A 71437-nucleotide genomic window follows, 5' to 3' on the forward strand; every position below is an offset into this window, starting at 1 on the left:
TGGGTGGCTCAGTCAGTTGAGCATCTGACTTCCTCTCAGGTCAAGATGTCACGATTCATGAGTTCGAGCCCTATGACAGGCTCAGAGCTTGGAGTCTGCTTCACATTCTGTGTCTCCCTCTCTCTCTGCCCTTCCCCGCTTTTCTCTCTCTCAAAAATGAATAAACGTTAAAAAAAATTTTTTTTAAGTGTGGGTTTGGATGTGATAGAAATAGATCTCCAATAAACTGTAGGCAGGAATGTAAAATAGCCTCCTTGGAAAACATACTGCCAGTCTTTAGAAGATTAACATATGCCTTATATACAGCGCAGCTATTCCACTCCTGGGTATTTACCGAAGAGAAATGAAAGCATAACCGTATACAAAAATACGTACAATAATGCTCATAGCGGCTTTGTTTTGTAACAGTCACCAACTAGAAATAATCCAAATATCCATCTTCAGGTGAATGGATACCCAAATTGTGGTATACCCACACAATGGAATACTACTCAGCAACAAAAAGAAAAATTACCTATGATACATCCAGTAACATGGATAAGTCTCAATACAATTATGCTGAGTGAAAACAGCCAGGTAAAAATAAGTACGTACTCTTTGATTCGATTTGAGAAATCATTTGAGAAATGATTTTTTGAGAAATGATTTTTGAGAAATTTGAGAAAATGCAAACTAATGTATAGTGTCAGAAAGCTGATGGGGGAGGAGATGAAGGAGGGATTACAGAGAGGCATAAAGAAACTTTTGGAAGATATGCATGTATTATCTTGATTGTAGTGATTGTTTCAAGGATGTCAAAACTTACCAGATTCCATGCTTTAAGTATATGTGGTTTGTCCATTACACCTCAATAAAGCTGTTGGAAAAAAAAATCTGGGGAAACAATTTGTGTCAATTTGGAACTATGTTCATGATAAGCAACAATGGAAGTTCCAGAATATTATGTATAGTCTGACCTCAGATCTAAAAAAAAAACAAACAAAAAACAACTAATGATTAAGAAAAAGTAATAAAATCCTCATCTCTGTGTCCTTTTTTGGTGTATGTATTGAAGCTCAGGTAGTTTACACAATGAAGGATTGCAGTGGTTAGCCCCAGGGAATGAGATGTGGCATAGGACGGGGGAGGTAATATACACATATTTAACACCCAGCGGTTACCACTTTTGATATTTTAAGTTTCAGGTATTTGTATATTAATAAAGGTGTGCTCTTTTGTGGGAGGTTTTTTTCTAGAAACTGGAACTATTTGGTTGGGCGTCAGTTTTACGGCGTAGGTGGTCACAGAGGTGTAGCTAAAGAGCAGCAGGCAGACGACCTCCCACTCATCGCCTAGGGAGGCGCCCCGGGGATCGCGGAGCAGGTGCGCACTCGCGCGCGTACCCCTCTCGAGAAAGGCGGGGCTGGGCGCTTGCGAGGAGGGGCTGACGCGGGGCCTGGGCGGGGCTAGGGTGGAGGACACCAGCTGCTTCAGGGGTCTCGGTCCGCTACCCGGCGCCGCCAGCTCTGGGTGGAGGAGGGACACCGGAACGCCGTCGGGGTGGGCGGGTCCTGTCGAGCAGCAAGGCCCCGGGGACGCCGCCGAGTCGCGCGCGCTGCAAGCCCCGAGGTTACGTGCGTGAAGGTAGCATTTTCTTGTGGGGGTCGCAGTGGTCTTCGAGGAGTGCGCCTCCGGCTTAGAAGGAGTCGCGGGCCGGAGGCCGGGTCCTGCCTCCCGCGGCTGGAGACCCGGAGGCGCCGGCGGTCCCCGCGCTTTATTCCGGGCATGAGGAGGCGTGACCTGGCATCCCCGCGGGGGTCGCCCGAGGCTGGGGGTTGGCGGGAGCCCCGAGGAGCGGCCGCACCCCGGATCCTGGCCCCCAGCCGCCTCGCAAACCCGGCATTTGATTTGCCCCGAGGTGGGGTCGTCTGGCGGGTTTTACAGCCTCGGGTGGTTCGCTTCTCACGTGTGTGTCTTTCCACAGGGCCCTGCGCAGGACCCGCGTGCGCGAACTCAGTAATTTTCTTCCTCTGTGGAGGGTAAGCTTTGACAGGGCCGTCCGCAGCCTCCCGCGGCCGTCGGGCGCGCACTCGGGGATATTGTTTTTAGGGTAGTTGCGGAAAATGCGCAGTGGTCACGGGTCCGCGTGGTCGCTTTTGCGCGACTGCCGGGGGAGGGGGGTGGGGGTGGGTTCCGGGAGGGTAGCGGCGGAGTTTATGTTTGCCATAAAGAGATGTCCGAGACAGAGGTAGACTTAGACCTTTCCCGCGACTTGGGACATTCTGCACTCAAAGGGGACTCGTTTTGTCTTGGCCCGTGTGCTCGGAAACTTTTCCCAAAATGTGAAGTTGAATAGATTAGGAGGATTTTCTCAGAAAAAAAAAAAATGTTGCAAAATGCTTTCTTGAATCCTTTGTTTTAACTGTTAGGTCCTGGACCCTCCCCAGTTCCGAAGGCTTCTCCTGGTCTGGGACCTGGCCTGCCTTTTCTCTTTCAGAGTCTGGCTGGAGAGGTTGGGGATGGGGAAGGAGAGTAAAAAGCTTACACAGCCCTCCCTCCTCCATCCAGGGATTCTAACAGATTGCCCAGTTCAGGTTCTATATAACCCTCTCCTTGCATCTCAAAAGGTGTTTTCAATCTACACATACTTTGAAAATTTCAGTTTTCCTATGAGTCATTAAAAGGAAACATACCTTTTTTAAAATTCAAAGTTTTTTTTCAATAAGCATATCTTAAGGGCACAGAGAGACTTTTGAGAGAGTATAAAAAATTGCTAAATCAATGGTGAGAACACCAAAATGCTGGAATCACTGCTTTAGGAAAGATTTTATTTGACGTAATACTTCTTTTTCTCTTATTGAACCCTTGATGATACTGTAATTGATTTTCATATTTTTTTGAAATTGCAGTTTTTAGATTTAGAAGGAAGCTGAGGTCATGTGGATTTTAAAGACTGTAAATATTTTTTACAATATTTCTAAAAAAATTATGTTTTGTTTTCTACCTGGATGATAAACTCTAGGGAAGAAATGTTGGCCTTTAGCATAATTGACTCTTCCATTAGAAAGCCATGTGTTTTTTGGGGTGCCTGGGTGGCTCAGTCCGTTAAGCATCTGACTTCATCTCAGATCATCATGGTGGGTTTGAGCCCCACCATCAGGTTCTTTGTGCTGACAGCTCAGACAGAGTCTGGAGCCTGCTTCCCATTCTGTGTCTCCCTCTCCCTGTGCTCCTCCTCCCCCCCCTCCCCAAAAACAAATAAACATTAAAACAATAAAAAAATGAACAAAAAAAGAAAGCTATGTGTTTTAAAGCTGATCTTCAGCCCATCTGTCCAGGCCCACCTTCCTTGATTAGGATTTCAGACCCCTTAGCAGATGCCTTTTAATCTGTCGTAGCAGCAATGAGATTTCTAGTTTGCTGTTTTAGAAAGCAGCTTAAATAAAGGACCTTTGATAATAATTTCTGTTCATTTTCATGTTGCTGCTTCCAACAACTTTGTCTAGGTTTTAGGTAGTTTTGAATCTTCTATTATCTGTAATATTCACACAATATTTCTAGCATTGTGATGACTGAAAACTTGAAACTTTCTAAAATACTTCCTGTGTATTCATTTAACCAATTCTGGAAGAAGTGATGATGCAAAAGATAGTTGTTTCCATTGCTGCCACCAGATTGGCTTCAAGATGTTCGTTTAATGTCTTTGAGAATGTTCTTCTCAAGAATACTGTCGGAGATTTCTTAAATACTCTTAGAGGATCCAATTCACATGTTCACCTGTTCCGCCAAATTAGTAAAGATAACAAAAAAGGAAATTGGGTTAGAGTGATTAGGCCACTAAGTGGATTTTGAGTCATTGTTACATTCTTTGCTGAATGCTAATAAATCTTTTCAAACTCTAGACTTGCACTGAAGATCAGTGTCAAGCTATCCTTTTTTGGAAGTTTGGTTTATCACTTGATGGGGTCCCATAGTCTGATTTTATGTTCTTCTGTGGCTCACAATTCCAGATAGTCACTCTGAAACAGCAAACAAGTGTCCTCAGTACCCAGGGAAGTAGTTCATCTGATTCTGAAGACTCCACTGAATTGATCGGTGATAGGTACTTACTTACCATCTTCTTAGGGGTTTTAGATAATAATTCACTGTTGTGGTACCCTTGCTAGATTACCGCTGTATTCTCCAGCATACACAGCGGCCTGCAAACACAGAATTAGTCAACTTGATACCTCAGTAGAAAATTTTCTGCAGTAAATAAAATTGTGTGACATCTGATGAGGGGACTACAGGTCATTTACCTTTCCCTTATTTGTGATATTCCTTTGAAAATGTGCCAGTAGCTCCTTTCTGCCTACTTCCGGAGTGGAATACAAAGTGGGAGAACCAGCCTTGCCATTAGCTTGTAAATAGTAGTTCGGATAGGAGTAGAACAACGGGTAGTGGTGGGGAAATGAAATTGTGGATGTTAAACTCAAATACGTTTTCCCTATCTGTGCTCCAAAGCTCTGTGTTAGGAGTTGGATTCAGAGAGAAATTGAGAGCTGGCAGGTAGTAGATAGCAGCTATTAGAAATTTTTAGTGGATTAATAGATTGCCCCCCACCACCTCCTCTGTATAGTTGAATTTGGCTTATGAAAGTAGTAAGAACGCATTTATTTATTTATTTTTTACTTTACGACATTTATTCATGATGCCAAGGCAGTGAATTTTATCCCGATGTAGACCTGTTACTGTTTTCTTCTATGTGCATAGAATGCCTCTAACTCTGGTAGGTCACTGTGCCTAAAATTGGTCAGACCTCAAAGATGTTAGGAATGAATCGATTATGAATGAATCAGTTATATCTATCAACATCAGTGAAAAACTTAAAAGACCACAAAAGCATGTGTTAATAGGAGACTAGTCAAATGATATTTGATAAAAATTTGTGTCTTCTTATTTAATTATCATTACTCTAGTGGCATTATGTGCTCCTAAAAACTGGAACTGAAAGATTTAACACAGCCCATAAGCAACTACATAAAATCTTGGACTACTTAAACTTTATGTAATATCTCTCCATACATGCTCATTAAAATATGAATTTTCAGAACTCTCTGATTGATCGCAGCCTTCTGAGTAGAACCCCCAGTCTAATTTTGAGTGGTGACGTTCCCGCTAACCAGCCGAGTTGTTTTTATGGACTGGTTTCCTCCCAAGTAGAAAATAATTGTTTGGGAATCAATAATTGCTAAACAAAATCCTTCAACGTAATGCGATCGTATCTAAATATCCTAAGCATAAGAATTATTGGATTTTTCCTTATATATTCTGATGAATATATTTTTGTGGTATTTTGCCAAGCTAGGAAGTGAAATCACATGGATGTTGGTGAGTACCCCATGGCAGCTGTTACTTCATATGGTTCGTTCAGAGTGAACTATAACTTGGAAGCCTCCTTTAGGTAAGAAAGTTGGAGTTTGAAAGAGAAATCAATGATCATGTATGTTTAGGTTAGAATTTTTATGTCATGGTTTTCAAGCTAATAAAGATTAATTTGTCTTGCCTTCTAACATATATTTTAATGGTGCTCCCTGGAACTAGATTGTATAAAATTTATGATTTGTGGGGGCACTGGGTGGCTCATTCACTTAAACGTCCAACTCTTGATCTCAGCTTAGGTCTTGATCTCAGGGTCATGAGTTCAGGCCCTGTGTTGGGCCCCATGCTGGGTATGAAGCCTACTTAAAAAAAAAAACAAAACCCCCCCCCCAACTTTGTGGATGGGTTTTATACTCTGAAAATAAATGTACACAAGGAAAAGGGAAATGAAATGTTATTTTTAACAGAATTACCGGTATTCATCTAATATCTGTTATTTCTGGTGATTTTATCAGTGAATTTGCAATTTAATATTTTACTGAATAAACAAAACAATCCATGTTATGTAGAATCAGATTTAATGTGTAGCACAATCCCTTTGTTTACAACTGCAAGGCAGTTTTCTAACCTGGTACTTAGATGAAATTTTCATTTGACTTTCTGTTTCACTGCTTTTCCAGTGAGGGATTATATTAGCGACAACTTTTTTGGTGATAACTTGTAAGATTTTAACAATACATTCTGTAAGCTTACCGAATAAAACACGTACAGGCAAAATGTTTATAAATGTGCTCTCAATTTAGGATCCACTGTACATTCTTTTACCTTACTTGGGCCATTGGATTTCATTTTAGGGCATTAAAATTAAAGAGTAGGTCAGCCCTTTCAAAATAAGTGTATTTTGGAAAAAGAAAACAAAAATAAGCGTATTTTGAATAAGCTTTGAATTATTGATGTCAGCAGTTTCATATATCTTATGTTATGTCACTGGACCGTTTCTCAGTCATGTGCATAACTGGTTGATTCATACTAAAATGTGTGTGGTAGCTCTTGAGATATAGCTTTGCAACTATTTTTGCTTTTCATTTTAGTTTTCCAAACCCTAAAGATGACATTTCATTTTTGTAGCAACTTAATAGGTCTGTCCCGCTTTTGGGATCCAACTTTCTCCTATAATTAAGAAATGTTTCACATCATACAGAGATATATATATTTCTAATGTTCAGGGATGAAAAGAGGGTTAAATAGTCTACCAAAGTTAAATAAAGTTCAGAACCACTCTTAGCATTATTTTGCCTCTGAAATAATTGTGTGCTTAAACACTTTGGATTCTTATGTAGAATGTACACACAAGATAACCCTATATACTTGGGTGTATCTGGACCTGAAATTTGCTGGAACTTAGTTGTGTCTCAAGCTGGCTAATACCTGGAGATTCATTATGTCTTTTTGTTGGAGAAGACTACTCATTCCTTTGCTATTGAGCATCAGGTGCATTGCTTACAAGGCTCTGTCCCTGGTGTGTCCAGCTTCAGTAGAGCTTCTTTGTCCTGGGTGTCACCTGAAAATTGTGCTTCAGTTTAAGAAATGAAATTAGTTCAGAAGAAGGCACTGGGCAATTTAATATAACAACAATGACTGCAACAATGATTAAGCCTTTACTATGTTCCAGTACTTAGGGTACTCTAATCTTCACAACAGCCTTATGAGATGAGGTACTGCTATTCTCCCTGCTCTTCAGATGAGGAAACTGAGGCTTAAATTTGCTCAGACAAGATTGCATGTTTGTAAATGGCCCGGCTGGGACTTTTCCAGGCCTATGCTTTTGATTATGTTTTACTGTCTTTCAGAACCCCCAGGAGTTGTTAGCACAATCGCACTGTGATGCTTTCTTCTCTCTAGAAGTTAGTAAGAGTACAGTAATTGACCAGGAAGGAGCCTGGGACACACACTGCTTCCATAAACGTTTCCTTTCAGAAGCCTCCCCAACCACTCCCTCCCATTCACAAACTCAATCACATACCATTGCTTTATTCTTCCAGTGCGACTTGTCCCAGTTTCAGGGATGGCATTTCTCATGCTATTTCACGATTTGACCATAGCTCTTTGAGAGCAAGTTCCCTCTTACCTCTATATCCCTAGCGTGTCGCAGTACCTATCAATGCATGAAAGTAGATTGCTATTAAAATTTGTTAAACTGTTTTTCATTTTCTAATGTTAATCCGTACAATTAGAAGACACATGTCTAGGAAATGAGGAAAGTGTTATCACTTAACATTTTTAATGTTTACAGAATGAAGAGGAACAGTTTATCTGTTGTGAATAAAATTGTCCAGTCTTCACCAGCAGTGAAACAACCAAAAGTTGGGTTCTACTCTTCTCTCAGCCACACCCACATGCACACTGTTCTTCTAGACTGGGGGAGTTTGCCTCACCACGTAGTATTACGCATTTTTCAGTATCTTCCTTTAATAGATCGGGCCCGGGCATCTTCAGTATGTAGGAAATGGAATGAAGTTTTTCATATTCCTGACCTTTGGAGAAAGTTTGAATTTGAACTGAACCAATCAGCAACTTCATATTTTAAGTCTACACATCCTGATCTCATTCAGCAGATCATTAAAAAGCATGCTACCCATCTCCAGTATGTCAGCTTTAGGGTAAGAAAAGTGTTAAATAGAAACGACTTGCATTTTGTTAATGTCATTTTTTTGTAGATCTAGATCCCAGTATTGAAGCGGTCAATGAATTTTGCAGGATTTTTATTCTGAACAATTTCCTGTTTTTCTGTAGTTATTTGCATACTTGCATTTTGTTAATGTCATTTTTTTGTAGATCTAGATTCCAATATTGAAGCAGTCAATGAATTTTGCAGGATTTTTATTCTGAACAATTTCCTGTTTTTCTGTAGTTATTTGCATAGATTGAGGTAAAGAACTTGAGCTATAACTTAAACTTCATTTTGCTTCCTCTGGATTGTACTACTAAAATTCAGGTCATCGTAGAGGATTTGAAAGCATGGAGCACCTAAAAAGTTACTGTGTCACTAGCTCTATTTCTCACTTTTTGTCTGAGACCTTTTGTATAAAGAAAAAATACTAATTTGTTTTATAGCTTGATGGGATAAATACAGTTTTGTAATTGAATTCTGTTAAATAGTTATATTACCAATAATTTTCTGATAACTTACCTTCAGGAGATTAAGATTTAAAATTGTCTTTGTAGGTTGACAGTAGTACTGAATCAGCAGAAGCTGCCTGTGATATACTTTCTCAGCTGGTAAACTGCTCTCTCCAGACCTTGGGCTTGATTTCGACAGCCAAACCAAGTTTTATGAATGTGTCAAAGGTAAAGATGCCAGGCTTTTTTGTGAGATAAACAAAAGTTCTCAAATATTTCAATCTAGGCAAAAAGGATTCTTTTACTAAAAGTAGATGGTGTCTTCCTTATATTCAGAGAGTTACTTGAGGCAGTTTTCTCTTGACTAGCACGTATTTTTGCTGAAATAGCTTATGCATAGTTTCATTCTTTACATATATTTTGTAATTTTAATAATTGTTTCTACAGTAGCTATCGTTAATGTAAAATTCAGATGTTGTACTTAGGATTTTCAAGTGCCTTACTTAGTTTCTTTGAATATAGAGTGTGTATGGCCAATAGTGCATGTCTTTCTTGTAATTCTATAGCTTCTGCATTGGAGGTAGAACAGCATAATTCTAAATGAACTATACCAATTAGGATGATATTGGTTTCTATAAAATAGAAACTCTAAAACGATAGTAGCTTACACAACATGGCTGAAGTTTATTTCTCTTACATTAAAGAAATCTATGCATGAGCATAGCTGGGTGAAGCTGTTGGGATCTCGAGCCCGTTCCATGCATTCCATTTTCTTTGAGGCATTTTCTTCATTTTCACAGTCCAAGATGGCTTTCTGAGCTCCAGCTATCACATCCTGTTCTAGGCAGCCAGGTGGAAGAAGTGGGGGAAGAAGGGTATGCCCCCTGCTTTTCAAGGACGCTAGCCATGAGCACCACATAATGCTTCTGTTGGTATCTCAGTGGCCAGCACTTAGCTCTGGGGCCACGTCAGGTTTCTGTTTGATGAGGAATATTTCTTAGCTCGCTGGTAATGTGCCCAGCTAAAAATTGAGACTGGATTACCAAAAAAGAAGGGATGAATGGTTGTTAGGAAGCAGTCAGCAGTCTCTGCTGCATAAACTAGTAACTGTCTTCATTCAGGCTTCAGCTTGGATGCCATCTCTTCAGACAAGCATTCCTTGACCAATTTTGTTAAAACAGTGCCCCCTCCCCCAGTTACACTCTACTGTATGTCAATATTTTCTTTATAACATTCATCAGTGCCTGAAATTACCTTATTTATTTAGCATGTTCATTCTCTTCTCCTAGAACAAAACATAAGTTCTTTGAGGGCAAGGTTTCTATTTTGTTTATTTACCACTGTAAACCTAGAGTTAAGTAGTGCCTGGTATATAATAAACACTAAATTATGGGTGCCAGTAAAACCGGCTAATGGAAACCTTCCTGTTGAAGAGGACCGAGGAATAGTAGCATCTTCTCTCTCATAAACTGGGTCATGGCTCTCAAGCATTTCCACCAGCTTGTTTATCTTTTTAAGAGATAGGGAAAATGGGTCATTTGGGGATTAGAGTAATATAAGCTATCCGATGGAAACTTGCTACTTCTAAACAGTTATTTCCTTGTATATGAATGATGGAATCAGATTAGCCTGAAATTGTTAGATTCTAAGCTGTCTCAAGTGCAGCACATCAGCTTCTTTTCTGGGTAAGCTGATGCAGTCACGAGGGTGAGGCAACAGTGATTAGCAGACTTCCTTTCAAGCTCTGCCTTTACAGTTAAATGAGTTGAGTGGCTTCCGGTAAAGTTGTGTATCTCTCTTGAGTGTCAATTTTTTTCACTTGTAAACTGAGGAAATATAAAATACAAGGACAGTATTTTGTTAGGCATAGGTGTAGAGGGTGCTGAAGGAATATATGGATACGATAATGAAGTGTGTACTCCAATGCTTAAAAACATCCTTCAGGACCATAAGGGTCCATTGAGAGTTGATGAAAGGGAAAGTAAACCTTAAATTTCTTAAAGAAAACGTGATGTATTTCTCTAATAATTTTTGGCACAATAAAATTTGGTAAAGAGATCTAGCTATCCACCATTTAAAAATTTATATACATCCATTTACAATTAGTATAAACCAGTGTGCTTGATTATAAATGAACTGAGACATAACCAATTTGGTCATTATTTTTTAAAAAATTTTTGTAATGTTTATTTATTTTTGAGAGAGACAGAGCACAAGCGAGGGAGGGACAGAGAGAGAGAAACAAAGAATCTGAAGCAGGCTCAAGGCTCTGAGTTCTCAGCAGAGAGCCTGACATGCCTGACATGGTGCTCAAACTCACCAGCTATGAGATCATGATCTGAGCCAAAGTCCAAAGCCCGTTGCTTAACCAACTGAACCACCCAGTGGCCCCTCCAATTTGGTCGTTCTAATAGGAGTAATAGAACCTTTGGCAGAATCTGGATGGACTTTGAAAAAGGGAAAATGATCATGCATGGATTTGGTTTTCAGACTGTCAAAAATTTTGAAATTGTATGCACTTTTTGGAGTCTTTATTTAATTTTCTACAAAAGGCATATCACTAAAGAATAAGATTATTTATTTATTTATTTATTTACTCATTCACCAACAAATATTTATTGATCTCCTACTATGTGCCAGATATTATTTTAGGTACTAGAAATACAGGAGTGAATAAAACAGATGAAAATTTTGTTTATTCTATGGCAGGGGTTGAAAAGATTCAGACAGTCAGTAGTTTAGGCTCCACAGGCTGTAGTTCTGCAGCTACTCATCTCCAGCATGGTAGTGTGAAAGCAGACACAGACAGCATGTAAGTGAAGGAGCACAGCTGTGTGCCAGCCACACTTTAATTGTGAGCACTGGAAGTTTCATATAATTTCCACATGTCACAAAATATTATTCTTTACAAAACTTTTTTCAGCCGCTTAAAAATATAAAAACCATTCTGAACTCAAGAGACATACAGTAGCATACTAGGTTGGATTTGGCCAGCAGATCATAAGTTGCTAGCCCCTCTTCTAGGAAATAAATATAATTATATCCTTTTAATATTGGCAATCACATTCTTAAGATGGAACATAATTGGAAGATGTGTGTATGAAATTTTGGAAACATTCTTCCTTTCTTGCCATTCCATTTTTCAATTGTAAAAGTATGAAAGTATACTTTGTCTTCTACTGACTAATGGTGTCATGAAAAACACTAATATGTTGATTGCTTTCACTGTGTTTTTGTTAGTAAGTGTTGATATAAGTAGTTTTAATGGCCTATTTGCTTGAAGCTCTAGATGTTTAAATAATGTTTCCACAATTCTTTCCTTATTGCTGCGCAAGTCTCATTTTGTGTCAGCACTTACAGTTGTTTTTGTCAACTCAAAATCATTATCATCGATCAAAATTGAAGATACACCAGTGGATGATCCTTCACTGAAGATTCTCGTGGCCAATAATAGTGACACTCTAAGACTCCTAAAAATGAGTAGCTGTCCTCATGTTTCATCTGATGGTACACTATATCTTTTTAAGCTTTTTTGATGTTTTTTTTATTATACTAATAGTAATGTAATTTCATACTGAAAACTACATGCTTATGAAACAATTTAAAAAGTAATATTTTTTCAAAAGAAGTCTTAATCTGTAAACTAGGCATAGTTTAAATTGCATCTAAAAGTATTTTAGTCATAGGTGTATTTTATTATACATATATTTTTTATTACTACATATAATTGTATGCCTGTATCTTGGCATCCATCTCAGAAATCATTTCATGTCTATTTTGGCAAATAATGAATAACTAATGTCAAATTTAGATTTATGAAATGTTGTGTTAGTATCAGTAATTCTTGGTTCTTAAAAGTTTTTCCCTGTTTCCTGCAGGAATCCTTTGTATAGCTGACCATTGTCAAGGCCTTAGAGAATTGGCATTGAATTATTACATTCTAAGTGATGACCTTCTCCTAGCCCTTTCAAGTGAAACTCATGTTCGCCTTGAACATCTTCGAATTGATGTTGTGAGTGAAAATCCTGGACAGGTTGAATTTCACACTATTAAAAAACAAAGTTGGGATGCACTTATTAAACACTCCCCTGGAGTTAATGTTGTTATGTATTTCTTTTTATATGAAGAAGAATTTGAGGCATTCTTCACAGAAGAAACCCCTGTTACTAACCTTTATTTTGGTCGTTCGGTAAGCAAAGCAGCTCTAGGCCGGATAGGTCTTAACTGTCCACGACTAATTGAGTTAGTGGTATGTGCTAATGGTCTTCAGACTCTTGACGATGAACTTATTTGCATTGCTGAATGCTGTAAAAACTTAACAGCCTTGGGCCTCAGTGAATGTGAAGTGAGTTGCAGTGCATTCGTTGATTTTGTAAGACGGTGTGGGAAAAGGCTGACCCACCTCTCCATAATGGAAGACGTTTTGATCCCTGATGGTAATTATAACCTAGATGAAATTCACACTGAAGTCTCCAAATACTTGGGAAGAATATGGTTCCCTGATGTCCTGCCTATCTGGTAATTAGCTACCAAAGATTCTTAATTTTTTTTTTTATTGGTAAGATAAGCTTCTTTCTGTCTATGCAAATGTAAATTTTAAGATGCATTGTTGAAATATTTTAGGTAAGGTATATTAACATTTGCAAACTGTCTTAATGGATTGCAGCAAAAAACATTTGAAAAAAAAGTAGGAGAAATTTTAAGAGCGAGAAATATCCATAAACAGGGCTTAGATCCTGTATTGTGGATTAGGTAGCTGATATGCTAAACGCTATCACTGGTTTGTAGATGAGTTCCTCAGCCTTCCTCGAAGGGATATTTTAGCTTGCTAAATAAAAAATTTATAATATTGAGCTTCGGATCCCTAAATTATGATGTTTATAACTTTATATTGCTTTAATTCTCTTTTATCTTGGTATTAGTGTGTTTTACAAGATATGTAGTATTAAAAACTAAGAGTAAAATAAAAGTATAGTTACAGAGGCTGACTCAATTGTACTTAATTTTTAGCACTATATAAGATCATATTATAATTCAGTAAACCATTTCTAATTTCTAATACACTTTGAATTCTACTTTATTAACATTAGCTTGAGAGAAAATGTGCATTAGATTAAAATTAATACTGATCAATTTAATAAAAATATTCTAATTGTTCATTGATTATGCTTCTGAAAATTTTAAAAAGTAAATTTTGCAGAGTGTCTCTGGGAGGGAATCAGCATTTACTGACCTAATCCTCTGTATCTAGAATTGTCCCAGAGGTCCTTTGCAGAAGTGATCTTCTAATTTCATTAGTGACACAACTAAAACTCTTTAGTAGTTATGTATTGACTCGAGGGTGAAGATATATGCTTAAAATGACCTACAAGACCCTACATAGTGTGGCATCTCCCTAATTGTACCAAACTTCCCCTTGGCCCTTCTCCATTGTCTTTCACTTCCTTAAGACTGCCATGCACTCTCTAGTCAGAGGGCGTGAGGATGTGTTCTTCTTTCTGCTTAGATTACTGTCTTTGCTCCCTCAGATATTTCCTTTAGATGTCATTCCTTCAGGGAAGCTTCTGACTTTCCACACTCTGTGACTTCTCTTTGTGGCAGTCAGCGTTATTGAAATTTGCCATTTGCTTCTATGATTATTATCTGTTAATTCTACTGCACTGTAAGCTTTATCAGTGCAAGATCACTGTTGGGTTTTGCTCACTATTGCATCCTAGCATGTAGCATAATACTTAGCAAATAGTAGACTCTCAGTAAATTTTACTTAGGTACTTGCATTTCCAGACTTGTTCCCTTATGCCTTCCCTTAATATCTTGTTTCTCTCCCAGAAAGCAACTTAAAAAGTTGCTTCATCTAAACTTAAAGTAAAAAGAAAAAAGAAATGTTTATTACTTTACAGTTCTGAACATTTTTTAATTAGGAAAAAATTTTAAATATTCTCACCTGTTAAAGAAATTAGAATAGAATACATTGTGGTTTGTACGTGGTAGTTTTTTTTAAAAAGAGCATATTTTAGATCTGCCTTTTTTAGAGCTTGTATTTGTGCAAGCATTCTCAGCCCTGCCCCCGTGTTCTTTCTCAGGGCAAGCTGTGTAAGAGCGGGCATCTTACCTCATTTACTTTTGTGTTTGAGACTCTCAGACTGGTGTGTGGTACATTAGTATACCCTCAGTAAGTGGGAGTGGAGCTCATATACTGGTTAAAAAATAAAACCAGTTTCTTAAAGACAGTTGTTACTATTGCAGAGCATGTCCTTTATACCTTAAGATTCCAGGAGACTACAGAAGCGGCATATAAGAAGGCACTCAAAGTCTGGTTAGGATAACGGGATAAACATAAAGGAAATAGGATAACCAAGATGGAGGGTCGGGCTGGTTGAAGATCAGAGTAATGGTGGAAATAGTGAAGAGGTAAACTTTCGGTCTCTCCAAGTATTACTCTAACATGACATGGTGGAGGAGTCAGGGAGGAGTATATATACCTGAATGGTAAGGTGGTGGGATGCCAGTGGTGGTTTCACCAGAGAGCAAAGAGAGGGACTAAAGAAGGGAGATCAAGATGGAGTTTCTCCCTGTTACCTACTAACGCAGAGCGATAATGAGTACCGGTGGCCTCTTTTACAGTTGCTGCTCTAATTGGTGGTTTTTAGGGACCCAATAGTCAGACGTAGTGAACTAGGCAATAAAATAACCCTTACAAAGACAACTCAGTAAAATTGATCAGCTCAATTACATGACCCTGGTTGGTCTTTTATTGGCTTTATAAATTGAATAGCAAACATTTTTAGGATAGCCAAAACAAGAAAATACAGAATATTTTTGATGCTTTATCTAATGAAGATGTCTCCATTTACTTTGGAAGCCTATGAAAAGTACTGTTTACTTAAGATTAGAGGATTCTAGATTAAAATGGCCACTTATCTTGTCCTTCCATTAAATTACCTTCCTGCAGAAAACTCAGAACATTTTGTAAGTAAAAAGTAATTTTGTTTCCGTTACTAATTTAGTCATCAAACCTGACACAATTTTTGAAGCATATTTTGCTATCATTTCACAAAGGAAAAATAAGTTATTTAGTACTATCACTTTCCTATCATTTGAACCTTAACAATACTTTGAAGATGTTGACACCCAGATCTAAAAGGAAAAGGAAATTAAAAAACAAAACCCTCTGATGCACCAGAGGGCGCTGTATTCTGGTTCTTGATAAGAGTAATCCTTGGGTCTTAAGTTTGCATTTCCATTCAACAGATACTTTGCTTATCCAGTTCTAGGCAGAAGGCAGCATTCTTGGGGAAGCTCTCAGTTCCTGGCAATGAGTTTGGTCTTTTAAACAATTGCTTAGGAAGGTTGATTATTTATTGTTCAAACATTTTAGGGCTCCTTTAAAAACTGTCTTTGAAGTCTCCATGCTGTTGTCTATTTTGTGTTCTCAGTGGGAACACAGTCTTTGTCCTTTGAAAGCAAATTTAATTTCCGGAAACAACCTAAAGTTATTTGGCCATAAGGGATCAATAAGGTAGATGATCAAACCAGAGAGTGTTGGTTATAGGTTTTGTTTTAACTAAGAATCAAACTCTTGTTACCCTTGTATGAAGTGTCATGTTACGGTAGAGAATAATATCTACCTGGATGTGAGGATAAACCAGTTGTGTAGTAGAGACTCTGAACTGAGAGTCTTCATTAACTCGTTCTTCTTGACCAGCCACCTTCACGTCTTGTTACCAGTATAACATATCATAATAAGTACTCATGAAATCACCCCCCAGCTCTAAAATGACAACAATGACATAACAAGAACTTAAATTTTTCTGTGTGGTTTCCCTTATTCACTTCTGAGATAATTAGTCTTCATTATTTGCTTGATTTCCTTTTTGTATATTCTTACCACACTTGTATGTGTTCCTAAAAATTATGTTTTGGTTTTAATTATTTTGACTTTCTAAAAAGAGTATCATATTATATGTAACCTTAAGTACTTGTTTTTACTCAAAATTATATTGTTGTGATTCATCCATTTTGTCATGTCTATCCGAGGCTCATTTATTATGACTGCTAGACACTATTCCATTCTGTGCTAAATCACACAGTTCATTTGTTCATATCAGCTGTCCATGGGGATGTGAGTTGTTCAGGTTTTGCCATGACAAATAGTTATATTATGAACATTTGTATGTATATGTCCTAGCATACAAATGCAGCTACTTCTCCATTAGTAAAGTTCAGTTAATTACATTTTCCATTAGTACATCTGTAGTAAGAATGGAATCTTCTCACTGGAATTCCAAAAGGATTTAAGCAAAAATTCGTGAAAAGTTTCCACAATGATAAATCAACCTACTCATTTCTCACTAACTAAAATCCAGGGAGCCAGTTATTTCTGGTCCTTTGAATAGTTGTATGGTCTTTTTTCCCCTTCCTACCTGTTGTCAACATAACTAAGGAAGAATGATCTAGATTTAAAGTGATGTGTAGAGGGGCACCAGGGTGGCTCAGTGGGTTAAGCATCTGACTCTTGATCTCAGCTCAGGTTGTGATCTCAGGGTTGTGAGTTCAAGCCCCATGTTAGACACTGTGCTGGGCTGAAGCCTACTTAAAAAAAAAATAATGTGTAGAAATAAGTGGCTACGATATGCATATGGTAGATGAGGCTGACTGACTTGGTTCCAGGAGATACTTGAGGTTAAGATAGACCTCTTTCTCATTCCAGTGCTTCCTATAATGTGCTCTTACTGAAATTGAGACTACTGATGTATTTTCTTGGAATGCCATCATTTATGATTTAGAAAATCTTGTTGATATAGTGTGGGGAAGTGTGGTTGTGCAGACCAGCAAACTCTGTCTTAATCCATGCAAGCTCCTCACCCTGTGACCAGTTTGACATACCTGAGGATATTGCTTTGCTGAAACTTTTCAATACCTTAACTAAAGTTTAACTCTCATTTGTTCACTCAATATTTGTGCATGTGTGTCTAGCATTGTGCAACATTCTCTTCTTGTACCAAGAAAATAACTTCAGGCTTTTTCTTATTTTCAAGCAGAAAGGTAGCTAGTTTTAGAAGTACCAGAAATGCAGCCTGGATAGCTGGAAGTCATGTTTGTTAATCCTATGTATTGAAGACTAAGGAAATTTAAACAAGCAAGCAAAACCCCTCAGATCCCATATGTAACAGAAAAATCAGAGAACCCTCAGAAATTAGTTGACAATCAAAAATCAGAGTGGCAATGAGTTGAAATAAAACACTATTTTCTATTTTGCGCTCATCATATTTTTATTTGGACACAAATTTCTTGAAAAGTAGGATATGCATCCACGTTTTTAAGAAGATGGTTTTCTATTTAGAAGATCTGGTCATCTGTCTTCTACTTAGAGATATGCAGTAGGATCACTCAAGTCACAGTTTTCAATATGTATGTGGGATTGTATGCCAGGATGAACTTTCTGCAAGGGCAATACAGTTCCCAGTTTTTCTCCCTTCTTGATGGAACCTTTGTATTTAATTGGCTTAATATGGAACATTTTTATACAAAAACCTAAAAGAAAAGAAATTAAATTAGTTTTTATCTGGGTTTTAGTAGCCTTGAATCAGAAATTCAAAAAATAACAGAAATGGAAGAAAAGACAAAAAAAATGAGTTGATTGAACTCAATGAGGAAATTGAGGAAGATGACAAAATCATACCAGAAATGACTAAAATTACAAGATGCCGAAGGGAAAACAGATTCATATGAAAATTTAATAAAGACATTGAGGAATAACAGAAAAACGCTAGCTGAGAAAATTGAGACTATTAACATATTTTCTTGTTCTCACCCAGAACAATTTCAACTCTAAGACATATTCTTATAAAATGATGAGACTTTAAAGACAAATAAAAATGGACATAATTGGCACAAGATTGAAACTCTTACTAAATACCCAAAGAAAATAATTTTAAAGACCAAGACCCACCAAATAGATAGGTGGAGTTATTGTAATACTATCATCATAATGTAATATGACAATGTTGAGACCACATATATGAGTTATATCTATAAATGTTAACTCATCTGTTAAAAAAATGTTCCTACTAGCTTAAAAAGAAAAACCCAATTATATCCTATATACAGTAAAACACAACAGTTGAAAAAGGCAAAAAATAAAGGGCTGGATCAAGATTTGTCAAGCAAATGGAAACAATAAGGAAAGCAAGGGTTATGAATCTGTTATCAGAGATTCGGATTCGGGACAAAAAGCATTGAAACGAAACAAAGGAGGACAATTTGTAATGCTAAATCCAATGAAGATACAGCATTTACAACCACCTGCACACTAAACACAAACCATCTATATAAGGCAGAGACTACTGGAGAAACAGGGAGAAATAGAAACACACTAGAAGATTTTAATACACATATCAGTGAAAACAGTCAAGTAGACAGAATTGTGCTGTCTGACATGGTAGCCACTAGCCACAAGTGGCCAGTCTGCACTTGAAATGTAGCTCATCTGAATTAAATGCACTTTGAGTATAAGATGCATGCTGGATTTTGAAGACAGTACAACAAAAGTAAAATACTAGTAATTTTTATGTTGCATTTTAAAATAATATTATAGACACTGAATTAAATAAAATATATTATTAAAATTAATTTTACCTATTTTTTAACTTTCATAATGTAACTAGAGAATTTTAAATTATCTATGTGACTTGTATTTCTGTTGGACATTGCTGATTTAGAAGATCTAAACAAAATCAATATAATGTGTCTTATATGCATGTTAAACAATATGTGCACAATTTCAACCCTGCAAGCCAATGTGACAACTAATATAACAGTACTGGAAGAACTAAATAAATGGAGAATATAACATGTTAATTAATTAGAAGACTCATTACTTTTAAGATATCAGTTCTCGATTTCATCTGTGTAGTCAATGCAAACCCAAAGTCCCAGCAGAATTTTTGGTGGAAATTGATAAACTGATTCTTTTTTTAATGTACTTTTTAAAGTTTATTTATTTTGAGGGAGAGAGAGAGAGAGAGAGAGAGAGTGTGTGTGTGTGTGTGTGTGTGTAAGTGGAGGAGGTTCATAGAGAGTGGGAGAGAGAGAATCCCAAGCAGGCTCCACGCTGTCAGCCTGATGAAGAGCTCAAACTCATCAACCATGTGATCATGAGGCACTCTAGATCATTGAGCTGAGATGAAGAGTCAGAAGCTTAACTGGCTGAGCCAACTAGATGCCCCTGATAAACTGATTTTGTAATATATTTGGAAATGCACATGAGGAAGATTTTTCAAGGCAATCTGAAAGAATAAATTTGAAAGATTTATGTTATATCAAGATGTGTTTTTGGTTTTTAATATTTATTTTTAGAGAGAGGGAGTGCAAGTGGGGTAGGGGCAGAGAGAGAGAGAAAGAAAATCCCAAGAAGGCTCCGCACTGTCAGTGCAGAGCCCCATGTGGGGTTCAATCTCATGAACCATGAGACCATGACCTGAGCCAAAATCAAGAGTTGGACGCTTAACCAACTGAGCCACCCAGGCGCTCCCAAGATGTATTTTAAAGCTACAGTAATTAAGACAGTTGGATATTTGTGTAAGGTCGACACATTGACCAATGAAATACAATAGAAAAATTAGAAACAAACCCATGTTTATTCAGACCATGACTTACCACAAAAGACTATACTGCATTAGAGTAGGGGGAAAAACAGTCTTTTCAGCTTAATGGTACTGAGTCAGAAACTAATGTGAGAAAAAAAGATCTTGATCCCTATCTCATTCCTTACACAGAACCCAATTCCAAGTGGACTATAAATCTAAATATGAAAGATGAAGCAATAAAACTTACAGAAGAAAAAAATACTTTTATGACTTTATGATGAGCAAATGTGTCTTAAACAGGTAAAAACATGTTATCAATAAAGGAAAATACTACCAAATTGGACTAAAAGAAAAATAAGAATTTTTGTTTATTAAAAGACAGCAAAAATAAAGTGTAAAGGTAACCCATGAAGTGGGAGAAGATATTTACAATACATAGATCTGACAGACGACTCATCTACAATATACAAAAAGCTCCTACGTGCCAATAAGAAAAATGCAGAAAACACAGGGAGAAATAGTTGAATAGGCACCTCACAAAAGATAATATCCATGCTATCAATAAATACAAAAAGGTGCTCCGTTGCATTAGCCATCAGGAAAATGTAAGTTAAAGCCAATAATGACATGTCAGGTAAAGGGTTAATATCCAAAATCTATAAAGAACTTCTCAAATTCAAAACCCCAAAACAATCCAGTGAAGAAACGGGTGGAGGACATGAATAGACACTTTTCCAAAGAAATTAGATGGCTAACAGACTTGTGAAAAATATGGTCAACAACACTCATCATCAAGGAAATAAAAAACAAAACCACAATGAAGTACTTCCTCATACCTGTCAGAATAGCTAAAATTAACAACTCAGGAAACAACATGTTGAAGAGGATGTGGAGAAAGGGGAACCCTTTTGCACTGTTGATGGGAATGCAAACTGGAGTAGCCACTCTGGAAAACAGAATGGAGGTTCCTCAAAAAATTAAAAGTAGGACTACCCTATGACCCAGCAGTTGCACTACGAGGTATTTATTTATCCAAAGGATACAAAAATGCAGATTCAAAGAAGGCACATGCACCCCAATGTTCATAACAATGCTATTAAGAACAGTTAAACTATTGAAAGAGTACAAATGTCTATTGACTGATGAATGGATAAAGAAGATGTGGTATATATATAATGGAATATTCAGTCATCAGAAACAATGAAATCTTGCCATTTGCAATAATATGGATGGAACTAGAGTGTATTATGCTAAGCTAAATAAGTCCATCAGAGAAAGACAAATACCATATGATTTCACTTAAATGTGGAATTTAAGAACTAAAACAGGTGAATATAGGGGAAGGGAAGGAAAAGTAAAGATAAAAACGGAGGCAAACCATAAGAAGCTCTTAACTATAAAGAACAAACAAACACCCACCTTCCTTCTCCTGATGGAAGGAGGTGGGTGGGGGTTGGGCTAAATAGGTGATGGGTATTAAAGAGGGTACTTGTGATGAGCACTGAGTGTTTTATGTAAGTGATGAGTCACTGAATTCTACTCCTGAAACCAATACTACACTATATGTTAATTAACTTGGATCTAAATAAAAATAAATAAAGTGAATGAGATGCCACTATATACTCATCACAATGGCTGAAATGGGAGAGGGGGCACTTGGGTGGCTCAGTCAGTTAAGTGTTCAACTCTTGATCTTGACTCAGGTCATGATCTCATGACTCATGAGTTTGAGCCTCGTGTTGGGCTCTGCACTGACCATGTGGAGCCTGCTTGGGATTCTTTCTCTCCCTCTCTCTGCCCCTTCCCTGCTTGCACTCTCTCTCTCTCTCTCAAAATAAATAAATTAACTTAAAAAAAAAAAGAATTGCTGAAGTGGAAAGTTGGAAGATAGCACCAAGTATTGTGTATGGAGCAACCGGAACTGTTACACACTCCTCGTTGGAGTGTACATCAGAACTACTGCTTTGGGAAGCACATTAGCTGTTAGAGCAGAAGGTGCATATGGTACCAAGTGATCCAGCTCTCCCGCTTGTACAACATTCTGCCATCAGCGAGTGTGCTGATTTCAATGATGCATTCTGAAACTGGGGAAATTACCAGAGAGTGGATTTGTGGACACACTGGGACCACTGTCAGATGGACCCTAATGAAAATCTGCGTTGATCACCTGACCCTAGAAGCCTCTATTCTGACTGATTGACCACATTGGCCTTTTGGGTATCCAAGAATTAAGTCTCAGTTGTTGAGCAAGTGTCCAGTAGTCTCTGAGAAGCGCCATTCTTTCTTCTTCCCCAGTGTACAGCCATCCTGCTTAATGGTGGCAGTTGCCTTTGAGGACAGCTAGAAGTAAGGTTTATGGTATAAATTTTAGGCTGTGTGAACTAATCTTTGACAAAGCAGGAAAGAACATCCAATGGAAAAAAGACAGTCTCTTTAACAAATGGTGCTGGGAGAACTGGACAGCAACATGCAGAAGGTTGAAACTAGACCACTTTCTCACACCATTCACAAAAATAAACTCAAAATGGATAAAGGACCTGAATGTGAGACAGGAAACCATCAAAACCCTCGAGGAGAAAGCAGGAAAAGACCTCTCTGACCTCAGCCGTAACAATGTTTTACTTGACACATCCCCAAAGGCAAGGGAATTAAAAGCAAAAATGAATTACTGGGACCTTATGAAGATAAAAACTTCTGCACAGCAAAGGAAACAACCAACAAAACGAAAAGGCAACCAACGGAATGGGAAAAGATATTGGCAAATGACATATCGGACAAAGGGCTAGTATCCAAAATCTATAAAGAGCTCACCAAACTCCACACCCGAAAAACAAATAACCCAGTGAAGAAATGGGCAGAAAGCATGAATAGACACTTCTCTAAAGAAGACATCCAGATGGCCAACAGGCACATGAAAAGATGCTCAACATCGCTCCTTATCAGGGAAATACAAATCAAAACCACGCTCAGATATCACCTCACGCCAGTCAGAGTGGCCAAAATGAACAAATCAGGAGACTATAGATGCTGGCGAGGATGTGGAGAAACGGGAACCCTCTTGCACTGTTGGTGGGAATGCAAATTGGTGCAGCCACTCTGGAAAGCAGTGTGGAGGTTCCTCAGAAAATTAAAAATAGACCTACCTTATGACCCAGCAATAGCACTGCTAGGAATTTACCCAAGGGATACAGGAGTACTGATGCATAGGGGCACTTGTACCCCAATGTTTATAGCAGCACTCTCAACAATAGCCAAATTATGGAAAGAGCCTAAATGTCCATCAACTGATGAATGGATAAAGAAATTGTGGTTTATATACACAATGGAGTACTACGTGGCAATGAGAAAGAACGAAATATGGCCCTTTGTAGCAATGTGGATGGAACTGGAGAGTGTGATGCTAAGTGAAATAAGCCATACAGAGAAAGACAGATACCATATGTTTTCACTCTTATGTGGATCCTGAGAAACTTAACAGAAGACCATGGGGGAGGGGAAGGAAAAAAAAAAAAGAGGTTAGAGTGGGAGAGAGCCAAAGCATAAGAGACTCTTAAAAACTGAGAACAAACTGAGGGTTGATGGGGGGTGGGAGGGAGGGGAAGGTGGGGATGGGTATTGAGAACGGCATCTTTTGGGATGAACACTGGGTATTGTATGGAAACCAATTGGACAATAAATTTCATATATTGATAAATAAATAAATAAATAAATAAATAAATAAATAAAATTTTAGGCTGTGTGACGGAGCCCTTCCTCAAAGGGGCTGAGCCTTGGTTTCTTTCAAGGGGCCCTGGATTTGTGAACTGGTGCAAGTCTGGGGGTGAGAGGCAGTTTTGTGACCCAGTATGGTGATGATTGAAGTCACGACTTTGTTCATCAGACCTAGAGTGTTTCCATTTATACAAATCAAATCAGGCTTTAGTAGGCTGCCCGTTTGTTCAGTTCTTGGGTCACCATGATTAACTAGACAATGCCACAGATCTCTGTCCTTCAGATGAATCTGATGGCCTCTTCAGCTCTGCAGCCTGTTAGGTAACCATGCCAACCTTGGCCTTGCTTACTAAGTGGACTCCATCCAGTGGCAGCAGTTTCTCTTGTCATTTGGGTCCTATAGAGAATAACCACCATAGAGCCCTTGAGGATGTGAGCTCCCTCACAAAGTGTTTCTTATGGTGGTGAGGGCAATGTCCTCAGGGCCCGTTTCTGACAGGAATGCACATTTGTGTTCATTAAAAGACACATGCAGGAAAGTTCATGGAATTTTCATAATTGCCTGAAACTCAATACTACCCAGATGTCCACTTAGAGAAGAATGATTATGTAGATGAAGATCTATGCATAGAATCAAGCCCTCTACATCAACGAGAATGAAGGAACTAGAATGACACACACAAATAGTAAGCCCAATACCCGGAGTACTGGGTGACCCAGCTTAACCTAAAACATAGAAGCCTTTGAAAATATTTTCCAGCCAACTTTTGCAGGAATGCCAACATCTTTGAATTGTAGGATTTTGATGAATGAAAGTATTTATTTATTATAGTAGATACTGTTGAAAGTGATCTTGTTTGTAGACTATTAGGCAAAACCACATGGGCCACAAGAAGAAAGCCCTTCAGTCAGCTGTGGGGTTAGGTAGAGTGTGTGCATAAAGAAAATGATTTCAGAGGAAGAGGTGGAACGTATTTGAAAATGCATCTAGCTGTTTTAGTTTGGTACCCTATGGCCTTTGTATTCTAGATGTTACTATTTTGAAGGACGTATGACACTTCGGCATATGGCATGTGCATTAAATAAATAAGCATCAAACATTTCCAGCATGTGCCCCAGGTATAGACAGCACCTCTCACCTCTTCCAGATATCCGAACTCCATTATTAATGGCATTTTTGTTCTTATAAGGTTTCTCCTGGCCTACAATCGTTCCGGTGAAAGGCGCATACACAGTCGATCCATCAGAGCACAAGACATCCACACCCTGGTGAGGCCTATGATTTCTAAAATGTAAATAAGAATGAACAGACTGAGGAAACTGTCCTAGGAACTTTATTGCCCAGAAACGTGGTGTTAGCCCACTGTTCCCAGACTAGGATATCAAACCCTGAAACTGCTACACCATATTGGGAGGTCCCAGGTTTCCTCTCTTTAGCACAATTTTAACCTCCCTTCCTGCAGGTAGTAATAACCATATTGTAAAGATTAAAGTCTTTAGGATAGTATTTGGTATGGAGAGCCTTTAAGAATTCATTAGCTATTATTGTTATATTGCATTTTGGGGAAATGAGACAATCTATGTAAGTAAATTTTTAAAACGTATTTATTCTTTTGAAGTTTATTTATTTTGAGAGAGAGAGCGCAGGGGAGGGGCAGAGAGAATCCCAAGCAGGCTCCATGCTGTCAGTACAGAGCCTGATGCAGGACTTGATCCCTTGAACCGTGAGATCATGACCTGAGCCGAAATCAAGAGTCAGACAGTTACCTGACTGAGCCACCCAGGGATCCATATGTAAGTAAATGTTTAAAAGATTTTTTTAATGTCTATTTATTATTGAGAAACAGAGAGAGACAGAGCATGAGCATGGGAGGGGCAAAGAGAGAGGAAGACACAAATCCGAAGCAGGCTCCAGGCTCCGAGCTGTCAGCACAGAGCCCGACTTGGGGCTCAAACTCACAAACCGTGAGATCATGACCTGAGCTGAAGTCAGACACTTAACCAACTGAGCCACCCAGGTGCCCCCATATGTAAGTAAATTTTATAGATATATGACTCTTCACCCCTTCAAGACCAGTTGTAAAAGAGTTATCTCTTTATGGAAACCTATCATAAAAGAATCATATGTTACCCTCATCTTATTTTTGTCTCAGTGACCAGAAGTTGTCATAAACAACATTTTTTGTATATGGTATTTTAATACAGTGAGTGATACCTCCTGAGTTTATTAAAGTGGGTCAAGAACAAGCACAAAATGATCCCAGATTGTGAGATTTCTTGAAGTTGTCTCTGAAAATCCTCAATGTTGTTTACATTCACTCTTTCCAGCCCCCTCTCCCTTCTAATAGGCTAGCACCTGAAAAATCCAATTTGTAAGGATTGTTAGAATTGTGTATAAAGCAACACTGAGTGGGATTCCAAGTGAAAAACCAGTAAATTATTGTAGAGTCAAGTGCATACACACTTTCGGGTATGAACAAATTAAGTCTTAATTCTGGCAATTGAGCGGCCATTTTTCCATATTTCCCATCTCAACCCTGCTGCTCCAGGTATTTGAGGTTGCTTTGTAAGTAGCATTTGTTTAAATGAGAGCTCCACTATAATTAGGATGGAGATCGATGATGCAGTTGGACACATGGCTATTTCATCAGAGAGTGGCACCCCTAAGGTGGTGCTGTGAATTATTGAAAATTCACAACTGTGTCCCTTATTGTTTAGAAGAAATGGCCTGTCAAGGGCCAGCCTCTGATGCTGAACTCCCACATCCTGGGTCAGTGACATCATGGTGTGATGGGAAGAGGAACCAAAAGCATGAATCCTTATGCAGCTTTTCCCACCTCCAACTGTGGTGGACAGGTGCCTTAACCCTTCATACCTCAGTTCAAGTCCCTCTTGAATAAAATGTGATAGTAATGTTGATTTTCACCTTGGAAAAACCAGGTGGGTAACACTGAGAAAGAAAACATGCATTTGCTCCCCTTTCTCTTTATTACATGCTTTATCCCCAATTCAGAGGCTATCCTTGAAACAGAGGTCTCGGAAGTTGCTCTAAAGATAGTAGTCCAGCTGGTTTCATCGCTGTGTCCTGCTGTTAAAGGGAAATGACCATGAGCGTTTGAGGCAAGGACACTAAGCAAAGAGGTTAAGAACCAAAAGAATTTATGGTTATTTGTGAAGCCCCATACCTTTGAGCAGTATACTGGCCACAGCCATGGCTGTCACATGTCCTGATCTCATTGGAAGACTTGCCAGCACAGATATTAGCCCATGGTCCAGCCAAAGCTAAAAAAGAGAAACATGACAAGCAGATTTCCTGGCCTCACATATTTCCAGTGTCTTTTTACCTTGTCAGTCTTCCGGTAGCTTCAACGCTTCTGTTTTCACTATAGTTTTTCTCTAACTTTCTATATTTTATGGGCAGGTGTTCCTTTAATTCCCGATTCGGGTGTAAAGTTCGCTTTTTCCCTTACCATAAAATTCTGTCTTATGACATACACCGTATTTGTAAATGTGTTTATTTATAAGCATTAATCTCCATCATTACGGTTTGTTTCAGATTATCAACTAATAAATGCCCTAAGTTATGATTCTCAAACTTTCTTTGCTTATTACTTGGGACCGCTGTGTTTAGGTTAAGCAAAAATAATCAAACAGCATGGTGCCAAGAAATAATTCAAGAAATTCTAAAGTAACTTTGAGATGTTCCTTTATCGTTAGTCCTAAAAATCAAATCCAAGAAAATCTTTGAATTGAAGAAGCAAACTCTGAACTAGCAAAGCAGACTCTGAACTAAATAGATCTCTTTTCTGTCTGCAAACATGGAAGAGGGAGATTCTTAGAAATAAGAACATGTCGGACCAATTTAGCCTAGAGTGGAGGGAGAAGACAAGGGAAGGGAGTAGAAATATATGAAAAATTGTGAAGTAGTAAAACATGGAGGAAGGGCTGGCTCTCTCAGTCTATTTTGTGCACACTTGTTTTAGGTGCATCTTCTCTTTAGTATATGCTAAATTGAGATAAATGCTCAATTGAATTAAATTTCCCAGATTTCCAATGTTAACGTTCACAGAGAGATGCAGTTAGCCAACTCATCCTTTCACTTCAGAATAAACTAACAAAACAGAAGCAAAAGCAAGAACCAGCTAATTTGATTGTTGATTTTCGTCAAAGATATTTTACTATTCATTAATATATGTGCTGTGAGAGGAACAACAGAATATGGCTATTTAAGTTTATATGGTTGTTTAAGTATATTCTTTAATATATTTTTTAGAAGATGGGCTTCAAATGTCTTATACCTTTGAGCCAAACTTCAAGTCAACATCTTGATCGAGATACAATACCATCACTTTGGCAACTAGTATTTATCCTGGGGAATTGAGGCAGATGTTAGGTGATTTATTAGCGTATTCATTTTTCCTCTCCTGCCGTGATGGTTAAGGAGCGAGAGTTCCCTTTGCCATAATCCACGCCAGTCGCTGCATAGGGAATTCTCCAAATCAAATTCTTATATAAACTTCTTATTTTCTAATTATGTTCCAATTAAATCCTAGGCCAAGATTAATAGACTTTTCTTAAAGTCCTCTATTCCACTTTTATGATTCCCTTGTTCAAGAAGGACAGCATTCAGGTGGAAGTCAGGAGAAGTCCCCCTTTCCCCTGTATTCTTCCTAGTCCATTTTCAGTAGTCAAACACACACATTTCTGTTGTGGTTGTGATATTCCTGACTTTTGAATCTATTACTGAAATCCGTTTTTTAAAATTAGCCAAGATTCTAAAATTGTTTTTTGCACTTACCAGTCGAAATGAAGACAGCAAAAAGGAGGACTTCTGTGGAAAACATTTGGCTTTTGCTTTCCTTGTGATGTTTCTTTCTCTGATGATTGGAATTGCCCCCACACTCTTTGAAGAATAGCCAAGGTTGAATTAGGTAGCCTTGGAATTCTGCATCATTCACGTCTTTCGTTTACTGTGAGACACACAGAAAAACAAGAATGAAGCAAGTCAAAGTCAAATATTCCCTAGGTAGCTATTTGGTTCACATGTAGGGCCTATGTAAAAGTGTTTGATCTGAAGAAGGAGTTAATTTTATTGGAAATGCTGACTAAACATTAACAGAAAGTGATAAGGTAGCTGTCTTCTGGGCTGCAACTTCATGAATGGCTGCGTACATAGGAAAAATACAAAAATATGCACAGATTAATTTTAAGATAATAGGTACCTCTCAGGAAGGAGGGAAATAGAATTGTGGAGGGGTATACAGAATGCTTAAACTCTAAAATACTTAGTAAAAATGTGAGAAGGAAACATGTGAAAGTATTTGTTAATTATTAGAGGTAGATACATGGCTATTTGTTATATGAATCTCTGTGCTTTTCTATATTTTTCAACAAATAGACACTATTTCTGTGTATTAACATCTCTTTCTTGTTATGCTTAATATTATAAGAGGCCTTGGGATTTTCTACAGAAACATCCCCCTTTAAATAATTTGTCAGTAGCTGTGGGAGACTGAGATTGTGGCCCCAGTTCTTTTTACCCTTCCCTGAATCCACACCCTTCCCATGACTCTAAGGAGGCAGAAGGCCTTTCAAACGTTTGGTATGTGTTTCAGCTGTATGACATGCTGTGACCGATCAAAGGAGACACAAGTGACAGTTCGTGAGTACAGCTTGAGCCCTACGGGGTGTCGTGTCTTTCGCCTTCTTGTGTTCTGCCTTGGCCGTGCAGAGAGCCTTCCCAGACTAACCTGCTGGTCCCAGGAAGAGAGTAAAAGTCCCGTGGAACAGAGTCACTGTAGCCAAGCCACCGTAACTGAAGCCAGCCTAGCACACCCCTTAATTTATAGTAGAAAATCATCAGCTCTCACAGTTACTGAACAGAGTAAACGCCATGGTGTTCAAAGAACTATTACAGGAGTTGGAGCAAATATAAGCTAGCTAACCCAACAGTTGTTTGAAAGGCTGGCTAATGCCCGTTTTGAAGTGGTAGGAGGCACTGTCACTGTTCTCTTGTGTATCCTCCATGACCGTAAGGAGTGTTGAGGTGGTTGCCGCGTGCTAGAGATCTTTTGATGAGAAACTCTGACCTATTCACCGTTTTGCATAAGACCTTTATCTTCTCTGAGCTCTACTTCCTCACAAGGAAATGTCTGTGGAAGTAAGGTGACTTGTTGGGCTACAGTTACTGGAGGGCATTTAACTTTTGCAAGACAAGCTCAACTATCGGCATTAAATTGACCTCTCATTTCTCCCCCATGCTTTGACTGTTTTACTTTTCTCAGCACTTTCACCAAAGCCAGAGAGAACCTGGAGGAAGAGGAGAAATTCAAACTGACTATAATTTAGCTTTGAGGGCAGTGGTGCTAAAGTCTAATTCCGGCATCGAGATTAACTAAGAGTTACTTGCCTCTTTCACCGCATCATTCTCCCGTCTAGTTAGAAGAGTTTGAGGTAAAATTACATGAGAGCTCATGCAATTGCAAGACTCAGATTGTTTCTTCCTCTTGCCCCGGCTTCTCTGTACCTGTCTCCTGCTTCCTCTGAGATGGGTAGTTCAATTCCAGAGTGAGAGGGTTGGCTGTATTCCAGGAGCCAATGAACAAATTGCTTATGATAAAAACCACTGAATCGTATGCTTTTCTCTGATTAGCCAAAGAAAGCACTTGATTTTCTTCCCTCAGGGCTATTGTATCCTTTTGTTAATAGTTTCTTAATTGATTTTTAAGAAGTAGCTATATTACAGAACACTAAGTCACAGAAGAGTTGAAGTTTTGGGTATGTCTGAGTGCTTCCATTTGGGAACAATTTACATGAAACCTTTTTGGTTTTCCTTAACTGTGGGAATAGTGGGCTAGAGGGTGAAGATATAATTTCTTTGGTAGCTTTAATCTTTGATTTGATCTGCAGTTTGGAGGCCTTTGTGAAAGACAGGAGGCCAGCGTGCTTTGCAAAGGGTTGTTGGCCTGGGGACCTGACCAAACGCACTGGCTCCTTCCTTCTGTGTTTGACTAAAATGAACCTACCTAGAAATAGCATGCTGTGTTAAGCTACTGATTTATTAAACAAATGCCTTCAGAAATCTGAAATTAGTCCAGAACTGCTCTGCTAAAGTCTATCCTAGTCATGATAAGAATGAAGAAGGCATTAAATACAAATTGTGGCCAGTAGAGCCTTAGCCTCATGATGAGGCCTTGTGTGTCACTTTCCATCTCTGATTTAAGAATGCCGAATGAACATTTAAATCCATTCTACCTTCTCTCACCCCCTTCCCCTCACTCCTGCCACCCCCCACAAATCCTCTGTGTGGACAGACAACGGTAACAATTGCAAGTATGACACATTAGTCACCACAGCTTTGGGAAGTGCAGTTAGCAAAGGGGAGGGGTTTGATTACAAAAATCATTTTATTTTTATTTATGTATTTATTTTATTTCTTTTTCTTTTTAAATGTACTTTTAATGTTTATTTTTGAGAGAGAGAGAGTGCGCATATGAGTGTGGAAGAGGGGCAGAAAGAGACGGAGACACAGAATCTGAAGCAGGCTCCAAGCTCTGAAGTGTTAGCACAGAGCCCGACTTGGGGCTCAGACCCACAAACCATGTGATCATGACCTGAGCCAAAGTTGGACACTTAACCAACTGAGCCACCCAGGATCCCCCCCAAAATAATTTTAATATGGAGAATCATTCCTAAGTTTTCCAATGTATGGGGCAGTTGACTTATCCTAGAAAACAGGAACTTGAAGCATTTTCTAATAAGCCATTTACTTTTTCACTCACAGGATAATGGGGGGGGGGGGACAGGTTGTGATTCCTAAAACCGGCATTAGATTTTATTTGCTTTTTTTTTTTAATGTTTTATTTATTCTTGACAGAGCATAAGTGAGGGAGGGGCAGAGAGAGAGGGAGACACACAATCTGAAGCAGGCTCCAGGCTCTGAGCTGTCAGCACAGAGCTCGACACAGGGCTCAAACTCACAGACCACGAGATCATGACCTGAGCGGAAGTCGGAGCTCAACCGACTGAGCCCCCCAGGTGCCCTGGATTTTATTTGCTTTAAATTAAGTTGTAAACTACTGAAAAGGGAAAGCTCTTTTTATGAAATGTAGACATACAACACAACTTTGTGTCATGTCTAACACAGTATTTCAAGGTTAGAGGGATGTGGCCAGGAGGTTTGCTGACTAGAGGCTTCTGAGGGGACATTATCTGTGTCAGAGTGGCAACTGTGAAGTGCAGGTACCATTACTTTCCTGCCTACATCCAAGGCAGACATTACTTATCAAGCACGGTCATCTGTCAAACTCTACTCAGATGTGTCCTCATGATCTTGCTCCTCACAGAGTCTTTCCCAACTGGGAAAGCATCTTGATTAACATCTGCTTCTCAGGGCGCCTGGGTGGCTCAGTCGGTTATGCATCCAACTTTGGCACAGGTCATAATTTCACAGTTCGTGAGTTCAAGCCCTCCTTGGGCTCTGTGGTGAGAGCTCAGAGCCTGGAGCCTGCTTCAGATTCTGTGTCTCCCTCTCTCTCCACCCCTCCCCTGCTCACGTGCTCATGTGCGCGCTCTCTCTCAAAAATAAACATTAAAAAAATTACAAATAAAAATAAAATAAAATCTACTTGTCATTCTTGATTGAGGTAAATTTATCTTAATCCAGAGTCTGCTCTTATTTATTTTACTTTACTTTACTTTACTTTATTTATTTATTTATTTTTTATTTGTATTTGTATTTTTTTCAGTATCCCAGACTCAGACACAGGCAGGGTGAGTGACTCAAATTCATCAAGTTACTGGAAGATAAATGAACACAGAAGTAGATAGATAAGTAGGTATGACTTTCATTGGAGGTGATTCCTATCTACTGAGGGGTTGTACTCCCTTCTTGATGTTGGAGCCCTTGGAGAAGTGGTTTGATCAATTTGGAATGAGAACAATAAGAGATAAAGAATTTTAAGGGCTTTTCCAACCAACTATGTGGAATCTTTTAAATTTTTTCCTCTTGATTAAATGGACTAGAAAACATGTCCCTCTTGAGTGACACCAAATGCACCCATGAACCTCTGTCTCTTTGATTCCCTTTCTGGCACCCTAAGCCCATGTTTTTCAACTGGGAGTACCTGGATGTAGGCCAGGTAACACAAAAGCAGTGACACTCGGTATCTGTTTTTTTAGGATTTGGGAGTGGGGCGAGAGGAAGAGGAATAACCCTTATTTATTTACTATAGTAAGTGTGTTTTTTAATATCTGCTGACATATTAAATATTTTTTTAATTAATATTTAATTTATATATTATAAAATTTACCCTTTTAAATTTTGTAAAATTTATTTTAAATTAAATAAAACCCTTTTTTAGTCTGTTTACAAAATCACACAAATATTACCAGAACTTTTGTCACCCCCAAATGAAAAACCATACACGTTAGTAACCACTCCCCATTCCTACTATCCCCAGCTCCTGGCACCTGTTGATCTACTTTTCCTCTTTTTGAATTTGCCTATTCTGGACATTTCATATAAATGAAATCCTTCAATATGTGGCCTTTCCTGTCTGGTTTCTTTCACTTAACATAATGTGTTCAGGGTTCATCCATGCTGTAATATGTATCAGAACTTTATTCCTTTTTATGATTGGATAATAGTCCAGTGCATGAACATACTACATTTTGTAGTTGATGGATATTTGGAAGGTCTCCACTTTTGGCTATTATGAATAATGCTGTTATAAACAATCAGCTATAAGCTTTTGTGTGGCCATGTGTCTTCAGTTCCCTTGGGTCTGTCCCTAGGAGTGGAATTGCTGTGTGTTTAACTTTTTGAGGAACTGTTAACCTGTTATCCAAAGCAGGTGCATCAGTTAACATTTGCACCAACAATGCATGAAAGTTCCATCTTCTCCATGTCTTTACCAATGCTTGTTATTATCTCTTTTTGTTTTTTTAATGTTTATTTTTGAGAGAGAGACAGAGTGCAAGTGGGGGAGGGCCAGAGAGAGAGGGAGACACAGAATCTGAAGCAGGCTCCAGGCTCTGAGCTGTCAGCACAGAGCCCGAGGGGGCCATGAGGTCATGACCTGACATGAAGTTGGTTGCTCAACTGACTGAGCCACCCAGGTGCCCCTTATTATCTCTCTTTTTAATTATAGCTATTCTAGGGGATACAAAGTGGTATCTAATTGTGGTTTGGATTTGAATTTCTCTCATAACCAGTGAGGTTGAACACCTTTACGTGTGCTTATTGCCCATTTGTATATCTTCCTTGGCGAAATGTCTTATTTAAATCTTTTGCCAAGTTTTCAATTGAGTCATTTAACCTTTTATTGTTGAGTTGTAAGAGTTTTTTTTTTATCTTCTAGGTACTAGTCTTTGTCAGATACATGATTTCCAAATATTTGGTTTCACCATATGTGTTATCTTTTTACTTTCTTGATGGTGTTTTTTGAAGGTCAGAAGTTTTTAATTTTAGTGAAGTTTACTGTATTTTTTTTCCTTTGGCTGCTGGTGTTGCAGGTGTCATATCTAAAAAATCATTTTCTGATCCAAGGTCATGAAGATTTATGCCTTTATTTTATTCTAAGAGTGTTAAATTTTACATTTAGGTCTTTGATTCATCTTGAGTTAATTTTTATATATGGTGTGAAGTAGTATTTATCTTTTTGTATGTAGCTATCTGTTTTTTCTAGCACCGTTTGTTAAAAAGACATATCATTTCCCTCCTGTAATTTTGTTTTATTTATTTTTATTTATTTTATTTTGTTTTATTAAAAAAGTTTTTTAACGTTTATTCATTTTTGATAGACACAGAACGCAAGTGGGGGAGAGGCAGAGAAAGAGGGAGACACAGAATCTGAAGGAAGCCTCAGGGGCTCTGAACTGTCAGCACAGAGCCTGGTGCAAGGCTCGAATCCACAAACTGTGAGATCATGACCTGTGCTGAAATGGGACATTTAACTGACTGAGCCATCCAGGAACCCCTCATGTAATTTTATTTTCTGTGCCCTTGTTGGAATTCTGTACTCTTGATTCTGTTTCATTGATCTATATGTCTGCCCCATGCCAATAACGCACAGACTTGACTATGCTTTCTAGTAAATTTTGAAATCAGGAAGTATGAGTCTTCCAACTTTTTATTTTCAAAAATTGTTTTGGTTATTCTGGATTCTTTGTATTTTCATATGAATTTTACAATCAGCTCGTCAGTTTCTGGAAAAAGACTGACAGGTGGCTGAAATTTTGATAGAGATTGAGTTGAATCTGTAGATCTGTCTGGGAAGTATTGTCATCTTAATGATATTAACCCCCCGAGTTTTTTTTTTTTAATTTCTTAAATGTTTATTTATTTTTAAGAGAGGGAGAGAGACAGAGCCTGAGTGGGGGAAGGGTAGAAAGAGGGAGACAAAGAATCTGAAGCAGGCTCCAGGCTCTGAGCTGTCAGAGCAGAGCCCGATGCGGGGCTTGAACTCACAGACCCTGAGATCATGACCTGAGCCGAAGTCAGACACTCAACCGACTGAGCCACCCAGGCTCCCCTCCCCAAGTTTTGAACATTTATTTAGGTCCTCTTTAATTTATTTCAGTGAGTTTTGTAGTTTTCAAGGTATACATCTTACACTTCATTTGTTAAATGTATTACTAAGTATTTTATGGTTTTTGCTGCTCTTACAAATGGAATTTTTTTTAACTTTTTAAAAAATGTTTATTCATTTTTGAGAGACAGAGAGAGACAGAGTGCGAGTGGAGGAGGCACAGAGAGAGGGAGAGACACCGAATCTGAAGCAGGCTCCAGACTCTGAGCTGTCAGCACAGAGCTCTACGTGGGGCTCAAACTCACCAACCGTGAGATTATGGCCTGAGCCGAAGTCATATGCTCAACTGTCTGAACCACCCAGGTGCCCCAAATGGAATTGTTTTCTTAATTGAATTCTCATATTTTTCCTTCCTAGTGCATGGATATGCAACTGCTTTTTGTATATATATCTTCTGTCGTACAATTTTGCCAAATTAATTTATTAGCTCTAAGAGTTTTCATTTTTTTGATGGATTCCTTAGATTTTTTTTTATATACAAGCTTATATCATCTGCAAATAGGCCTTTCTATTCCCCTGTTCCTCATTACTACCTTCTTTTGTGTGCAGTAGATATTTTCTAGTGTACCTTTTATTTCCATGTCATTTCTTTTACCATATATTTTTCAGTTCTTAATGGTTACCCTGGTAATTAAAACTTAACTTTAACAGTCTAATTCAGATTAATACCAACTGAATTGCAATCATATACAAAAAGTTTCCCCCATATAGCTCCATTCTGTCACTCCTCTTCTTTGCTTTGTCATACAAATTATACCTGTATCTATTGTGTGCTCATCAACACCCAGATTTAGAACTATTGCTTTATTCACCTATGTAGTTACTTCACTGGTACTTTTTATTTATTTATTTTTGTATGGGTTCGAGTTATTATTTAGTGTCCTGTCATTTCTGCCTGAAGGACTTTCTTAGCATTTCCTGTAGAGCAGGTCTTTTAGCAACAAATTCTCTCCAGTTTTGATTATCTGCAAATATCTTAACTTATTCATTTTTGAAGGGTAGTTTTGCCAGTTGTAGAATTCTTATTTAGCAGGTGTTTTTCTTTCAGTACTTTCAGTTTTGTTTTGTTTTTGTTTTGTTTTCTGTACTATGTCCTCCCAGTGCCTTTTGGCCTCCACAGTTTCTGATGATAAATCAACTGTTAGCCTCCTTGAGAATTCCTTGTATGTGATGGTTGCTTTCAAGATTCTGTTTTTGCCTTTGTCTTTTGATTGTTTGAGTATGATGTGTCTGGTCTCTGAGTTTTTGAGTTTTCCTTACCTAGATTTTGTTGAGCTCCTTAGTTGTGTACATTAATGTTTTTCATCAGATTTGAGAAGTTTCCAGCCGTTATTTCTTTAAAAAATTCTTTTTTCAACGTTTATTTATTTTTGGGACAGAGAGAGACAGAGCATGAACGGGGGAGGGGCAGAGAGAGAGGGAGACACAGAATCGGAAACAGGCTCCAGGTTCTGAGCCATCAGCCCAGAGCCTGACGCGCGGCTCGAACCCACGGACCGCGAGATCGTGACCTGGCTGAAGTCGGACGCTTAACCGACTGCGCCACCCAGGCACCCCCGTTATTTCTTTAGATACTCTTTCTGTCTTTCTCTTTCTCTCTCCTGTCCTTCTGGGACTCTGTTATGCATATATTGGTATTCTTGAGGATGCTGCACAGGTCTCTGAGCCTCTGTTCATTTGTCTTTATTATTATTATTATTGTTCCTGAGACTAGGTAATCTTAATAGACCTATCTTCAAGTTTGCTGATTCTTTCTTCTCCCTCCAGGTGTTGAGCCTCTCTAGAGATTTTTTTTTTAATTTCAGTTATTGTGTTTTCCAGCTGTAGAATGCATTTTATATATGCATACATTTTATATACGTATATAAAATTTCTGTCACTTTATTGAAATTCTCTATTTGGTGAAACATTGTTTTCATACTTTCCTTCAGTTCTTTATAAATGATTTCTTTTAGTTCTTTGAACATATTTAAAGTACTGACTTATAATCTTTGTCTAGCCTGTGCAGCATCTGCTTTTCCTAATGACAGCATCTATTGGCTGCTCTCTGTGCTGAGTCCTCATATAAAATTGTGTGGCTTTTTCTGATTGTCAGAGCCTTGACCCCCATGGGAAGTGCTTGTACCTGTATAAAATGTAAATGTCCTCTGTCTTTATTTGTACTGTGTGCTAAGGACAAAGGATCAAAAGTGAGGAGGTTACTCCTTACAACTCATCAAACTTACACTTTCTGCCTTCACAGCTTACAGCCACTAATATTTTACCTGAGGTTGCTCTCAAGAGTTCTTGTGAACTGATTGACTCTCCATCTCTGGCAAACCTTATAGCTAAAAGACATAAAATAAAACAAGACCACTCTAGCCTGAAAGATTTAAATTATACATGAATTTTTCCCAATAAAAATTTTCTTTATCTCATTGGGCACAAGTATATAACCAACAAAGACTCTATACCTGCTCTTCATTTAAACCCACTTTTTTTGCAAATGAGAGACTCTTGGTTTTAAAATCCTGCCTAAAGATTTTGTCTCACCACTGACCATTTGATTATAAGATTCTAGAATGTACTAAGCCCCAGTCAATAGACAACCCTCACTCTATCAAATACTTCCAGACCCACAGTGGGCATATTTCCTCACCCAGTTTCACCATCTGCTAGTACTTTGACCAACAGAGAGCAAACAGCCCAGGGCCACCTAGGGAAACACAGACTTAGATTACCTCAAACCATGGTAAACAGATGTAATGGGCCCACTGAGCTTTGAACCCTCAAATTGCACCACACACAGACATGGTCAGAGCACTGCCAGAGGTTACAACACACACATTCTTGGCACCATTGTTCTGATTGACTCAGACCAGCTGAACTTCTTAAACTGAATGATAAATTCATTACAACAATGGAAGAAATGATGCTCTTCTGTTCAGGGATTAAAATGTCTCTCTAGCTACTGATACCTCCTGAAAAAGAAACTGACTTCGAAAGTTACAGTGCTACTTCACCGTTCCACAATTCAAGCCAGCCCACATTTGGTGGGCAGTGTGTGCAAGGTGCTGGGTGCAGCACTGTGAGAATGGAAGAGGAGTTGGGAGGCAAATAAGCCAGGAAAGCCTGAGAACTTGGGAGGGGTCAACCCTGGACATGAGAATGAGGATGGCAATGGGTCAGAATGTACGACACAGGCAAAGGGAGTGTTGATTGTCCTGTAGCTGCCTGAGCCCATGAAGGATTTCAGAGCGCCTTATAAATCAAGCCCAATCCTGCTGTTTGCTTGTTTCCTGGAGTAAAGATGGGATTTTTGGATTTCATTTGACTCTAGGGAGATCTGGAACTGCTCCAGGAAGATTTGCGTTGGATGCTATGAAAGAGGATAAGGAAGTAATTGTTGGATATGTAAATACATTTGTGCAAGGGTGAGGTACATTTGTGTTTCTGTCTTCAAAGTTTACTTTTAAAGTGTTTTATGAGAAGTGATATCAGAGATATAAAACAATTTTTTTGTGGTTGCTAAATAGAAACCATCAGGAACAGAAATGTAGTTGGACCTGTTGGACATCAAAGATAGAGATTGTGACATTCAGAGTTCATCACCCTACCTAAACTGAACCTGACCCAGACAGCAAGGTAAACAGAAGTTTTCAGGGACAATAGAATAGTTCTAGGATGGAAGGATCTTTTGTAATTCTAAATTCAGATGTTTTTGACCCTTGAACAATAGGGATTTGAACTCTGTGGGTCTACTTATATGCAGATTTGGGGGGGGGGGTTGTCAATACAATACAATACTGTAAATGTATTTTCTCTTCCTTGACTTTCTTAATAACATTTTCTTTAGCTTACTTTATTAAAGAATACAACATATATAGAAGATACAAAACATGTCTGTTGCAGTTAGTTGACTGTTTTACAGGCTTCTGATCAAACAGTCTATTCATAATTAAGTTTTGGGGGAGTCAAAAATTATACCTGACTGCTCAGGGGATCAGTGCTCCTAACCCCTATGTGGTTCCAGGGTCAACTCTAGTTATATTTCTGCTGGAGATGTTTTCTTTCTGTGGTTAACAAAAGAATATCCATTTGTATTAATCAAGGTTCTTTCCAGAAACAGAACCAGTAGGGTGTGTGTGTGTGTGTGTGTGTGTGTGTATTTGCATGTATGTGCATACAAAATAGCCCTATTATTTTTTATATTTATGTTATATACTTATGTATATAGTCCATATATACCAAAATAACCCTCTATAGACTACATACTAGAGAGAGAAAAAAAACGTGAGGGAAGAGTTATTTTAAGAAATTGGCTCATGTAATCATAGAGGCTGGCAAGTCCAAAGTCTACAGGGCAAACAGTCAGGATGAAGACCCAGGGAAGAGTTAATGTTAGAGCTTGGATTCCAAAGGCAGTCTGGAGGCAGAATTCCGTCTTCCTTGTAGGGACCTCCATCTTTTTTTCTTTTAAGACTTCAACTGGTTGAATGAGGCTCACACACATTGTAGAGAGTAATGTGCTTTACTGAAAGTCTACTGATTTAAATGTTAATCCAAAAACTACCTTCATAGAGATATTTAAACTGGTGTTGGCCAAATATCTGGGTACCATGGCCTAGCCAAGTTAATCCATAAAATTAACGAGCCTAGCACCTTTGCTTCGGAAATAAGAATTTAACTATGTGCTTTGACTTCAAGAGTTGAACTAGAACAGAGGCAAAACTTGACATGCTGTGGGGACCTGCAGCTGTGGGAGCCTTCACAGGACTTCAGGAAATTTCATTATGTTGGTTTAATTTATGGAAGCTTTATGTACCTAATTACATTGTCGCTGAAAACTTTCCTTATGGTCTGTCCAATTTAAAACTTTTGATGAGGAGTTAGAGGAGAAATAAGACATAATGAAAATGATTGAGCCAGGGAAATGTCCCTAATTCCCACGTTTCATTAGCATGTTTTGCATTTTGTGAGCACTCTGCACTTCTCTTTGTATTTTACCAGTGCCAAACCGTACAGAAACAGAAGGGCGGCCCAGGAAGAGCAGAGAGTGGGTGGTGTGCTAGAGCAAACGGAGAATCCCACAAGGGAGCAGGCATTCAGGTTAGCCTGAGGCCCCACATTTTCGATAGCAAATAGCACAGGCTGTTCCAACTCATCATGTAAAGCAATGTCAGCTGGAAGAGGGATTTCTGGCCATGGGTTTTGAAACAGAAATCACCTAGTCAGTGACTTAGTGCATTTGTTGATCATTATCAAATATTTTGAAACATCTTTTCATTATCAGAAGTTACAGTTTGTCCCTTTCTTTCCTAAATCTTGGTGTAAGAAAAAAAAAGGACGGGGGAACGTTATGCAAAAATCCTCTTTTTAACAATTCAGAGGACTTCATTTCTTGGTGTGTTTCTTTTTAAAAGAACAAAGCGCTTTTTTGTGTGTTTTCCTTTACTGACTCATTCATTTGTGGTCCTGGTTTATGCCAGATCTGCAGCTCAGATGAGTTAAGTGATGACTGTCTGGCCTTGATTCCTGGGAAGCTCTCTTCTGCACCCATTGCCCTCTGAGGATGGTCTCTCTGGGATGACTCTTCATTCCTGGTCTCTTGGAACCATGGGAGCTCCGGGTGTGAATAAGTCGGAAAGAGATTTTCCCTTTTATATCTCACATTCACCTAAGGCACAGAATACCCGAAGGTAATAATGGTACTCTCTTCTGTGGGAGACTGAAAATATAAGAGTCAGGGAACCTGATTATATCATGTTACCTAAGGCAGTGCTGTAGGAAGATGAAGGGTGGTCTGAAGGATGGATGGAGAGTAAGTGACCACAAAGAAACATTTTAAAGTGGTGACAGGGTATGTTGGGAAGTCATGTAGAATGGCTTCACAATCTTCTAAGATTGGGTAACTAAACAAGATGAAGGTGGTGAACAAACAACCATGAGCTTGAGATGAAGCACGGTTGGAACTGCAGCTGAGAAATGAGAAATGAAGAAAAGGATTGCGAAGCAGCTGGGGCCCAGGAAGCCAGGCATCGAGTCTCCAGCAGTGTCTGACTGCCCAGGAGTGGGAACAGAGGATGTGATGAGCAGAGGGAGGTTGAAAGGTATCTAAAGCCCAGGACTGACACGCTTGAGGGAAAGTGCTGACCATGAGTTCTAGGCTAGGCAGAGAAACAAGAAAGAGGCCAGATGGGAACTTGGAAGAAGTTTGAGAAGCTAAAGTCATGAGATGAGTGATGGCAGGATTAGTCTGAATACTCTCTTTCTATCCACGGAGCTCATTCCTGCTTCAGCCACCGCCATTAATCCTTGTGAATTTGCTTCCCTGAACACTTTTCTTCCTTCCATTCTACTCGAATGCCCTTCTTGTCCTTAAAGTTCGGTCAAGTTGTCCTACCTACTCCACGAAGTTCTCCTAGCTATTTCTAGATTTGTCAGCACCTTTTCTCAAAACTCCCTCAGAACTTTTTTTTGGAGCCACTTAAATTACCTCAAAATTATAGTCCTATATTGTATCTATTATATACATATATATCTTATTTCCTTGTGAAGATTTGCAACCTGTCCTGATGTAGGAACGGAGTCATATGCTACTTTTCTTTCTCTAACATGGTTAAATGCTATTTGAACACAACTATGCTTAATTTATAATGTATTTGTTGAGGGGCACCCTTGGTGGCTCTGTTGGTTAAGGTTTAACTTCAGCTCACATGATGATCTTGTGGATCATGGAGTCCAGTTCAGAGCCTGGACCCTGCTTCACATTCCGTGTCTCCGTCTCTCTGTCTCTCTCTGCCCCTCCCCAACTCGTGCTCTGTCTCTCTCTCAAAAAATAACTAAACATTAAAAATAAAATAAAACAAAATAAAATAAAATAAAATAAAAGTAAAAAGTGTTGGTTGATTATCCAGTAAATGGCATTACTACCACATACTTATTTTGAGACTGGTGGGTTTTGTCAGATTTTTTATATTTGAGTATTTGCAATATGTTGTCCTGGTCACTCATGAGGAGTTCAGAATATGTGTCAAATAAGTCTTACTTCCAATATTATTTATCTCTATGAACCATTTGATTCCAATAAAATGTTCATGGGAGAGGGGTTCCCAAGCATTTATTTTCACATTTATTAAATTATGATAGAATCAAAAAACTAAGACTCTCCCAGATATTTTATATTTCTTTGGATTAAGCGTAGAGCAACTTTGCACTCTATTGTAACATGGTGACTAGTATCTAGCAACAAATAACTATTAAATGAATGATGAAGGATTAGTGTATTGTACAGAAGGTGACTTTTCGGCATGGACCAAAATGACTGCCAACAGGCCAACTCTACCTCTAATTAGCTGGTGACCTTGGACAAGGTGTTCCCTCTTTCTCCTTCAGTTCCTTGCCCGCCCGCCCCCCCCCCCCCCCCCATGAGATGCACGAGTGGACTTTTGGCCTAAGCAGTATTCAGAGCTGTTGGAACCCCTGCCACCAGCTAGTCTGCATGGTCACATCATGGCTTTCCACTAGTGGGTGCCATTGAGCAGACTTCAGAGACTGCCTCTGCCTCTGCTCTCTGGAGTAGCCTGCAGCATTTCCCATCCTGACTGACGCATTTGGGTCTGAAATGGCATAGGATTAGGAAAGTCATTGGGCATAATTCGATGCCATCAGCTATTCTGAAGGTCTTCCTTGGCTCTCTGGTTTTGAGTCATGCCCACACTGGAAGCTTGCAGTTTTGCCACCACAGCCTGTTGCCATCAAAACAGTTCATCCTTTGTGGAAAATGCTGACCCTTCTATTGCTCTGCTCTCTTAATAAGCAATTAATCTCTTCCTACATATTCAAGGCAGGCTTCATCCTCCCTGGGCTCCTGGACTAATTTTCACAGGCAAAATCTTAGTGATGACTTAAGTTGTAAAAGTTCCGAGCAGAGTGAAAGCTGAGGAGTCATTCTAGTCAAATCCTCTTGTTTTACAGAAGATCCAGAGAGGATTAAGTGATTGGAAACCACCCAGCCCCTCAGAGAGGCAGGGCTGGAACCCAGGGATACTTGTGAGGCAGAGGTCGACCCAAAAAGTGACCCTCAACTCAAGGTTTCTCGTAGCTTTCATTACCTTAACTGCCCTCTCTGGCATTTTCAGTGATGCGGAAGGTATGTGAGTTGCAGCTTGTATTGGTCTGTTTTTGAATAAATATCCTTCACTTTGCCCTTATTGGCCAGTCATTGTATGCCAAGTGCTAGGCTAAGCTCCCCAAATGCATTATGTCTCATTTAATCCCAGGCCGTGCAGTCCAGCCTCATAAGGACAGTCTCTGGAGCCAGCACCCTGTGCTCAAGTACCAGCTCTACTTCTCAAGAGACTTGTGGGCTGGGGCAAGTGATATACCCTCCCCGTGCCTCATTTTCCTCTGCTGAATCTGGGGATGATACTAGAACCTCCTTCTATTCAGTGAAATAAAGCATACCAGCCACTTAGCAGATAACCTGGCCCATGGGAAGCACCCCAAAAATGTTAGCTATTGTTTCTGTCATTCTAAGGCATTAGTTTCCTTCATATTGATATACAACACAAGAACTATCTATGTTCCCATTTATACTGTAAGCAAAATATTAAAAGTATATTTAGCTATCAATATGTTAATAACTCTATCATTTGTCCTTCATATAAATAATGTTATTGTGAAATGAACAAATAAAACCAAAGTGATATAATTCTGCTTAAAAAATTCTATGCTAGTCTTCAAAAACAGTTTGTTTTCTCCTGATGCATCTCTTCACCCTCACATTTAAAAAGGTTGAAACATGGGACACCTGGGTGGCTCAGTCAGTTAAGCATCTGACTTCAGCTCAGGTTATGATCGCATGGTTTGTGGGTTTGAGCCCCGCGTTGGCCTCTGTGCTGATAGCTTGGAGCCTGGATCCTGCTTCTGTTTCTGTCTCTCTCTGCCCCTCCCCCATTCATGCTCTGTCTCTCTCTGCCTTCCAAAAATGAATAAATGTTAAAAAAAAAAGTATATAAAAAGATGAAAACAAAAATAAGAAAACACTCCAGATCAAAGGCATCACCGCATTTCTTCCTGATAGTCTGTTTTCTTCTTTTTTCTTTTTAAGTTTATTTATTTTGAGTGAGAGAGAGAGAGAGAGAGAGAGCGCACAAGCAAGGGAGAGGCAGAGAGGGAGGAAGGGAGAGGATTCCAAGCAGGCTCCATGCTGTTGGCATGGAGCACAACACAAGGCTCAATCCCACAAGCTGCAAGATCATGACCTGAGTCAAAATCAAGAGTTGGACACTTAAATGACTGAGCCACCCAGGCACCCCTATCTTTGTTTTGTTTTTTCTTTTTTTCTTTTCTGTTGTGTTTTTTTTTCTCTTAAGGATTGGCACTGACCCAAAGTCCTTTTCCACATACACTTTGTAATGTGTAGGTGATAATTGTGGTTAACTTGTTTCTTCACAGAAGAGGACAGTGAAGGACAGTGGAGACTTTGATTCCCCACATGGGTCAATGTGGTAGCATTGTCTGAGCCATGCATCAGATCCCCATGACAATAACCCCCACGTGTTTACAAGTTACATAAGTTCTTGCCTTCTGGACAGCCATCAGAGTTAATACACCACAGTCCGAGGATTCTGCTTGAATTCCCTTGACAGGCTCAATATTCAAAGCAATAGCTGTTTTCAGTTTGTTGCATTATAAACCTGAAAGCTGGGGTTCTAGATATAAATAGTATGCACAGTTGGACAACAGCATTGCCATCACGGTGAGATCACTTCCAGGAAAACACTGAAATGTAGCAATGGGAATAACATCTGGCCTTTCAACAGTTGCATTTGATTTAGCCTTGGACATCCCACATGAAATAGAGGCTGTATTTATTAATGACTTCAGTTTCCATGCAGTTCACTCATTTTAACTTGGAACTCACAACTTCCATAGCTATTTGTTAAACCTACTATGTTTAGGGTATGGATGCAAAACTCATTTGACCTAGTAACTGCTTGCTCACGCATTCCTCCCTGATGCATCCATTCCCACCTTATACCACCCCAAAAGAATACAGCCAAAGAGGACCCTAGGGAGCTACGTTTGTCTTTTTCTGATAGTGGTGGTGGTGATAGGCTGGGGCTGGAGAAAAATTGTTCATTTAATAAGATAAGATCAAAATGGGAATCCTTTGTTTCTCTCTTTCCATTTCGGTGTCTGGATATCATTTTAGTTTTCCCTGTGTAGCAATGAAACCCTCTTTTTCTCTTTCTTTCTTTCTTTCTTTCTTTCTTTCTTTTTTCTTTTTTGCTGGCTACATGGCCAACCAAAATAAAAGTTCCCTTGCCAGCCTTCTGTGAAGCTAGATGTGAAAGTAACAAGTGTTGGCCAAAGAGATACAAGCAGAAATAGGACTTGCAAATTCTTGAAAAAAAAATTTTTAAATGAGCTTGTAAAAAAAAATGTTTTGTTTTGTTTTGTTTTGTTTTTTTAAATGGGTGGCACAGTCAGTTAAGCATCCAGCTCTTGATTTTGGCTCAGGTCATGATCTCACGGTCATGAGATTGAGCCCCACATGAGGCTCCGTGCTGAGCATGGAGCCTGTTTAAGATTGTCTCTCCCTCTCTCTATGCCCCTCTCCCCACCTGCACATTCTAAATTAATTAATTAATTAATTAAATGAGCTGTGAAATCCCTTTTCTTATCTTGTTCTTCCCGTATTTGGAAAGTGGTTCCAACAGCTGGAGTTTCAGCAGTCATTTTGGACCAGGGGTGGCCTTGAAAATGGAAGATACATATGTGTTGTGAAAACAGGAAATAGAAAGAGCCTCAGTCTCTGACACAGTGGAGGGTCTTAATAATCCTAGGCAGAGAATTTCCAGATTAATGTGGAGAAATAGTATAAAAACAGTAATGTAAATAAAATACAAATATACAGCACAATGATTTATCAAAAAAGAAAGCCCCGAGCAACTACCACTTGGTCCATTTTTGTAAATATTCCATGTAGGCTTGAGAACAAAAATGTATCTTTTGTGTTTGGGATTGTAGAAGATGTGTCCATTGTGTTAGTTTGCTAATCATGTTGTCTACATTTACTATATTTCAGTTGGCTGGCTGCTTGCTCTTTTGGTTATTGAAATAGGTGCACAACAATCTCCTGCCTGTATCCTCTCTGATACTTTATTCACACACTTGTATTTTGAGGTGATTTTATTAGATGCATACAGTGTTAGAACAATTGCATTATCCTCTGAATTGAACTATTCAAAAACGTTTTTTAAATTTGTTTAAATTCAAGTTAGTTAACCTACAGTGGAGCTTTGGCTTCAGGAGTAGAACCCAGTGGTTCCTCACTTACATGTGATACCCAGTGCTCCTCCCAACAAGTGCCCTCCTTAATGCCCGTCACCTGTTTAGCCCATCCCCCCCCCAACACCCCTCCAGCAGCCCTGTTTGTTCTCTGTATTTAAGTCTCTCATGGTTTGCCTCCCTCTCTGTTTTTATCTTATTTTTCCTCCCCTTCCCCTATGTTAATCTGTTGAGTTTCTTAAATTCCACATATGAACAAAATCATATGAGATTTGTGTTTCTCTGCCTGACGTACTTTACTTAGCATAATACACTCTAGTTCCATCCATCTTGTTGCAAACGGCAAGATCTCATTCTTTTTTTTTTAATTTTTTTTTTCAACGTTTATTTATTTTTGGGACAGAGAGACACAGAGCATGAATGGGGGAGGGGCAGAGAGAGAGGGAGACACAGAATCGGAAACAGGCTCCAGGCTCTGAGCCATCAGCCCAGAGCCTGACGCGGGGCTCGAACTCAAGGACCGCGAGATCGTGACCTGGCTGAAGTCGGACGCCCAACCAACTGTGCCACCCAGGCGCCCCAAGATCTCATTCTTTTTGATCGCTGAGTAGTATTCCATCGTATAGTAGTGAGTTGAACTACTTATTTTTAAAAAAGTGCTTATCTCTGGTAATACACTTTACCTTAAAGTCTCCTTTATCTTTAAATGTTCATCTAACAAAGTCAAATATATTTAGAGGTTTCCGTGTTAATCTTTTTTCATTCCTTCACTTGCAACCTTTCTCGATCCCTATGGTTTAGGTACATCTCTTACAAATGGTATATAGTTGGGGTTTGTATTGTTAAATCAGGTGTCACAATCTTTTTTTTTTTTTAATTAGAATACGTAAACTGCCTTAGCCACACTGAAGAAGCATGATAGGTCCCTACGCAAAATGTGCTGGACGTTGAGGCTGATGGCACCACACATACATGCCAGAGGATATGAAAATGTTTGTCACTTACATAAGTGAAGCTGTCTGGGAGAACACGTCAGGCTCCCAGAGGAGGTCTGAAATGGCTTGAGACAGCAAGGAAGGGAGACTGTGGTTAGAGTATTGGGTCCGGGGCTTACGTGGTTTGCATCTCCTACTGGTGCCAAAGGAGAGAGCACCAGCTTATCAGTTTTCCTGGGTGTGGGGGAGGGTGAGGGAAGGGTGAGACTTAAGACCTGTCGGCAATGAAATTTCCAAAAATGTAGGCACACTCTCTTTGTTACGTAGACCCATTTGTTTAACGTAAAAACTGATACTTTCGTTTAAATCCATCATCTTAGTCCCTTTCCATTTTTCTTGCCTATTCTATATTAGCTTTTCTCCCCACTCTTTCCTTTCCTTTGACTAAGGATTTTTATATTGGCATTAGCCCCTCTGTTAACAGAAGCATTTTGTATGTTTAGTCATTCTTTTTTCCTCTTTTTTATTGAAGTATAGTTGACATCCAATGCTTTATTCATTTCAGGTGTACAACATAGTGATTTGACAGTTCTTTCCATTATGCAGGACTTACCATAACAAATGTGGTCACTATCTGCCACCATACAGTGTTGTTATAATATTGTTGACTGTATTCATGACGACTGTTGTCACTCATTGTGAGATGTCATCCTTTTTAAAAATGGCTGTGGGGCGCCTGGGTGGCTCAGTCGGTTAAGCGTCCGACTTCAGCTCAGGTCACGATCTCGCGGTCCACGAGTTCGAGCCCCGCATCGGGCTCTGGGCTGATGGCTCAGAGCCTGGAGCCTGCTTCCGATTCTGTGTCTCCCTCTTTCTCTGCCCCTACCCCGTTCATGCTCTGTCTCTCTCTGTCTCAAAAATAAATAAATGTTAAAAAAAAATTTAAAAAAAATTCGTTAAAAATGGCTGAGTAGCATTCCATTGCACATGCACACTACATCTTGTTTATTCATTCGTCCATTGATGGTCACTTAGGTTGCATCCATATCCTGCCTATTGTAAATAACACTGCAGTAAACATAGGGGTTCATGTATCTTTTCAAATTGGTGTTGTTTTCTTTGGGTAGATACCCAGCAGTGAAATTACTGGACCACATGGTATTTCTATTTTTAATTTTTTTGAGGAATCTCTGTACTGTTTTCCACAGTGGTTGTACCAATTCGTATTTCTACCCAACAGTGCACAAGGTCTCCTTTTTCTCCATGTCATCACGAATGCTTATTTCTTGTGCTTTTGATTTTAGCTATTTTGACAGGTGTGAGATGATTTCTCATTGTGGTTTTGATTTGCATTTCCCTAATGGTTAGTGTTTTGAGCATCTTTTCATGTATCTGTTGGCCATCTCTATGTCTTCTTTGGAAAAATGTCTATTCAGATCCTCTGCACATTTTTAATTGGATTATTACAAGTTTTTTGCAGTTGAGTTGTATGAGTTCTTTGAATATTTCATATATTAACTCCTTATTGGATATATCATTTGCAAATATCTTCTCCCATTCAGTATGTTGACTTTTTATTTGGTTAATGGTTTCCTTAGATGTGTAGAAGCTTTTTCTTTTGATGAGGTCCCAATAGTTTATTTTTGCTTTTGTTCCCCTTGCCTCAGGAGACACATCCAGAAAAATGTTCTTAAGGCCAATGTTCAAGGGATTATTGCCTGTGTTTTCTTTTAGGCGTTTTATGGTGTCATGTCTCACATTTAGGTATTTATTCATTTTGAGGTTTTTTTGTGCATGGTGTGAGAGAGTGGTCCAATTTCATTGTTTTGCATGTTACTGTCCAGTTTTCCTAACACCTTTTGTTGAAGAGACTGTCTTTTTGCCACTGCATATTCTCGCCTCCTGTGTTGAAGATTAATTGACCATATAATTGTGGGTTTATTTCTGGACTCTCTATTCTGTTCTAACGATCTATGTGTCTATTTTGTGCCAGTATCATACTGTTTGGATTCCTACAAGTTGGTAGTATATCTTGAAACCTGGGATTGTGATACCTCCAGTTTTGTCTTCTTTCATAAGATCGCTTTGGCTAGTTGGGGTCTTTTATGGTTCCAGACAAATTTTAGGATCATTTCTTCTAGCTCTGTGAAGAATACTGTTGGTATTTTGATAGAGATTGCGTTGAATCTGCAGATTATTAGTCATTCTTTTAATAATTATTTTACAGATTTTATCACATATTATGACTTTCCAAAATCCAGTGTGAATTGGTGTTTCTCTTTCTTTCTGGACAATGCTGTGATTTTATTTAATACTTTATGCTTTTGGTTGTATTTTCATTTTTATGACTTTTCAACACATAAGACATTATTATTTTACACACTTGAATGTCATTTAGATTTATCCACATTTTGTCCATTTCTTTTCTTCTTTGTCTCTTTCTGCATCTTCACATTTCTGTCTAGGATCATTTTCCTTCTACCCAAAAAATACTTTTTAGTATTTGCTTCAGTGCAAGCCTGCTGGAGAAAAAAATTTCATTTTTTTACTTGTCTGAATTTTTTCATGTCACCATCTCTGAAGAAATCTTTTGGTGGATATAGAATTCTGTGAGAGCTGAGAGCACAGAGCCTGGAGGCTGCTTGGGATTCTGTGTCTCCCACTCTCTCTGTCCTTCCCCTGGATGCTCTGTGCTTACAACACAGAGCCTGGAGGCTGCTTGGGATTTTGTGTCTCCATCTCTCTCTGTCCTTCCCCTGGAGGCTCTGTGCTGAGGGCACAGAGCCTGGAGGGGCTGCTTGGGATTCTGTGTCTCCCTCCGTCTCTGTCCTTCCCCTGGAGGCTCTGTGCTGAGGGCACAGAACCTGGAGGTGTTGCTTGGGATTCTGTGTCTCCCTGTCTCTCTGTCCTTCCCCTGGAGCACAGAGCCTGAGAGGCTGCTTGGGATTTTGTGTCTCCATCTCTCTCTGTCCTTCCCCTGGAGGCTCTGTGCTGAGGGCACAGAACCTGGAGGGGCTGCGTGGGATTCTGTGTCTCCCTCTCTCTCTGTCTTTCCCCTGGAGACTCTGTGCTCTCTGGAAGGGCTGCTTGGGATTCTGTGTCTCCCTGTCTCTCTGTCCTTCCCCTGGAGGCTCTGTGCTGAGAGCACAGAGCCTGGAGGCTGCTTGGGATTTTGTGTCTCCATCTCTGTCTGTCCATCGCTTGGGGGCTGTGTGCTGAGAGCCTCTGTGCTGGAGGCTGCTTGGGATTCTGTGTCTTCCTCTCACTCTGTCCTCCCCTGGAGGCTCTGTGCTGAGAGCACAAAGCCGGGAGGGGCTGCTTGGGATTCTGTGTCTCCCTCTGTCTCTGTCCTTCCCTTGGATGCTCTGTGCTTAGAGCACAGAGCCTGGAGGCTGCTTGGGATTTTGTGTCTCCATCTCTCTCTGTCCTTCCCCTGGAGGCTCTGTGTTGAGGGCACAGAGCCTGGAGGCTGCTTGGGATTCTGTGTCTCCCTCTCTGTCTGTTCTTCCCCTGGAGGCTCTGTGCAGAGAGCACAGAACCTGGAGGCTGCTTGGTATTTTGACTCCCACTCTCTCTGCCCTTCTCCTGGATACTCTGGGCTGAGAGCACAGAGCCTGGAGGCTGCTTGGGATTTTGTGTCCCCGTCTCTCTCTGTCCTTCCGCTGGAAGCTCTGTGCTGAGAGTCTCTGTGCTGGAGGCTGCTTGGGATTGTGTGTCTCCCTCTGTCTCTACCTTCCCCTGGAGACTCTGTGCTGAGAGCACAGAGCCTGGAGGGGCTGCTTGGGATTCTGTGTCTCCCTCTGTCTCTGTCCTTCCCCTGGATGCTCTGTGCTGAGGGCAAAGAGCCTGGAGGAGATACTTGGGATTCTGTGACTCCCATTCTGTCTGTCCTTACCCTGGAGGCTCTGTGCTGAGAGCAGAGCCTGGAGGCTGCTTGGGATGCTGTGTTTGACAGAGAGAGAGGGAGACACAGAATCCCAAGCAGCCTCCAGGCTCTGTGCTCTCACCTGTCTGTCCAATAGTTACTCCTTCCCGGGTAATCTGTTTTTAATGTTTGTCTGGGATGTTTTTACAGTTGTTTTTGTTTGCTTATTTTTGTTTGTGATTTTGAACAGAATTGCTGTGATGGTCCTATTGTGGCTCTCTCTTTAGTCCTGTTAGGTTCTTAGAGCTTCTAGGCTCTGTGGCTTGATATCTTGTATCATTTTTGGAAATCCCTCAACCACTGTCTCTTAAACTTTTGCTTGGGATCCAGTCTCTCTGTAATCTTGTTTGGAGATTGCAACTACACTTTTGTAAGACCAGAGTCTCACCATCTTTGCTGTGCCTCTTCCTTTCTCCTCTGTGTTGTTTAGTACCTTTTCCTTTCTGAAAATTTTCCTTTTTCTGACTAATGCTTCTCCAGTTTTAATGTCTTTAAAATCACGTAGGGATCTCATTAAAATATAGGTTCTGATTCACTTGGCCTGTAGTGGGGCCCAGGATGCTGCATTTCTAAAATGCTCCCAGGCATAAAGAGAACATTAAAAAAAAACAAAAACAAAAAACTAAGGAGGTATGAATAAAGTTGGACTTGAGTGGAATTGTAACAAATATACCATATCAATATAAGATATTACTGATTGCAGTAATTGGGTGTGAGTTATATGAGAACTTTCTGTACTATATTTGCAACTTTTCTGAAATCTAAAATTATTTAAAAATTTAAAAATCTACTTAAAAAAATACCCCCAGCTGATGTCAGTGCTGCTCGTCCACAAACCATAGTATAAGCATAATATTCTAGCCTATCTTACCAATTTTCTCGTGGGTTATCTCTATTATTAAACACATCTATTGAGTTCTTAATTTCATTTATTGTATTTTTAATTTCCAAAACTTACATTTGATTCCTTTTATAACTATTAGTTCTCTGACCGATATTCTCAAGCTTATCTCCTATCTCTTTGAAGGTAAATAGCATAGTTGCTTTTAAGTCTGTGTTGTAACTTAAACATCTGAAGCCCATGTGGGTTTATTTCTTCTCTCTATTGTTTTTCTTAATTGTCTCTCATGTTGTCATGTCTTTGTGTGCCTCTGGTTATTTTTAATCCCATGTTGAACATCATATTTACAAATTTTTTATAGAAATAATTAGAGGACTAAGATGCAGTTATAATTCTAGAGAGGAATTATGTTTGCTTTTGCCAGATCCCAAAGCATCCCAGGAAGCCAGGGTGAGCTCAAAAGCATTCTAAGATTCAGATGAGCTACAGTCCCTGCAAGACCTACCCCCCTCTTTCACCCCTACTTCCTGGGGGTGCAGATGATTTTCAGTGTCTTGCCCTGAAGCAAAGGGGGTGACTTCAGTCTTTTACTTGACAGGCCCTGGATTCCACTGCCTGATCTCCTAGGCTGCCTAAAGTCTGTTTAGACTGTAAGTCTAAGTAGTAGGTTGGATCAGTTCAGCCAGAGGCCACTGAGAGGAATGCCCTTCTCTTATTCAAGATAATTCCTGTAATGTTAGCAATACACTCTTTCTCTCTTAAGCCTTCATAACATACAAGTCCCTCCCTCAGCCCAAGTACCAGTGACTTCAAGTGGGAAGATTCAAGAAAACTGTAGGCTTTATTCTACATCCTTCTTTCTCCCTATCCTAACAGTTTACAAATTCAAGTTGAAGAATAAAACTGGAAAAGATGTGACCCTTCAAGGCAGAAGATTAAGTACAGCTATGTGGTCCTCAAATGTCAGTATGCATGAGAATCCTTGGTATGGTTATTGAACATGCTTATGTCTGGGTCCCCTACCCAGAGGTTTTTGGCTAGAGTGTTTCCCACAAACTCTGGATGGTTTTGATGCAGGTTTGATCATGAGGTCTTCTCAAAATGCCTCCGTGAACAGATTTGTGCCACGCTCCTCCACCCAGCTCAGAGCACCTTGGTGGCTTCATGGCACAGGTAGACTAATCCAGGTGATCTGGCCTTGGCCCACGTGCTTCTTTATTCCCACACCACCCACTCCCCACTTCCACTCTGCACCCTTTTAACCATCTGGATGACTTCTTCCTGTTTCTCTAGCATGCCACGTTTAGTTATGCCTCAGGGCCTTTGCACTAGCTGTCTCCTCCATCTGGAAGGCTCTTCCCTCTGTCTCCCTTCTTTTGTCCTCAGAACTCGCTTTAAAGGACACAGGTCTTTCCTGACCCTTATCACATTCATTTTCATTCCTTTAACAACTGCTGCCATTTGATTTGTTGGTTGGTTGTTATCTTTCCCCTCATTAAATTTGAACTCCTTGCGGGTAGGAATCTTACTTGTCCTGTTCACTGCTGTATCCTCAGTATCTAAAAGAATACCTGGCATAGAGTAGATGCTCAGTAAATATTTATCCACTACAGAAACCAAACACACGCAGGCCGTGTGGGTGCCTTCTGGGGAAGGCTGTTCTCTCTGCTCTTTAGCGAAGTCTTGAGCTGACTTATTTATTCGGTGTAAGCAGTCGCTGCTGAGCACTGAGCATGCGCTCTGCATAGGCTGTGTCTGAGATGAGGAGTGGACATGGCGTGCAGACTGATGGAGAGACAGGCACACAGACGAATACGGGACAGTCTGGAAAATGCTGTGACCCAGCTGGGGAAGCAGAGAAGGCACGATCTTCTGCTGACCCTCAGGCAGCAAAGTCTGGGGCAGCCACAGAGAAAGATCCTTTGGGATGCGTGCATTTCCCCCTCTTGCTTAATGTCTCATTCCAAACTTTAGTAAGTGCCATTGAGGACAAGTGTGTGCTTCTTTTGTAGTGAATAACAAGGGAGTGTGGCCTAGCCTGCGAGTCAGGGAAGGATTCCTTGAGGAAGTAATGGCCTGAGCCAAGATCTGCAAGAAGGGCAGGGGATCAGAGGGGGCTGGTGCTGGGGCAATGCCAAGGGGGAGAGAAGAGGAGGGCACCCCAGGCGCAGGCATAGCTCGCGCCAGTGCCCTGCACAGAGATGACCCAGGTGTCCTGCAGGGGCACAAGAAGGGAATGTGGGGTGAGAGGAGCCCGCAGGTGGGGCTTGGGGCAGGTGTGCAGAAGTCCAGCGCACAAACTTCATGGACCACATGAGAGACTTTGGTGTCTATCTCAGAATAAAATGGGAAACCACTGAAGGTGTTTATAAGCAGAATAAGAGCCATGATTGAATCTGTGTTTGGGAAGAGGACTCTGGCTGCAGGGAGGGAGACAGAATGACAAAGAGGAACTGAGAAAGGGTCGCAGGGAGGACATCGCAGTATCAGTGGCTGGGTCTTCGCTGGCAGTGGAAGTGGAGAGAAGTGGACAAAGTTTGGAGACATTTCGGAGGGAATACAAGCAGCACGATAACAGGAACACTCATGTGCTGTGCTGTGCTCACTGCAGTCTGTCACTGCCCAGCACAAAGTACCTGGGTGATTACCAGTAGTGCCATCAGCCCTTCGGATTAGCCCAGTACGTCATTCAGAGGGGTCGGTTCCCAGACAGGCCTTCCGGAGTGACTGCAGGGAAGACGTTTCCATTCGATGCAGCTCAGGTGTGTGAAGAAGCTGGCAGGTGAACCCAGGCCCTCTGCACGTGGCCCACTCTGGGGTAACAAGGAGCTGCTGGTGCTTAGCACCCACACCGATGAGTAGAGGAAAAGCTGCCTCCTGTCTTCTCTGTGTGCTCCAGCTGCCCTTCCTCTGTGTCCTGTTGTCAGCTAGCTCCATGTGTTCCCTCACACGGAAGAGGGAACTTCTGATTCGCCCAGACATGGAGGCTGCATGAGCCAGGAAAGGGTTAAGTCAGCCAAGTACATTTTCTGAGTCAAGTTGCTCCTTCTCTTCCATTTTATGTTTCCTCTCTCTTCGTCATATTCCTATGCAGCTTTTTCCTCTGGATTTCCCATCCGTGGGGAGAACAAATGACATGCTAATGCGTTCAATTGGTATCATATGTGGTCGCTTGGAGAGGAAAGTGCCAGAATGGGTAAGGGAAGTTGTGGGGCAGTGGAAAGTATCCATGGCAATGTTACCCTGTTTAGCAAACATATTAAGAAAATTTGTGCTGAGATAATCAAAGCATAACTTAGAGGTACACTTTGGCAGGTCCACATTCAAAACTGGGATTTTCCACTACTTGGCTACAAAGCAGAAATAATTTTCATACAGTGTGTGCCCTAAACGTTGTAGCAGTGGTGAGGTGGGCTTTCTGTCACTATGGATAATGATCAAAGTGTCCTGTGACTTTGGGGTGTATCCGGATCTCACAACAGTATCAAATTTCATGTAAGACAAGTCCACACACCTCTCCCCCCACCCTCTGCAGTGAGATGACCTCTGGTCATGCCTGTTTCACCAAACAATTTTTATTGTTGTTTTCTTACAGATTCTGTAAGTATGTGGAAAGAGAAATATTTACACAAAATACCAAAAATGCTTACTCAGTGCAATCAGCATTTATAAGGAGTTGAGTCATTGGCCATCACTCACCATTGAGTGTGCCCTCACTGCTACTCATTGAAGTCCTCCTTGTTCACACAGCAGGTGTCCCTGCATGCCTTGGTGCATTCTGAATTGCCTAGAGTTTATGTCTTGTCTAAACTTGGCCCAAGAAAAAAGATTAAAAGCAGCAGCGTGTCGCAGTTTTCTGGAGGAAAATGGAAGGTCTGGTTTTGGGGATGGCTTTGAAATTGGCATACATTCCATTTTCTTGCACGTAAAGTCTGTCAGAACAAATTAGGCGTTGGCCTGTGGGTCCTCTGGGAATTGAATCAAATTCGTCCACCAAGGAACTATGCAAAGCTCTGCGAAAATCCAAAAGGACCTAAGTTTGGGGGCTTCTAAGAAGTGGACATTGAAATCAACCAGCTTCCAATGGCAAACGCAGTATGTGACCAGTCGGTAACAATTTGTTTAGTTACAGCAGCAAATAACGTGCTGTCCTTGCTAAGTGTTGATGATTCACTGTCGAGAGGACATTTTCCTGGTAGGCTAAGTTAGACATAACCTAGCTAGTGGTATGTATATATTATTAAATGCTGTATAAACATAAAAATTGCCCATTATCCAATTATCCTAAGGGCCATAGATAATATTTTGTTGTATGTTCTTAGGGTCTGTGTATCTCTGTGTGATGCAAACTACCCTATGCTGATGCAAACAACCTGGAAATCTGTTTCGTTGGGTTGTCACGTGACCACTGAACTTTGCACAGGGCTTAGTATACAGTAATTATCCAATGAATTTTTGAAACAGCAAAGTGATAAGGGCAGTTTAGTCTAGCTTTGGTACCGAATCTTAATAGGCATGCCCAAGCCCCTCTATAAAACACATTGATAACATCTACTCTGTTTTCGGTGATCCTTGTAATTACCTCAGCCAGAAAAGTGATTTTTGGATTTATGGCATTCTTGTCATTCTTGTCTGTCATTCGTTCTGCCAGACTGAACCCAGGCTACTCTGACATGACACAGGCCACGTGCTGGGTCCGTGGCTGCCTTTCCAAGCCCAGAGTCTTTCCATGGAAGAACGCTAACAGCAAGGCCTCTGCGCCCAGGTGCTCGGCACGGGGAGGGAAGCATGTCAGTGTCTCCCCATCCCAAACCCCAGCATGTACTCCGGGAGCACTTGTTACAGTTCCACTTCTTCTGGCTGCCCACCCCACCTCTCCCCTGAAGTCACAGAGAGCCACCCAGCTGAAAATGGTGTGTTAAGTTATTCAGAACACCTAACCTAAGGTGAGATCAACAACCTTATTCTGTCTCAGAAAATGTAACTGAGTCATCATTTGGGTTAAGTCCTTTTCCAATCCATTTATCCACCAGACCTCCCACATTGAATGTTGTAGCTTTACTTCTTCATTTTTTAAGTTATGAGAAAGAAAAAGGAGAAGGAAGAGAAGAAGAGGAGGAGGGGGGGAAGGAGGAGGAGGGGTGGGGAGGAGAGGAGGAGGAAGGGGAAGGGGAGAAGGAGGAAGACAAGGAGGAGGAGGAAGACAGGAAGGTGGAGAAGAGGAGGAGGAGGAGGAGGCGGGGAAGGCAGAGAAGAAGAAGGAGACTATCTGGATGATGGCTCTGTGATGCTTGCTCCACTTGGTAACTTGAAAGGGAAAGATAAAAACACGGGAGCCGGAGTCTACATGAAGCAGAACATCACCTACTTTGTCTCAGAAGCATAGGCATCTTCAGAAGGACATTCTGCCTCCCTAGAAAATCATTTCTAGAAAATTGTCCAAAACAAAGACTTCAGATTAAACAGGCTCTAAGGAGTCAACACCAACAAAACAGATGATTTCAAAAACCTTTGAAATGTACACAGCCACAGATCTCTTTTCTGTCATTGATGGGGTTTCAGGTTTAGCTCACATTTACCCACCTCCCTGCAAGCAAAAGTTTCTGAGGCTGAAAGCCCATGGGAGATGCACTCTGTCAGCCGGCAAAAGGAGAAAGGGCACAAGACCACCCCGACAGAGAAGATACTGGAAACTTTCTCCCCAGTGGCTCACTCCCCTCCTGCCCAGAAATGTCTACCCCCTCGGCTGTCTGACTCATCCAAGAGCAGACAGTAAGCAATCAGGTTCGTTGATTACAAATCAGCCTATCTGGAATATAAATATTCCTTTCAAGTAGCTATATTACTCTATCTCTGAAGCATGTAGGAAGTCTGCTCCGTGTCATTTTTCCATTAAAATGTAGTCCTAACAGAATTCCAGCTACCCAGTAACATCTCCAAATCTTCACATGATTTATATGATTTGTGGCCAACTCCATGTATAAACACAGATAGAGTCCAAGAGGGATCTCATTCTAAACATGAGTAAAAGGGGAAAGATAGGTACTTAATTATGTCATCAAACTTGTTTTAAATCTTAGAACCTCATATTGTCAACCACATTTGTTATCTCACATCACTGAATCACAAGAGTGCTGTAGATATATATGTTCCTTGTAATTCTGAATATTTTACATAATTTATTTCTATGATAACTGCAGGCAAGAGAGAAGGAAGAGATTCCATTAACTCTGTTCTATGGCTGATGGAACTCAGTGGTCACACCACAAATCAAGTAACCAGCACCCTACCCTTTTGACTCTCAGCTTACTTTTTTGGTTGATAGTCTCTGCTCAAAGTCATAAAAGTATATTTTTAAATTCTTTTTTGAAATATTTATTCATTTTTGAGAGACAGAGCATGAGTGGGGGAGGGGCAGAGAGAGAGGGAGACACAGAATCGGAAGCAGGCTCCAGGCTCTGAACTGTCAGCACAGAACCCCATGCGGGGCTCAAAACTCACGAACTGTGAGATCATGACCTGAGCCCAAGTCAGATGCTTAACAGACTGAGCCACCCAGGCACCTTGTAAGTATTTTAAATAAAAATAAGGAGAAATGTATGGCCACATTTGATTGAGGGGAAGGGCAATGCCACTCAAAGGTCAGCAAGTTCCTGTGTCAGAGTGGCCCTCTTCTTTGGCTGGGAATTTTGTGTTAAGTTACTTTGGCTGCTGTGTGGGGAGTAGACTACACCCTCAGGGTGCACAGGTAGGGGTGGGGAGGCTGTGCCACTGTTCCGGGTGAGAGACGGTAATAGCTTGGGCTTGGGTGATGGGGTGTTCGCGCTGTGAATGAAGAGCAGGAGGCTAGTTCAAGGGAGATGTGGAAGGCCAACCAAGTGGGCTTTCTGATCATGTATGGAAGGTGAGGGAACGAGAAGATGGAAAGAAGGGTGGCACTCAGGTTCCTGCATGGATGGTCTGACCATTCATTAAAATAGGAAGTTCAGGAAGAGGCCAGGGGTCCAATCAAAGAGTTTCGTCTTTAACAGACTGACAGGAGATTGAGGCTTGGAGTGGAGAGGTCACTGGGAAAGCAGACCGGGCATGCGGGCCTCACCCCCCTCACACCTGCTCCCATCTGTGTGATAGGTTAGTGTTCTGTGTAAATGGGTTTTGGAGAAAATAGTCTATAACCACGAAAATACTTTTAGAAACACCAGCTGTAGGCAATGGGGCGTCACTGAAGGATTTCAATCAGGGAAATGCATTGAATGGAATTGTGTTTGCATCTGCCTTAGATCAGGAGAGTGGAGAGGGAAGAGGTTTGAATCATGGCAGGGGGCCCTCACCAGCTGTTTAGATTTGGGCAAATTAGCCAAACCCTCTGGGCCCCAGGTTCTTCGTCAGCAAAGTGGACCTAGGACTTCCTTCCTCCCAGGGTTGTTATGAGAATTGTAATTAAAATGTCTAGGAGAAGAAATACTTAATACGTGTTGGTTCTCTTGTCTGTGACTAAGCACCTATTGGCACAATTCAGCAAATGGGGTGGCCAGAGGTGATTCTAGCAGTATCCCCAGGGAGGGGTGGGCAGAGTCCAGACTGCTGGGTTAAGTGGGTCAGGGCCACGCCGATGAGTGTGGGGTTGGGGGCCCGGATTCAAGGTGGTGCTGTTGATCATGTTCAGGGGGAGAAGAGGAGCATTTGGAGTTTGGTCAGGTAGAGGGGCCATCTGATAGCCATTTGTATAAACAGGCCCCGTGATCCTACTAGACCCTAAAGCCACTTTGCACTTGTCTTTCCTCATCAGCACCCACTCTTCCTCTTTTAGTCTCTGCTGCTGCCACTAACCACTGCTCAGCTCACGGCCTTCTTCCTCTTCCCAGTGCCCACGACCTCCTGAGACTCTCCACTTCTCACAAGCCACCAGCCCATGTGTAAGTGCTCTCTGTTTTAACCCCAGGACTTGGTTTCTGCCTCTCTACAGTTAGGGGTGCTAGTTGCTCAGGTGTGAGCTCTTTGCTTCCAAAGATGGGGATGTTTTCTTTTTACCTGGTTCTCTCCATGTCTAGAACCCTGCTGCCGTCTCCTTGCTTTCCAGCCACTGCCTTTGCTGAACCTCATCTCATGGGCAGTATCCTGGTGACAGTGGGAAGTGGGGTAGTGGCTGGCTAGCCACAGGCCGCACCAGACAGCAGGACCTGGGCAATGGCCCTCTGACCCTTGATCCTGGTGAGGATGCCTTTCGTTGGTGGGAAACCCCATGCCCCCTGTTCAGACTGTAATCAGGCTGGTGGCCGGGACGTGTGGATTCAGAGCAACATGGTATGTCCTGAAAGCTCTTCCCTCTGAGCCATGGTGATGCCTCTGCATGGCTTACCCGCTGCATGGCATGGGGTAAGCTTGGGGGTGGCCAGACCATCTTTGAACCTCCAAATCCGGGCTTCTCTTTCAGAACACCTGGCCCCTCTTTGTTTTCCTCTCTCTCCTTTTTCTGGGCTTTTGTTGCTGAGCGGACACTGTTTTAAGTCGGTTAGTTCACCTTATAAGCCACATTTTGGTCTCAGCTTAGGAGCTCATCTGTCTGGGAGAGATGGCACTATCAGCGTTCTAGGGGCTGGCTGCCTCCAACATGAGTCCGCAGGCATTTTCCTGGGCTCACCCTTTACAAAGCATGTGCACGTCTCCATTTCAGAATGGTATGGCCTATGACGTTGCCAACAAAGTCTTAGTTGATTACGAATATACAAAGATTTTCTCTTTTTAAGTCAGTCTTGAGGCATGATTTACATATCATAAAATGCATCCATTTTATCTTTTAAATGTTTTATTGATTTTTGAGATAGAGAGCGTGAGCAGGAGAGGGACAGAGAGAGAGGAGGACAGAGGATCTGCGCTGACAGCAGTGACCCTGATGCGGGGCTCAAATTCACACACCATGAGATCATGACCAAAGCCGAAGTCAGAGGCTCAACCAACTGAGTCACCCAGGCGCCCCCCAAGATACATCCATTTTAAAAATACAATTGGATGACTTTTGACAAATGTATACTTCCCTGTAGCCAGCACCACAATCAAAATACAGAACATTTCCATCACCCCACATGGTTCTTTGTGCCCCTTGGCAGTCATCCCCCTGACCCCTAGCCCCAGGCAGCTACATATCTACTTTCTGTCAGTACAGATTAGTTTTGCGTTTTCTAGATTTTTATACACATAAATCATACAGTATGTTTACTTTCCTGTCTTATGGTCAGCATAATGTCTTTGAGATTCATCCATATGATAGCATGTTATTAGTAACTTATCCTTGCTTTAGCTGAGCAGTATTCCATTGTATGGAAATCACACGATTGGTTCATCTCTTTACCTGTGTGTCCAGTGTAGGGGGTATTATGACTACAAATGCCTTTTCTGATTCTGGATGTAGCACCTGGAGTAACCATGGCTGTTGCCCTTAGAGAGCTTGAAATCTTGGCAGGAAGAGGTTTAAATGATGCGATATTTGTGGAGGTGTATTATTGGTTGTAATCAACTGCAGGGATGCTTAACAGTTGTACCAGGTGTGATAGAATAGTCAGAGAGTGAGGGAGTACAGTGGGAGGGAGTCACTGTTATTTTATCTGGGGGGGGGGGTGGTATGTTAAAGCTCCATCAAGTGAATGGGGACTAAGGAGCAAGGGGCAGGGGAAGTGCTCCTGGGAGTAGACAGGAGTGGAACACAGGAGGGAGCAATCCTGGCAGGCGGGAAGGGCCATGCGGATTCCATCAGACCTGGAATAGAGAAGTTGTGTTCAGTGAGAGGAAGAGAAAGGGCTGGAAGGCCTTGAACACTGGGATTAGAAGCTCAGAATTGATGTCCCAGGCAAAAAGAATGGGGGTGCTGTAGGTTTTGAGCAGGGAAGGGCAAAAGCTGTATTTTTGAAAGATTCCCATCATTCGTGGGCAGATTAGCTTGAATGGAGTAAAGAATGCAAGAATAGAGATAACAAACAGTAGGTGTTCATTTGAGCTCATTTTCTTGCCAGCTTCAAGGGTGGCCTCCCCAGCTGCAAAACATGCCTGGTCATAGAGTGGGGCCGAGACACAATGGGGGCGGGAAGTCGCTCAACATACCTCTGTCATGGTGTATTAGTTTTCTGTTGGTGCATAACAATTACTTCAAAATCAGTGGCTGAAACAACACATTTTGTTTTGTTTTGTTTTGTTTTGTTTTGTTTTGTTTTAATCGCATGGTTTTCTGAATCAGTAGTTGGGACATAGGTTAAGTAGAGTTCTCAGCTCATGGTCTCATCAGGCTAAAATCAAGGTGTTGGCTGAGGCTGGGTTCTCATTTGGAGCTCAGGATCCTCTTCCAAGTTTATTCAGGGTGTTGACACAGTTCGAGTCCTGCACTTGTAGGATTGAGGTCCCCACTTCCTTGCTGATCTAGGGGCTGCCCTCAGATTCCAGCCAGGTGGCCCCCTCCATAGGTCATTCACAACATGGCTGTTTGCTTTCTTCCAGACCAACAGGAGAGAGCCTACTGTCACTTTATCTCTTTTAAGGGCATTCCAGATTAAGTCAGCTTCACCCAGGATAACCTCCCTTTTGGTTGACTCTAGGGATCTCAATTACATCTGTAGAACCCCTTTTTGCCATGTAAAGTAACATAATCATTGGAGTGATATCATACTTATAGATCCCACTCATGCTGAAGGGGAGGAGATCAGGCAGGATGTACACCAAGGAGTGGGTGGCTGGGAGCCATCTTCGAATTCTGCCTACCACACGTGGTTTGGTTTCTCTTTTGACTCCCCGTTTCCTTTACCTATAAGCGAGGAGTTGTTGGCTAGGTCCTCTCAGAGGTTCTGTTCTGTGTTTTCCCTTCCTTTATGATTATGGACTCAAGGTGGAAGCTCTGTTATCAATCCTCTTCTCCAAAATGTGACTGAAAGATTGTGGTGACCTGCTGGGCAAAGATGGCTGACTGTCATTGATAAGGGTGTGTGCTGAGGGAGAGGACAGCCAAGTGACAACAGGTGGGTACGTTGTGGAATGGGTGGTTGGTGTAGTTGTTAGGGCTGTCCACACATACACCCTTTCCTCTCCTTCTGAGCAGCACATGGTAGGACTGCTTACTTTGGCCAATGGAATGTGAGCAGGTGTGATGTCTATAATTCTGAGTGGGAGTTTTCAGAGCCAGTGTGTGTGTTTTGTGTTGCTATTTTTTCCTCTGCCACAGTGAGTAATAAGATTTGAGACAGTGGCTGCTCCTTTAGCCTGGGTCCCTAGGTGAGGGTATGCAGAGCAAAGCCCCAGCCAACCCACCTTGGACTGTGGCATAAACAAAAAATAAACCTTTGTTGTTTAAAGATCCTGAGATTTGGGGTTGTTTGTTACTGCAGCATAACCTAGCCTATCCCTGGCTGATACAAAGGACAGTATCAATGTTAATCTTGCTGCCACCTTCTCTCTCTTTTAATTGAAGCCTAATTAACCCACAATATTAGTTTCATTACAACATAATGATTCAATACTTGCATAATTTTATGACCATATGTGTCACCATACATGGTTATCAATTTTTTTCTCGTGATGAGAAATTTTAAGATCTATTCTCTTAGCAACTTTCAAATGTGCGGTGTGGTATTAACTGTAGTTGGCATGCTGTATATGACATCCCCATGACTTATTTATTTTATAACTGGGAGTTTATAGATTTTTTAAATGTTTATTTATTTTTGAGAGAGACAGAGACAGAGTGTGAACGGGGGGGGGGGGCACAGAAGAGAGGGAGACAGAATCCAAAGCAGGTTCCAGGCTCTGAGCTGTCAGCATAGAGCTTGACACAGGGCTTGAACCCATGAACTGCGAGATCATGACCTGAGCTGAAGTCAGAGGCTTAACTGAGTGAGCCACTCAGGAGCCCCGGGAGTTTACGGCTTTTAATGTGCTTCACCCATTTTGTATACCCTGTAGGCCCCCTGTCTCTGGCAACCACCAGTCTATTTTGTGTATCTATGAACTTGGTTTTGTTTTTTGTTTCTGTGAAGATTCCACGTGTAAGAGCAATTGTACAGTATTTGCCTTTCTCTATCTTATTTCACTTAGTGTATTGCCCTCAAGTTTTATCCATGTTGCACATGGCAAGATTTCACTGTTTTTTATGGCTGAATAATGTTCCATTGTATCTGACTATAGCACATTTTCCTTATCCACATTTCCTTATCATCTATTGATGGACATTTAGGTTGTTGTCTATGGAACTTCTCACCTTAGCCTGATCCATTTTCTTCTGTGAGATATAGCTATAGGACCCAATCCAAAAACCTTCATGAAAAGTGATGGTGTTGCTGTGTCGTCTTGTATTTTCTTTCTGTCATTCAAGCAGGACTACCCACCTGCTCACTGAGAAGATGCTTTCTCACACCCTGGGACCTTGGCCATTATGACAAATAAGCTATTTTTGTTTGAGAACAAATACGTGTAATTAGCACATTTGGGGAAAGCAGCCAGGCAGGTGCACCCTCTCCTGATTTGGATGTGCTTGATGCAGTTTCCCTGTCCCCACTTTCTGAAAATCTCAATTACCGTGCAGTCTACACAGACCCTGGCTCTTTTCTTTTCCTACACCTGTAATTTGTCCATCATGTTGACGACTTTATGATTCTTGTGTTTACAGACTTGCATGTTGACTATGTCTCTCTCTTAGATCTCTCTTTTCTGCCACTGAACTGTTTCTCTTTCCTGAGCATTTTGAAGGTCTGTCCCTTCTCTGACGTCTTGTCAAATGCTCCTTGTTTGCTTCCCTTCCTCTGAGGACTGTTTCCTCCTTTTCTTCGTAGACCTGCCTTTGCAACCCTCCACTAAGGGCTTTCTTCTCCTGCTCCCTCATATCTTAGGGCTTCAGGAGATGCCTCTCTACTGGGACTATCTACAAGCCTCCATCTGGCTCTCAAGACTGTTGTCCCTGCTACACAACTGCCTGATGGGGGGAAACACAGGGCCTTATTGGACTGTCACACAGTGATCATATACAACAATCTGGACTCCTCCCAAAGACAGCATAAATCATTGGTGACTGCAGGGGGAGATCCATGTGGGGCACATAGGCAGGGACCAGCCTCAAGTAAAGACTGAAAATAGTTGCTGCTATGGGAAGAAATAAGGCACAAGAGCATGCTGTGGTGTCAGTTATGCTGTGGTATAAAGAGGAGGGAAATAAAACAGCGAGAATATGGCAATTATAACAATGATAGCCAGTCATTAACAAACACTTATAGTGTGCCAATTACTCTGTAGACACCTGCTATGGTTTATCTCCTGCATGATATTTCCTATGTGGTAACAGAAGTCTCATGCCCATCTGTCTGATGAGGAAATCGAGGCTCATGGCGTTTAGGTAGCTGGCCTAACGTAATGCAGCAAGTAAGCAGAGAGCTGGGATGAAATCCTGGACAGGACAGCTGGTTCCAGAGCCCATGCCCCTACCCAGGAAAGCATGGTACCTCAAGGCAAGGGGAAGGAAGAGCCCCACGTGCAGGATGGTTGTTTGTTGCCAGTGCTTATAATGATTCCCTTCACTGCAGGGTGCAAGGCCTGCTACCCACTGGCCCCTTCACCTTCCTTCCTAGCTCCTGTACACAATGCAAACTGAAGAAGCCCCAGTTTGAATTCTTCCCTTGCTGGTCCTAAGAGCCTAGAGCCGCGGGGTCCAGACCATGGGTTCAGGGGTCGACTTGCTTCCGCCTGAGGCAGTGCAAGATGGGCTTTGAGTTTACAGCTCAGCCAAGGCAGGCACCCAGGGAGGTTGGACGGCCTTGCCTTTCAGAATAGGAGAGAATTGAATCATTGTTACATCAACTCCCCTGACACTTTCAAAACTATGGCCTCCCGCCCTCCTTCCTCTGCAGCTTTTCTCTGCCTATAAAATGAAAAGCAGATTGCCTTGCCGGGGGGCTCAAAGCCGGCCCACATCGGAGGTGTGTGAGGAGGGGAAGCACAGCGTGCGAGGGCGTCTGGGCCATCTGCTTCTCATTGACCGCGGTGCCGCCATGGAACACAATGGGCCAGTGTGCAGCCTGCCCCCAGAGCGGCCGCAGCGGTGACCCCGGGCCTGCTGCCTGGCAGGCTGGGGAGTGGCCCCAGAGGCTGGGATCTGCTTTCCTAGAGTGTGGGGGTGGTTCCCCCTCATCTGACCATTTCTTCTTTCTTTTCTTCCTAGAAAGATGGCTTTCAGCTGTTTCCTCAAGACTCCTGGTAACCTCTTGAAAAAGACGTATTTATTGTATGTGTGTTTTAACATTATAAATGTAATCTGCATTTGATGCACAAAACCCAGAAGAGTAAAAAGAAGCGAAAACTCGTGACAGTCCCACTACCACGGGTTAGTATGTGTTCTGCCAGTCTATTTTCTGTGAATGTTTTTCAGCATTGTTTTTAAAGACATTAATGACCTAATTATACACTTCTGATTTAGGCATCGTTCTAAGTACTTTGCCTGGATGCTCTCAGGCTGCATATAGTACAGCCCTGTTACGTCAACACTTTTATTACCACCATTTTTACAAATGAAGGCGCTGCAGTTTAGAAGGGGCAGGAAATCTGCCCAGGACTTCCCAAGGCGATGGTGGGGCCAGGATTCAGTAGCAGGCTGGGCTCTGCAGATTCCACAGCTCCAAACCACCTCACGATACACATCTGTGTGGGATACAGACTAATGTGTGTCCAGTTTTTCACTGAACAACAAATTGGGGCTAATTTCTCATTCTTTTGATAGCCCTCTACACATGGGTTTTACAGTTGCCTATATCCCGCTGCACAGACTTATCTTAACCTTTGTAGCCACTTCCCTGGTTTTGGATTGTTCCAGATTTTGCCGTTGTGATCCTGAGATGATCACTCAGTACAGATTTTTTAAGCCCATCTCCCATGATTTGATGGTAGTGGAATTCTGTGTGAATGGACACACACACCTGAAAGAATTTTGAAAGACTGGCAAATCACCTTTAAGAAAAATTATACCTGCAACATTTGGTATTATAATCTTCTATCAAACTGGCAAGCATTTTTATTTTATTATTTTTTTAATGTTTGTTTGTTTAATTAATTAATTAATTTTTGAGAGAGGAGAGAAAAGCAAGCCAGGAAGGGGCAGAGAAAGAGGGAGAGAGAAATCCCAGGCAGGCTCTCTGCTGTCAGCATGGAGCCCAACGCGGGGCTCAAACTCATGAACCATGAGATCATAACCTGAGCTAAAACCAAGAGCCACCCAGGCGCCCCAGCATTTTAAAAAATTTATATCTAACTTTTAAACTTTTAAGTTATTTTTTTAGTGATCAAGCAATGAACTTTCTTATTTATTCATTGTCAATTTTAATTTATTCTTTTGTAAATTTACTGCTTATGCTCCTTACCTAGTTTTCTACTGTGTGTGTGATTCATTTTTAGATTGACTTGCAGAAACTTATTAGATTAAGGATATTAATCCTCTGCTTTCTGGATTGCAAATAGGTATCTCAGTTTGTCTTGCTTTTAGTCAGTTTTATCCTAAGATAAAATTCAATTCGGTTTACCTTAGGATGTTTTTGCATTTTCGTTAGAGGCTTGAAAATGTTATGCAGCTGATTTATTGATCTTTTTCTTTGTGCCTGCTTCCTTTACTTTTTTTTTTTAAACTTCCTTCTGTCTCCTCAGCAATATGACATAAACATTCATGTTGAATGTGGATTTTATCCTGTTGCTTAAAATTAAACTTGCTACAACATGAACTAAAGCACTGAGATGTCAGAGTGGGTGACTCAGTGATAGAAGAGAGTGAAATGAAACCGTACCAGCTAATTACCCAGGAAAACACAACCCAATAACACATCGATCCTGAAACGGAGATGTAGACTGACACAGTTATGTTGTTTTATCTTATCACACAACTACAGGAGAAAGAAATGTTTATGTGTTTATTTTTTGGTGTGATTTGTCAAACTCCTAAGGAAGATATCACCATTTCTTACCTTATGAATGGAATTCATATGTATTTTCTTTAAATATCAGAAAGTGTTGCTTAATTTTCTTCATAATCATTATAAAGCTAACATTTTATGACTTGAAGCACTTTTTAGCATAGAACTGCACCCAGTTTCTACATGTTCAGAGTTAAGATATCATCTATATTCTGCCACAGAGCTCAGAAGCAAGGAGTGCCATCCTGATCCCAGCCTCAAGTCCCCAGTCCAGATGCCTCCATGCCTTCTCAATTTCTTCTCCATGGAAAGGAATAGAAATCTTATAGGTCAACAAGTATGGGGTGGATTCCAACTTGCAAAACCTTTATAGATGGCCTCATTTACTTATATACATGGGGAAAGGTATCCAAAAGACAGGAAGAAGCAGTAAAATATCTACATGAGTGATCTACCATACTGTTGAGAAATACCACTGAATGCCAGTGTTACTCTAACGTTACATTTCCTTGGCCTCTCTTTTCTTCTTCCTTCCTTTAATATATTCCAGACACGCTCATTGGCAAAACCCAACCAGAAGCCAGAGCAGAGAGCCTGGGCACTGTGTCCTATAGAGGTTACAGATCCAAGTTCACAGGCCAAGGTCGAGAGACATGGAGAATGGGTCTCATGGCAAGCAGAAGCAGAGAGAATTAGCCAGGATAAAGACGAGAAGAAAATTAAAAATCCTTCGGAAGTCCACCCTCCAGAGGTAACTTTGATTAACACTTTGGTCAGTTTGCAATGAGTTTGTCATACGGGTTACTTTTATACAGTTGAGATCTACTACATAATTGCTTTTGAAAACATAGTTAACCAGGAAACCGAGGTCCAAATCAAAAACTGTTTTAAGAAGGGTTTGATGACAGATAATCATTGTATCTGAGTGGTTTATTAACTTTCCAAATATGTTAAAACATGCAGATGCACATGCATGTGCACACACACACACACACACACACACACACACACACAAAATGACCCAAGTCATTTAATGGGAGAATTTTTTCCCCAAAACTATTGCTCTAGCTTCTTGAAATGTAAATGCTCTTTTTTCTTACACTGTGAGACCAACTATTCTTTCATGGACAAAATTAAGATTTTTTGGTTTATTAATTTTTTTAAATCGCAGTATCCTGAGTATATAATCAGAGATAACAAATGAATGACACATTTACTGCCATGTTCCATTGGATTCCCCAAGACAGACATCACTCACTGATCCCCTCCTTCTTTCCTCTGGAGTGCCCATGTGGCTTGGTTTCCTCCCCAGCACAACAATCCTCAGTACAGTAAGTCTCATAAATTGAGGCCTATTCCTAGCCATCAAGTTCAGCAATCATTAAGAATAGAAGTATACTACCCGATAGTTTCCGTGGCCATCAACCATGGCAGAAGATTCTTCCTAGATGTGAAGCGAGAGATACAGCACCAAAAAATCCATTTCTTAGCCTCAGCAAAACTGCTCAAGCTGAAAAACAGCTGAGGAAAATAAGTGAAGAGATGAGGTAAAGTGGCAGAACTCTCCACCAAAGCAACCCAACTGGATTTTGAGTTTGGGATCTCCAGAAAAGAAGAAGTGCATATCCACAACCCCCCATTCTCACATTCTTGGAGTTCATGATCTCAGCCACCAGACTAAGTCTGTTTTGCAAGCTTACGCATCCAGGAATGTCTATTGCCCTTGCTCCAAAGACTGCAAAATGATGGGGTCCCCACTTTTTCCCTCCAGAACCCTCTGAAGGCTGCTCCACAGAGAGTGGTAAAAGAAGTCTGAGGCCAATCAATATTTTATGTTCTTTATAAGAAGTTGTTTTTTCTTCCTTGATGCCTATAATGTAAAAGTAAATTATTCTTAATATTCAAATATTTTGCTAGAATGTGTTTTAAATGAAGCCCCTGTGTGATGGGTCCTGAAGGCCATCCATCACTAGGTTTGGAAATTCACCAAAATGACTCCCAGAACTCCGCCTGAAGTATCCTTGTGGCTAAGATATATTATAGCAAAGTCATAGGAATATGCAGCTAGCTTATAAGGGGAAAGGCACAAGCAAGTCTGGCGGAATATAGGCTTCTTTTTCCTCTCTCCCTTCTCTTAGGGGTCACAGAGAGCTCACCCTTCCCCTGGCAAGGAAAACGGAACAACATATGTGTGATGTGTCTGCCCAGGGAAGCCCATTAGAGACTCCATTCTCAACTTTTTTATTGGCGTCTGATCATATAGGCCCTCCAGCTAGCGTGGACCAAAATTCCAGACTCCCAGAAGGAAAGCAGGTGTCAGCGTATACCCCAGCATTTGTAAAAACAGTTCAGGCACTGTGAGCCACTCTTTCCAGTCAGGCGAAGTTTTCTGTCAGTGTAGGGAACTAGTTACCAGCCAAGTTCCCAGACACCAGCCAGCATGGCTTCCTAAGGGCAGCGGCTTCAGTCTGCTTTATTAACTCTTTTCTGCACAGTCCTCTTTCAGTTTATTTTTCCTTAGAATGTGATGAGCCCCTTCAAATTGCATACTAAATAAAGTTGTCTTTAATTCTTTCATCATTGCTTTGGTTCTGGTTGTACAAGTTTCTTCCTTAAGACATTCTATAATTCTTGAATTTGGTGAGATAGTCAAGGAGGACACAACCTCTCCTCTTCTTTCCTTTCCTTTCCTTTCTTCCCTTCCTCCTTTCCTCCTTTCCCTTTCTTTCCTTTCATTTTCTGTTTCTTTCTTTCTTTCTTTCCTTCCTTTCCTTCCTTTCCTTCATTCCTTTCCTGAGAGAGAGCACAAAGTGAGTAGGAGCAGAGAGAGAGAGGGAGAGAGAGAATCTCAAGCAGGCTCCCCATTCTGTCTGCCTGGAGCCCTACTCAGGGCTCAAACTCTCAAACTCTGAGATCATGACCTGAGCCAAAATCAAGAGTTGGACGCTCAACCAGATGAGCCACTCAGGCACCCCTCTTCCTTTTTATTTCCATCACTTTGCCTGTCTTCTCTGCATTCTCTTCTATTTCCATGCTTGTCCTCCATGTTACTCGTTCATGGTTCTATGGTCTCAGCTCTGCTTCCTGCACCCCTAATGCAGGGTTGGGAGGTAGGTTTTTGTCTGGTATTGCATTAAAAACCTCTAAATTGCAAACCTGAGTGCTTTTTCCTCAGATGTTATTTTCGTG

At 40.7% G+C, this 71437-nt stretch overlaps 2 protein-coding genes and 1 long non-coding RNA gene across 6 annotated transcripts in view; 2 read left to right on the forward strand and 1 right to left on the reverse strand.

The window, feature by feature from the left end:
- The first annotated feature begins 1542 nt into the window (after positions 1-1542).
- On the forward strand, positions 1543-13264 carry LOC125168818 (F-box/LRR-repeat protein 21). Of its 4 annotated transcripts, XM_047864212.1 has the most exons (8): positions 1543-1623; positions 1964-2018; positions 3990-4081; positions 5327-5422; positions 7634-8000; positions 8566-8688; positions 11796-11967; positions 12339-13264. In XM_047864212.1, the coding sequence occupies exons 4-8, from the start codon at positions 5340-5342 to the stop codon at positions 12980-12982; spliced, it is 1389 nt and encodes a 462-aa protein (XP_047720168.1). In that variant the 5' UTR covers positions 1543-1623; positions 1964-2018; positions 3990-4081; positions 5327-5339; the 3' UTR covers positions 12983-13264. The 4 variants fall into 4 exon arrangements, with proteins under 4 accessions (XP_047720168.1, XP_047720176.1, XP_047720193.1 ...); XM_047864220.1 differs by lacking the exon at positions 3990-4081; XM_047864237.1 differs by lacking the exons at positions 3990-4081; positions 5327-5422 and having other exon boundaries at positions 1549-1623.
- A 4460-nt stretch (positions 13265-17724) lies between these two features.
- LECT2 (leukocyte cell derived chemotaxin 2) lies at positions 17725-28625 on the reverse strand. The gene is made up of 4 exons (XM_047872700.1): positions 28558-28625; positions 26945-27041; positions 24899-25044; positions 17725-17994 (listed from the first exon to the last, which is right to left on the reverse strand). The coding sequence occupies exons 1-4, from the start codon at positions 28601-28603 to the stop codon at positions 17828-17830; spliced, it is 456 nt and encodes a 151-aa protein (XP_047728656.1). The 5' UTR covers positions 28604-28625; the 3' UTR covers positions 17725-17827.
- A 37956-nt stretch (positions 28626-66581) lies between these two features.
- The window catches only part of LOC125169719 (uncharacterized), a 5210-nt gene continuing 354 nt past the window's right edge, over positions 66582-71437 (forward strand). The window contains exons 1-2 of the long non-coding RNA XR_007153777.1: positions 66582-66675; positions 68799-68999. This is a non-coding gene — a long non-coding RNA (uncharacterized LOC125169719). The remainder of the gene's footprint in view (positions 66676-68798; positions 69000-71437) is intronic.

The sequence above is a fragment of the Prionailurus viverrinus genome, chromosome A1 (assembly GCF_022837055.1).
Source record: "Prionailurus viverrinus isolate Anna chromosome A1, UM_Priviv_1.0, whole genome shotgun sequence".
Taxonomy (NCBI): Eukaryota; Metazoa; Chordata; class Mammalia; order Carnivora; family Felidae; genus Prionailurus; species Prionailurus viverrinus.

Bases quoted from the DNA above. Each gene is read 5' to 3' on its own strand.
- LECT2 (XM_047872700.1), bottom strand. From the start codon at position 28,603: ATGTTTTCCACAGAAGTCCTCCTTTTTGCTGTCTTCATTTCGACTG. The intron at 25,045-26,944 runs GTATGGGGCTTC...TTTACATTTTAG, and splicing joins GGCCAGTATACTGCTCAAAG to AAATCATAGGCCTCACCAGG. The intron at 17,995-24,898 runs GTGAGAGGTGCT...CTTTTCTTTTAG, and splicing joins AGTTCGGATATCTGGAAGAG to GTTTTTGTATAAAAATGTTC.
- LOC125168818 (XM_047864212.1), top strand. From the start codon at position 5,340: ATGGATGTTGGTGAGTACCCCATGGCAGCTGTTACTTCATATGGTTCG. The intron at 5,423-7,633 runs GTAAGAAAGTTG...TAATGTTTACAG, and splicing joins AACTTGGAAGCCTCCTTTAG to AATGAAGAGGAACAGTTTAT. The intron at 8,689-11,795 runs GTAAAGATGCCA...TTGCTGCGCAAG, and splicing joins GTTTTATGAATGTGTCAAAG to TCTCATTTTGTGTCAGCACT.